The sequence below is a fragment of the Cervus elaphus genome, chromosome 23, assembly GCF_910594005.1.
Source record: "Cervus elaphus chromosome 23, mCerEla1.1, whole genome shotgun sequence".
NCBI lineage: Eukaryota > Metazoa > Chordata > Mammalia > Artiodactyla > Cervidae > Cervus > Cervus elaphus.
In genome coordinates, this window is record NC_057837.1 from 27,454,285 (window position 1) to 27,515,232 (window position 60,948).

The following is a 60,948-nucleotide window of genomic DNA, read 5'->3' on the forward strand; positions in this document are numbered from 1 at the left end:
CATAGAGCTGCTGGTAGTAGTCTCTTATGATCCTCTGTATTTCAGTGTTGTCTGTTGTGATCTCTCCATTCTCATTTCTAATTTTGTTAATTTGGTTCTTCCCTCTTTGTTTCTTAATGAGTCTTGCTAATGGTTTGTCAATTTTGTTTATTTTTTCAAAAAACCAGCTTTTAGCTTTGTTGATTTTTGCTATGGTCTCTTTAGTTTCTTTTGCATTTATTTCTGCCCTAATTTTTAAGATTTCTTTCCTTCTGCTAACCCTGAGGTTCTTCATTTCTTCCTTCTCTAATTGCTTTAGGTGTAGAGTTAGGTTATTTATTTAGCTTTTTTCTTGTTTCTTGATGTAAGCCTGTAATGCTATGAACCTTCCCCTTAGCACTGCTTTTACAGTGTCCCATAGGTTTTAGGTTGTTGTGTTTTCATTTTCATTCATTTCTATACATATTTTGATTTCTTTTTTTATTTCTTCTATGATTTGTTGTTATTCAGAAGTGTGTTATTTAGCCTCCATATGTTTGAGTTTTTAACAACTTTTTTCCTGTAATTGAGATCTAATCTTACTGCACTGTGGTCAGAAAAGATGACTGGAATGATTTCATTTTTTTTTTAATTTTCCAAGACCAGATTTACGGCCCAGGATGTGATCTATTCTGGAGAAGGTTCCGTGTGCACTTGAGAAAATGGTGAAGTTGATTGTTTTGGGGTGAAATGTCCTATAGATATCAATTAGGTCTAGCTGGTCCATTGTGTCATTTAAGGTTTGTGTTTCCTTGTTAATTTTCTGTTTAGTTGATCTATCCATAGTTGTGAGTGGGGTATTAAAGTCTCCCACTGTTATTGTGTTACTATTAATTTCCTCTTTCATACTCGTTAGTGTTTGCCGTACATATTGTGGTGCTCCTATGTTGGGTGCATATATATTTATAATTGTTATATCTTCTTCTTGGATTAATCCTTTGATCATTATATAGTGTCCTTCTTTGTCTCTTTTCACAGCTTTTATTTGAAAGTCTATTTTATCTGATATGAGTATTGCGACTCCTGCTTTCTTTTGGTCTCCATTTGCATGAAATATTTTTTTCCAGCCCTTCACTTTTAGTCTGAATGTGTCTCTTGTTTTGAGGTGGGTCTCTTGTAGACAGCATATATAGGGGTCTTGTTTTTGAATCCATTCAGCCAATCTTTGTCTTTTGGTTGGGGCATTCAACCCATTTACATTTAAGGTAGTTATTGATAGGTGTGGTCCCGTTGCCATTTACTTTGTTGTTTTGGGTTCACTTTTATACAACCTTTCTGCATTTCCTGTCTAGAGAAGATCCTTTAGCATTTGTTGAAGAGCTGGTTTGGTGGTGCTGAATTCTCTCAGCTTTTGCTTGTCTGTAAAGCTTTTGAATTCTCCTTCATATCTGAATAAGATCCTTGATGGGTACAGTAATCTAGATTGTAGGTTATTCTCTTTCACTACTTTCAGTATGTCCTGCCATTCCCTTCTGGCCTGGAGGGTTTCTATGGATAGATCAGCTGTTATCCTTATGGGAATCCCTTTGTGTGTTATTTGTTGTTTCTCCCTTGCTGCTTTTAGTATTTGTTCTTTGTGTTTGATCTTTGTTAATTTGATTAATATGTGTCTTGGGATGTTTCGCCTTGGGTTTATCCTGTTTGGGACTCTCTGGGTTTCTTGGACTTGGGTGGCTATTTCCTTCCCCATTTTAGGGAAGTTTTCAGCTATTATCTCCTCGAGTATTTTCTCATGGCCTTTCTTTTTGTCTTCTTCTTCTGGGACTCCTATGATTTGAATGTTGGGGCGTTTCACATTGTCCCAGAGGTCCCTGAGGTTGTCCTCATTTCTTTTGATCCTTTTTTCTTTTTTCCTCTCTGCTTCATTTATTTCCACCATTTTATCTTCTACCTCACTTATCCTATCTTCTGTCTCTGTTATTCTACTCTTGGTTCCCTCCAGAGTGTTTTTGATCTCATTCATTGCATTATTCATTTTAATTGACTCTTTTTTATTTCTTCTAGGTCTTTATTAAACATTTCTTGCATCTTTTCAATCTTTGTCTCCAGGCTATTTATCTGTAACTCCATTTTGTTTTCAAGATTTTGGATCATTTTTATTATCATTATTCTAAATTCTTTTTCAGGTAGATTCCCTAACTCCTCCTCTTTTGCTTGACTTGGTAGGCATTTTTCATGTTCCTTTACCTGTTGGGTATTTCTCTGCCTTTTCATCTTGTTTAGATTGCTGTGTCTGGAGTGGGCTTTCTGTATTCTGGAGGTCTGTGGTTCCTTTTTATTGTGGAGGTTTTGCCCAGTGGGTGGGGTTAAACGATTGGCTTGTCAAGGTTTCCTGGTTAGGGAAGCTTGCGTCGGTGTTCTCGTGCGTGGAACTTGATTTCTTCTCTTTGGAGAGCAATGGAGTGCCCAGTAATGAGTTTTGAGATGGGTCTATGTGTTAGGTGTGACCTTGGGCAGCCTGTATGTTGACGTTCAGGGCTATGTTCCTGCGTTGCTGGAGAATTTGTGTGGTATGTCTTGCTCTAAAACTTATTGGCTCTTGGGTGGTGGTTGGTTTCAGTGTAGGTATGGAGGCTTTTGGACGGTCACTTATTACTTAAAGTTCCATGTAGTCAGGAGTTTTCTGGTGTTCTCAGGTTTTGGGCTTAAGTCTCCTGCCTCTGGATTTCAGTTTTATTCTTCCTGTAGTCTCAGGACTTCTCCAACTATACAGCTCTGATAATAAAACTTCTAGGTTAATGGTGAAAAGATTCTCTACCGTGAGGGACACCCAGAGTGGTTCACAGAGTTACATGAAGAAGAGGAGAGGTAGGAGGGAGATAGAGATGAGCAGGAGGAGAAAAAGGGGGACTCAAGAGGAGAGAGACAGATCTACACAGTTCTCTGTTCCCAAAGTGTTCTCTGTAGCCCAGACTCCCAGAGAGATTCACAGAATTGGATTGGGAAGAGAAGGGGAAAGGAGGAAATAGAGGTGTTCTGAGGTAGAAAACAGAGAGTCAAGATTGGGAGAGAATAATCAAAACACTCCTGAATAAAAATGGGAACTGAATATTGGATTCTTAAATGTTCACAATTTATATCATATACTGAAAAACAAAAATTAAAAATCTAGAGTGGAGGTTAGACTCTTAAAAATACTATATTAAAAACAAAAACCAAAACACACACAAAAAAATTTTAGAAATATATATGAAGTTCGGTTTAAAAATAGGGCTTCTCTTCTTTTTTTTGTAAGGTTATAGTGTATTGAAAATGAAAATTAAGGAGTAGCAGAGGAGTACTAGAGGACTTTAAAAGAAATAAGAGAAAAAGAAAAATAGAAAATAGAAGAGAAAAAGGAAAAAAAAGAAGAAAAAAAAAAAGAAAAGAAAAAAAATTTTCCCTAATTAAAAAAATTGTAAAAATCCATGAAAATGAAAGTTAAGGAGTAATGGGGGAGTAATAGGGAATTTTAAAGGAAAATAAAAGAGAAAAAATAAAAAAGAAAAAATAAAAAAAATTTTTTTTTTCTTACTTAAAAAAAAAAAAGTAAAAATATATCTAGGAATTTCTCTGGAGCTGTTGCGGTCAGTGTGGGTTCGGCTCAGTTTCAGATAGCTTCTCATAACCTTTCTAACACGTGTGAGGTGATATCATCTTTTGGTTTTGATTTACATTTCCCTGATGACTAGTGATATGAGCTTCTTTCCTGTGCCTGTAGACCGTATGTATGCCTTCATTTTCTAAAATGCCTGAGTATATAGCTGAAAAATCACCAAAAAAAAATTCAAGAAGATACATGCACCCCGATATACATAACAGCATTATTTACAATAAACAAGATATGAAAGCAACCTAAGTGTCAATAAACAGATGAGTGGCCATAGAAGAGGTATGTGTGCATGTGTCTGTGTGTGTGTGTATAAAACACTGGCCATAAGAAATGAAATTTTGCTATTTGCACCAGCATCGTTGGACCTGGAAGGTATTTTACTTGTCAAAATAAGTCAGAGAAAGGAAAACAGGTACTATATGTTATCACTTACAAGTGGAACATAAACAATAAAACAAATGAATGAATATAACAAAACAGAAAATCACAGATATAGAGAACAAACTAGCAGTTACCAGGGGGAAGACATAAGGGGGAGGAGAGCAAGAAAGATGGCAGAGAGCAATAGATACAAACTACTATATATAAAATGAATAAGCCACCAAGATATATTGTACAACACAGAGCAACTGAGCATGAGCATACACACACAGGGAATATAGCCAACATTTTATAAAAACTTTAAATAGAGTAATATATATAAAAAATACTGAATTACTGTGTTGTATACATGAAACTAATATAATATTGCAAACCAACTATACTTCAGTAAAGGAAACCCAATCTACTCTAAATGTGAAAAAAATTGGAAAGAAATTAGTAGAACTGTTACTCTGCAGTTCACATGATACTCTACTTAAAAATACTATAGATGCCACAGAAGAACTACTGTAACTCATCAATGAATTTGGTAAAGTTGCAGGACACAAAATTAATATACAAAAATCTGTTGCATTTCTATGCCCTAACAATGAAATATCAACTTGCAACAGCAATTAATCGAAATAGATTTATACTTTAACATCTCCTTGAGGTGACTATGATTCCTATAACTATAAAGGGCCTCTGTTAAATAATTAGAATAAAATATTTTGCCTGACACCAAAACCTGAATCACCTCTCTTACAGTCAATTATAGGTGTTAAATAAACTGCTTTTCCTTTAGAATTGGTCTGGGAGTACATCAGACCACTATTTTTGAAGTGGGTAATAGTAAAAATGTCACTTTCTCACCTTTTTTGATCTCTCATGTTTGTGATCTGATCTTGGTATCATGCCTTGTGCATGAGACATCTTCATTAAGTTTCTGTTGAACTACTTACAAAATATAATCCCAAGAAGCTTTTATGCTGTAGATTATTTCACCACAAACATATTTTTCTCTCTTCTCTATAAGACAGAAACTAATTCATATGCAGATGATAAATATGTATTTCTGTGTTTAGTGTGAAGGAGACATTTTCTTCATCATTATGAAATGTTGAGAAAAAAAAAAAGTGGTAAAAGTTTCCCTAAATGTTTTAAGAGAAAATTTTCAGTTAAGCAGAAAATTTCATATCAGATATTGTGATATATTTTTGAATTCCCTTTTCTGTTAAAAGAGAAGAGTCAAGAGGTCAAGAGAGAGTGAATATTTATTTTTTTAAATTCTTCTGTAAGCTGCAAATGCATAGCTATGCTACATAGAATATTTTTAAAGTAAATGACATAGAACAAGTAAAACTAAGATTAGTATCACCATGGATCAAAGGTAGAATGGTATTACACAGAGAGAAGCCGCATTAACTGTTAACACAGATGCATTAACTGTCAGCAGCTAATTAAAAGCAAGTAGAGAATGTTAAAACTTCACATGCAAAGACATATGCACTCTACCATGTTCATTACATTACCTACAATAGCTAAGATAGAGAAACACTCTAAGTATTCATTGATAAATTAATGAATAAAATTAATGTGCCATATATAGGCATATATTTACAGATACATATGCATACATACACACATTGGAATATTATTTTGTCATAAAAAAGACAAAATCTATCTTGTCATTTGCAACAACATGGATGGATCTTAAGGGGATTATGCTATAAGTAAAATAAGACAAATACCATGTAACTTCAATTATATGTAGGATCTAAAAACAAAACAAAAAAGAAAAACAAATGAAAAAACCAAGTCGTAGATACAGAGAACAGATTAGCTGCTGGCACCAAGGTAGAGGGTGGGAAGTGGGTGAAATGGATGAAGGGAGTCAAAATGTACAAACTTCCTGTTGTAAAATAAATGTCATGAGGATACAATGGACAGCATGGTAACTGTAGTTAACTTACGTATGTATGCATGCTCAGTCATTTCTGACTCTTTGTGACCCCATACTCCCAGGCTCTTCTGTCCATGGAATTTTCCAGGCAAGAGTACTGGAGCAGATTCCCATATCCTGCTCCAGGGGATCTTCCTAACCCAGGGATTCAAAAATTCTGTAAGCATGTAAGGTGATGGATATTAACTAGACTTACTGTAGTGATCATTTCACAATATACATAAAAATCAAATTATTATGTTGTACACCTGAACTTAATGTAATGTAGTATGTCCATACCTCAATTTTTAAAAATGACCTTTATTTTAAAAGCTCTGAGTTTTGTTGTTCTGTTTAATAGTTTTTTTAATCTTTATTTTATTTCTTCTATTATCTTTGTTATTTTCATCCTTCTGCCAAGATTGGGCCTAATTGCTCTTCTTTTTCTAGTTCATTGAAATATGAGGTTAGATTATTTATTTGCAATCGTTCTTTTTTCCTCTGCATATGTTTATTGCTATAAACTTTCCTCGTAGACTTGCATTTACTGCATCCCATAAGTTTTGGTATGTTGTGAATCCATTTTATTTCAGATTTTTTAGTTTAATCTTTGACCCATTGGTTGTTCAGGAGTTTGTTGTTTAATTTCCAAATATTCATGAATTTTCCATTTTTCTTCTTGTCATTAGGTTCATGTTTTATACCATTATGATTAGAAAAAATACTTGGTTGGACTTCAGCTCTTAATTTTATTAAGACCTGTTCTTTGACATAGATATATGATCTATTCCTAGAAAATATGCCATGTATCCTTGTAAAAGATTTTTATTTTGCAGTTGTGGGTTAGAATGTTCCATGTATGTCTCTAGGTCCATTTGGTTAAAATATAAAATTTAAATCAAAAGATTTCTTTATTAAATTTTTCTTGTATGGATAATCTATCCACTGTTGAATTGGGATTTTAAAGTCTCCTTCTATGATTAAATTATTGTCTAATTATTCTTTTAGAACTGTTTGTATTTGCTTAATATATTTAGGTGACCTGCTATTGCGTGCATACATATTTACATTGTTTTCGAGTTAGGTAATCAATCCACCACCCTATATTACAGTAATATAGTATTCTAAACTAGATTACACTTACTTACTTTTGCCAGTGTGTTGTATATTTTTTAATGTTTTTATGTTACTAATTAGCATCCATTCATTTATTCTTGAAGAATTCCTTCCAGTGGTTCTTATAAGTCAGGTCTAGTGATAAAATTTTCTCACATTTTGTTTGTCTGGGAAAGTCTTTTATCTGTTGGACAAGTTTGCTGGGTAAAGTATTTGGTGTGCAGTTTTTTCTTTCAGCAGTTTGAATATAACAACTAAATCTCTCTTGGCCTACAAAGTTTCTGATTATGATGAGTCATTTTGGGGATATATAAACTTCATGAATTTGGATGTTTAAATCTTTCTAGATATAGTAAGTTCTCAACCATTATTTCTTTAAATAAACTTTCTGCCTCATTTTCTCTCTTTTCTTTTTCTGGATTCCAATAGCATGTAGATTATTTTCTTTAAGCTATACTATAATTAATGCAGTTTTTCTCACTTTTTTCAGTCATTCTTTGTTTTTCTCTGATAAATATTTTCAAATAACCTCCCTTTGACTTCACATTTTCTTCTGCTTGATCAAGTCTGATACTGATGCTTTTTACTTCATTTTTCATCTCACTCGTTGTATTCTCTAGCTTCAGAATTTCTTTCTTGTGATTTCTATCTCTCTATTAAACGGTCTTTTCATTTGTGTATTTCTCTTCTGATTTTATTCACTTACATTTCTTTATTTCCTGTAGTTCACTGAGTTTCCTTAATTCAGCTTTTTTTGAATTATTTATCACAGATCTTGACTTCTTTGGGGTTGGTTACTGAAAAATGTTTGTGTTCCTTGGGTGGTGTCATGTTACTTAAAGGCTTGTATAGCTGTCTTCACATTTGAAGAAGGAGCCACCTATCCCAGTCATTACTGACAGTTTTGGTGAGAGAAACACTTTCTGTCAGTCCTCCAAAGATTTCTGAAGCTTTCACAAACCTTTAATATGGATACACTTGCTCCACACTTCTTGTTCACCGTTTGGGCACAATTAGCAACACTGAATGCCTTCTCTCAATACTGAAAATCCAGGCCAAGTGAAGACAGTCTTGCGTTTACTTTCTCTATGGCGGTGATTAGTGCTTACATTTGTGTGCCTTCTCCCAGTCACACAGACTTTGGTTTGTTTTTGGCATATGCTTACTAGCCACCCAAAGAACTTCATGACCCAGATAACCACGATGGTATGATCATTCACCTAGAGCCAGACATCCCGGAATGCGAAGCTTTAGAAGCATCACTATGAACAAAGCTAGTGGAAGTGATGAAATTCCAAGTTGAACTATTTCAAATCCTAAAAGATGATGCTGTGAAAGTGCTGCAATCAATATGCCAACAAATACAGAAAACTCAGCAGTGGCCACAGGACTGGAAAAGGTCAATTTTCATTCCAGTCCCAAAGAAGGGAAATGCCAAAATAATGTTCAAACTGCTGAACGATTGCACTCATCTCACACACTAGCAAAGTAATGCTCAAAATTCTCCAAGTCAGGCTTCAACAGTACATGAACTGTGAACATCCAGATGTTCAAGCTGAATTTAGAAAAGAAGAGGAATCAGAGATCAAATTGCCAGTGTCCCTTGAATCATAGAAAAAGCAAGAGAGCTCCAGAAAAAAAATCTATTTCTGCTTTATTGATTATGCCAAAGCTTTTGACTGTGTAGATCACAACAAACTGTGGAAAATTCTTAAAGAGATAGGAATACCAGACCACCTTACCTGCCTCCTGAGAAATCTGTATGCACGTCAAGAAGCAACACTTAGAATGGACATGGAACAATGGACTGGTTCCAAATTGGGAAAGGAGTACATCAAGGCTGTATATTGTCAACTTGCTTATTTAACTTATATGCAGAGTACATCATGCGAAATGCCAGGCTGGATAAAGCACAAGCTGGAATCAAGATTGTCTGGAAAATATCAATAACCTCAGATATGCAGATGACACCACCCTTATGGCAGAAAGCACAGAGAAACTAAAGAACCTCTTAATGGAAGTGAAACAGGAGAGTGAAATAGCTGGCTTGAAACTCAACATTCAAAAAACGAAGATCATGGTATCCAGTTCCATCTCTCCACGGCAAATAGATGGAGAAACAATGGAAACAGTGACAGCTTTATTTTCTTGGGCTCCAAAATCACTGCAGATGGTGACAGCAGTCATGACATTAAAAAAGTCTTGCTCGTTGGAAGAAAAGTTATGACCAACCTAGACAGCCTATTAAAAAGCAGAGATATTACTTTGCCAACAAAGGTTCATCTAGTCAAAGCTATGGTTTTTCCAGTAATCAGGTATGGATGTGAGAGTTGGACTATAAAGAAAGCTGAGCACTGAAGAATTGATGCTTTTGAACTGTGATGTTGGAGAAGACTCTTGAGAGTTCCTTGGACTGCAAGAAGATCCAACAAGTCAATCTTAAAGGAAATTCGTCCTGAATATTCGTTGGAAGGACTGATGCCGAAGCTGAAACTCCAATACTTTGGCCACCTGATGTGAAGAACTAACTCTTTGGAAAAAACCCTGATACTGAGAAAGACTGAAGGCAGGAGGAGAAGGGGATGACAGAGGATCAGATGGTTGGGTGGCATCACAAACTCAATGGACATGAGTTTGAGCAAGCTTGGGAGTTGGTGATGGACAGGGAAGCCTGGGGTGCTGCAGTCCATGGGGTCACAAAGAGATGAACACAACTGAGTGACTGACTGAACTGAACTGAACTAGCCACCCACAACCATTTACAGTTGCCTCCCTTGGGTCCCACACAGGGAGCTGGCCCAGGTGTGGGGATCTATGTGGGTGAGCTGTGTGGGTACTAATAGTGCCCTTGGGCCACTGTAAGGAGATCCACAGACAGGGTATCCCAGGACCTCATAGGAGGCCTTTCTTATGGTGTCCATGAGAAGACGAGTAGGGTCTTCATATTGATCATGTTTTTTAAGAGCCCTGGCTGTAGATTTCTCATCCGTCCATACCCTCCAGTGTTACAGCTCAACTGAGTATTCTAAATGAATTGAGAAAGAATTGAAGTTCCTTGTCAGCCTCCAACAGAGATGAAGGAGACAGGCACTCACTCACACAACCTAACTTTCCCATGTGGAAGAAATCTCATGCCAAGAAGTTCTTGGCACTGAGCTGTGCTGCCCTGGAGGAGGGCTGACACAGTTCATTTAAAACTGTTCTTCTTTCCCTTGTCAATGCATCCAATCTCTGAGGGTTTTTGCTCCAACTCTGTGCTAGATCATCACAAAAATCTTGGGCTTCCAAAATGTCACCCTCATTCAATGGTGACTATCAACATTGGTGTTCTTCGGGAGAAAGACTGTAGAAAACACCTATTTTGACATTTTGTTGTTGTTGTTGACACTCCAGACCAAGAAGTTTAAAAAGAACAAAAGAGAACTAAGAAAAATTAAAATAAATCAATAATTATTATTAAAAATTAAAATTCAAATTCAAATGGATTAACTGCATTAAAGATTAGATATGAAGATGGAGTTAGAGAATAAGAGAAATAAATTTGAAAAAGTTAACTAGGATAAAGCACTGTATAATAAAAAAATATATAAAGTACACTGGACATTTAGAGACATAAAAGATAATGAGATTATCTAATATAAGTCAAATTGGAGTTTTGAAAGAAAAGAATGGAGAGACTGTGGGAGAAATATAAAAGGAAAAATATTTATTTAAGAGCTTAAATCAGGCAGGAATAACGACGGGAAATAAAAATGTGGACGTTCTGGAGAAAAAGTTCAGAACACTAAACATAAAGAAAACTTAAAAGTTACCAGAGACAAGCTTAAGCTAAATAAAAGGAATTTAAGCTAAATGACTATATATTTCTTAACAATAATGGTGGAGAAAAAGAATACAATGGAATAATTAATTTAAAGAGCTGAGATTTTAAAATGTCAAAAGCGCCCAAATAGAAATCCTAAAGATGAAGAATACAATAACAAAGATGAAGGGTACTGAAGATTTTCAATAACAGACTTGGCTGTAAATAGAATAAAGAACCAGTGAACTTAAAGGCTCGTCACTTGAAAATATCAAATCAGAAGTGCAAAAAGAAAAATGAATGAAAAGGTATGAAGAAAGCTTATAGGACTTATAGGACTCCACCAAAAAAAAAAATGTAAATATAAGCACTGTGGGAATCCCAGGAGGAAAATAGAGAAAGGGAAAGAAAGTATATTTAAAACAAAAATGGCTAAAAACTTCCCAAACTTGGAGAGAGAAATGGGAACACAGATTCATGCTCTTCATAGAAACTTTTAAAGGTTGAACCCATAAATCACAACAGTATTTTTTTATCTGTTTCCCCTGGAATAATGGAAATAAAAACAAAAGCAAATGGGACTTAAAAACTTTTGCACAGTCAACAAAACCATAAACAAAATGAAAACACAACTTACAGAATGGGAGAAGATGTTTACAAACAATGCTACCAACAAGGGGTTAATTTTCAAAATATAAGTACAGCTAATATAGATTAATATCAAAAAAAAAACAAGCAACCCAATCAAAAAATGGACAGAAGACCTAAATAAACATTTCTCATGTGCCAAGGACATGAAAAGATATTCAGAATTAGTAACTGTTAGAAAAATGCAAATCAAAACTTTAATGAGGTATCACCTCCCAGAATGGCCATCATTAAAATGTCTACAAATAATAAATGCTGGACAGGGTGTGGAGAAAAACGAACCCTCCTACCCTGATGGTGGGAATGTAAATTGGTGCAGCCACTATGGAGAAAATATGGAGGTTCCTCAAAAAAATTAAAAATTAGTTATTATATGATCCTGCAATCCCACTCCTGGGCATATATCTAGAGAAAACTCTAATTTGCAAAGATACATGTACCCCAGTGTTCATAGCAGCACTATTGACAATAGCCAAATCATAGAGCAACCTAAATGTCAGATGAATGGGTAAAGAAGATGCAGTACATATATACAATGGAGTATAACTCAGCCATAAAAAGAGTGAAATAATGTCATTTGTAGCAATATGGATGGATCTAGTGATTTTCATATTAAGTGAAGTAAGCCAGACACAGACAAATATATAATATCACTTATATATGGAATCTAAAAAACTGATATAAGTGAACTTATTTACAAAACAGAAACAGATTCACAGACATAGAAAACTCACTTATGGTTACCAAAGTGGTTAGAGAGGAGTAAGGGAGATAAATTAGGAATTTGGTATTATCATGTACACAGTCTATATATAAAATAGATAAATATCAAGGACCTATGATATGGCACAGAGAACTACATTCAATATCTTATCGTTTGTAATGGAAAAGAATCTGAAAAAGAATAGATGTTTATGAATAACAGAATCACTCTGCTGTACATCTTTAACACAGCACTGTAAATTAACTATACTTCAGTAATTAAATTTTTTAAAAGTAACCTGCAAAAAAGACAGTTCCATATGTATCTAATTTCTTTGGATTGACTGTCTTTTAGCACTTCTATGTAGATGAGTCAGTTACTTAGATTTTCTTTTGGGGAGTACCTGACTGTCATATTGCAAAGGGCAAACAAGAATAACTGAAAACCAAAGAAGACATACAGATGGCTAACAAACACATGAAAAGATGCTCAACATCACTCATTATCAGAGAAATGCAAATCAAAACCACAATGAGGTACCATTACACGCCAGTCAGGATGGCTGCTATCCAAATGTCTACATGCAATAAATGCTGGAGAGGGTGTGGAGAAAAGGGAGCCCTCTTACACTGTTGGTGGGAATGCAAACTAGTACAGCCGCTATGGAGAACAGTGTGGAGATTCCTTAAAAAACTGGAAACAGAACTGCCATATGACCCAGCAATACCACTCCTGGGCATACACACTGAGGAAACCAGATGTGAAAGAGACACGTGCACCCCAATGTTCATTGCAGCACTTTTTATAATAGCTAGGACATGGAAGCAACCTAGATGCCCATCAGCAGATGAATGGATAAGGAAGCTGTGGTACATACTCAGCTGTTAAAAAGAATTCATTTGAATCAGTTCTAATGAGATGGATGAAACTGGAGCCCATTATACAGAGTGAAGTAAGCCAGAAAGATAAAGACCAATACAGTATACTAACACATATATATGGAATTTAGAAAGATGTTAACAATAACTCTATATGCAAAACAGAAAAAAGAGACACAGATGTACAGAACAGACTTTTGGACTCTGTGGGAGAAGGCAAGGGTGGGATGTTTCAAGAGAACAGCATCGAAACATGTATATTATCTAGGGTGAAACAGATCACCAGCCCAGGTGGGATGCATGAGACAAGTGCTCAGGGCTGGTGCACTGGGAAGACCCAGAGGGATGGGATGGGGAGGGAGGTGGGAGGGGGGATCAGGATGGGGAATACTTGTAAATCCATGGCTGATTCATGTCAATGTATGACAAAAACCACTACAATATTGTAAAGTAATTAGCCTCCAACTAATAAAAATAAATGAAAAAAAAAAAGAATAACTGAAAAGAAGTTGTGATCCTCAGAACGCACTAGAGACAAACCACATAGTTTGTTGAGATTGTGGTAGATTGTCAAAGGGTAAAAGGTAGTAGCTGCTTGTCAGGCTCCCAGTGAGAGAAAAAAACACAGGAAGTTTCACAGAATGAGAGCAACAATATTGCCCATGTTGAGATTAGAAAAGTGCTAATGAGGACCACAGACTGGCATCTCTGTCTTACCCCCTCAGATCCTTCAGCTCATGTGCAGCATCGTGAAGCCTTCACCTGTGCTGTCAATCGGCAAGAGTGCACAGCGCAGGATAAAGGGGGCTAAACAGACCCGCGGTGGCTCCCCGGGTAAACAGTGCACACGCTCACTTTTTACTACATGTGTCTTGCTGGAATCAAAGTCACAGGATTAATATTTCATCACATCAGGGCCAGAAGTGTTTTGCATCCTCCAGGCATGTCTAGTAGCATATCTCAGACATCTGGGCTGGCCTCAGAGTCTTTTCAATGGGATTTCAAAGCATTCTCACATGTGAGAGAAGCAGACAGTTTTACACAGGATTTGTTTATTTGTTTATTTTTTTTAAGTTTTATTGTAGTATAGTTGCTTTACAATGTTGTGTTAGTTTCTGCTATACAGCAAAGTGAATCAACCATATGGATGTGTATCAGTTCAGTTCAGTTCAGTCGCTCAGTCGTGTCCGACTCGTTGCGACCCCATGAATCGCAGCACGCCAGGCCTCACTGTCCAGCACCAATTTCGAGTTTACTCAAACTCATGTCCATCAAGTCAATGATGCCATCCAGCCATCTCATCCTCTGTTGTCCCCTTCTCCTCCTGCCACCAATCCCTCCCAGCATCAGGGTCTTTTCCAATGAGTCAACTCTTCGCATCAGGTGGCCAAAGTACTGGAGTTTCAGTTTCAGCATCAGTCCTTCCAATGAACACCCAGGACTGACCTCCTTTAGGATGGACTGGTTGGATCTCCTTGCAGTCCAAGGGACTCTCAAGAGTCTTCTCCAACACCACAGTTCAAAAGCATCAATTTTTCGGTGCTCAGCTTTCTTCACAGTCCAACTCTCACATCCATACACGACCACTGGAAAAACCATAGCCTTGACTAGACGGACCTTTGTTGGCAAAGTAATGTCTCTGCTTTTTAATATGCTATCTAGGTTGGTCATAACTTCCCTTCCAAGGAGTAAGTGTCTTTTAATTTCATGGCTGCAATCACCATCTGCAGTGATTTTGGAGCCCAAAAAAATAAAGTCTGACACTGTTTCCACTGTTTCCCCATCTATTTCCCATGAGGTGATAGGACCAGATGCCATGACCTTAGTTTTCTGAATGCTGAGCTTTAAGCCAACTTTTTCGCTCTCCTCTTTTACTTTCATCAAGAGGCTTTTTAGTTACTCTTCACTTTCTGCCACAAGGGTGGTGTCATCTGCATATCTGAGGTTATTGATATTTCTGCCAGCAATCTTGATTCCAGCTTGTGCTTCTTCCAGCCCAGCGTTTCTCATGATGTACTCTGCATATAGGTTAAATAAACAGGGTGACAATATACAGCCTTGACGTACTCCTTTTCCTATTTGGAACCAGTCTGTTGTTTCCTGTCCAGTTCTAACTGTTGCTTCCTGACCTGCATGCAGGTTTCTCAAGAGGCAGGTCAGGTGGTCTATGTGTATATATATATATATCTCCCCTCTTTTTTGGAGTTCCTTCCCTTTAGGTCACCACAGAGCACTAGGTAGAGATCCCTTTGCTGTACAGCAGGCTCTCACTAGCTATCATTCTATATGTAGTATCAGGAGTGAATATATGTCAATCCCGGTCTCCCAATTCATCCCACATCCTTCCTTGTCCACTTAGTATCCATACATTTGTACTCTACGTCTGTGTCTCTATTTCTGCTTTGTAAATAAGTTCATCTATACCAATTTTTTTCAGATTCCACATATATGCATTAATATATGGTATTTGCTTTTCTTTTTCTGACTTACTTTACTCTACACAAGTTTCAAAACAAAGGATCTTGTAAACATTACTCTTGCCTCAACTCATTTACCTGAAATGAAGAAATTCTATCCTCTCATTTTTTAATTCTATCATTCATTTTTGGTTTAACTGTTGCTATCACCAGGTCCTATTTTACCCTCTATCCCTTTTCCTGTAAAGAGGGCAACACACCATGATGAATACTCACATACTAAAAATGATTTTAATCAAAATTATTTAATTACTATTTTCCATAGATGAAATAATGAGTGAGATGAGTGGAAAGGATGATAGAAAAGAAAGGACTGGGAAGAAAAGGTGGAGAAGACTGCAGATGTGCCTCCATACTTGCTTTCATCCCTCTGAGTGTAGGAGTGTGTGTGTGTGTGTGAGAGAGAGAGAGAGAGAGAAAGAGAGTGAAAGGATATTGTGAGAGTGTCTGACTTCTTTTCAGCAGAACTGACTTTGGGATCTTCAGTTTACTCTAGAAACCCAGTGTGTTGTGTTTTGTTTTTTTTTTTAACTTTTTATTTTGTAGTGGAGTATAGCTCCAAAATCACTGCAGATGGTGACTGCAGCCATGACATTAAAAGATGCTTGCTCCTTGGAAGAAAAGCTATGACAAAGCTAGACTGTGTTTTAAAAAGCAGAGGCAATACTTTGCCGACAAAGGTCCATCTAGTCAAAGCTATTATTTTTCCAGTAGTCATGTGTAGATGTGAGAGTTGGGCCATAAAGAAAGCTGAGGGCCAAAGAATTGATGGTTTTGAACTGTGGTGTTAGAGAAGACTCTTGAGAGTCCCTTGGACTGCAAGGAGATCCAACCAGTCCAACCTAAAAGAAATTCGTCCTGAATATTCATTGGAAGGACTGATGCTGAAGCTGAAACTCCAATACTTTGGCCCCCTGATGCGAAGAACAGACTCATTAGAAAAGACCCGGATTCTGGGAAAGACTGAAGGCAGAAGGAGAAGGGGACGACAGAACATGAGATGGTTGGATGGCATCACCAACTCGATGGACATGAGTTTGAGCAAGCTCCAGGAGTTGGTGATGGACAGGAAACCCTGACATGCTGCAGCCCATGGGGTCACAAAGAGTCGGACATGACTGAGTGACTGAACTGATGACTGATGATAGTCAATTTACAATGTTAAGATAGTTTCAGGTGATCAACAAAGAGACTCAGCCATACATACATACACATGTATCCATTCTCCTCCAAACTCCTCTCTCCTCCAGGCTGCCACATAACATTAAGCAGAGTTCCCTGTGCTATCCAGTAGGTTCTGGGAACCCGGTGATTTTAGCAGTGCCAGCCTGGTTCTGAGTGAGGAGGCTCTAACAGGGCCAGCCGCTGTGCTATGGCTGCTCTGCTGCAGCCATTGAATGGACCATGTTCCCACGTGTTCTACTTGTGGGGTGCGTCCTGTGTAAGTTCTGGTAAACTTCAGGTAAACTTGCTCCAGAAAAAGCATTCCAGGAAAATACAGTACGACTCTAATGATTCACCAGTTACTAATCACTTAAATGTGCATACATGTACATATGTGAGTGTTTTGTCTGTCTGTTTTCAAGCTGTTTTTATAACATTTAAATGTGGAATCATTTAAAGTAAGTATGTCCAATGGACTTCAGTAATCAGTAATAGCAATAAAAGGAGGAACAACAATAACAACTAAAATTCATTCCAGAGCTTACATTTTGCCAGGCATTTTTCTTAATGTTAAGGGTACTAACCACTGAACCCTCACAATCTTGCAAGTAAGGTTTTACTAGTATTCTATTTTATGGATGACAAAACTGAGGTAAGATTAACTATACACTACCTCTTGGAAAACACACATCTGATATTCTTAGAAATAGTCTATTATTTGAAATAGTAAAAATACTTTTACCTTTAAAACATATTTACAGATTTCAACTCAATAGGAAATTAGTGCAAAACGCTATGATGAGCTATCTATGATTTAATATGCTTAGAAAGTGTGTACTCCTGAGGGACTGTAAGCCGGTAGGGCCCAATCTTGTGTTCAGAATGGATTTTGAGAAGATAGATGTCTCCACGCAGAAAATAAGCTCCATTTTACTGGCCCAGGACAACTTCAGGACTATATGTAAATGCAGGTGGCTAGCATTTGCATGAATATACTTACATCTTCTTTAACTGCTTGTCCTCCGCCATATATAGAATTGAAATGATTTTCCTCCAATTCCTTGTGCTGTGGTAATATCTGAGTTTATCGTCTTTATGGTTAGGAGCTTCTCCCAGTTTGTTTGACTTCCCAAGGAAGCATTGTCTTGACAGCATCCAGTTCATCCTCCATAGGGGAGCTCATTATATCAGTGTAGACACAAAGAGCACACCAAAGCAAAAAAGGCCAAGCTGTAATGGGAATAACAGTGGTTTGGATAATCCAATTTCCTGTCTTCTGTGGAAAAAAAATTCAATCTCACAGATAGAGTATCTTTCCCCAAAGTAATTCTTGGATGTTAGACAAGTTTATTCACTAAAAAAGATGACTGTGAGCACAGAAATGCCATTTAAGACCTACAATGGAAGCCAAGGAAAAGAAACAATCCAGTTTATTTTCAAGGCCATTATTAATTCCTATGGAATCTATAATGCAACATTTTTATAACAATGTAATTTAAAGGCTAATGCATGATATTACATTTTGAACTGAGAGGATAACTGCTTGCCTTTTATTCAGTATTCTGCACAATAATTTTCTTGAGGTTAAATGCTGTGTTATATATTTTACTCTTTACTCTCAAAAAAACCTTTGTTTCTATAAAGAGTTTTTAATAGAATTATAATGGTGAGAAATCAGTGTCAACATATTGAAGGACTGATTATAAAAGCGAATATTCACTGTGAATTTGCCTAGGTATTTATAAGAAAATTCAAAGACAAGGATTTCATCGTGAATTCAATTCAATTGAGGAATGTTTCCTGAATGTTTACTCTATGACAGGTAGGAGCCAAGTATTATAAAAAGCCCAAAGAAACTCAGTATTTTCTCTGAGCTCTGGGAATTTGTAGAATGTTATTCAGATAACGTGGGCTTTAATTTTCTTATCTGTTAAATAAGAAAATTAAACTAAAATTAGAAAGAAAATAGTGGAGACATTTTCTCTGAATTTTATGTATTGTACTCCTATATCTACAGTTCAGATTCCCTTCTACTCTAAACCTCATTAACAAGCAAGAATTCTAATGAAGCATCAGAGATCATCTGATGGAAATGTATGCACATAGCTTGCGTCACAGTATTACAACTTGATGACTTGAGAAGTTGTTTAGTTGCCAAAACATGGTTTGCATGGAGGTCACACAGATTTAAAACTTATTAGTTACATTTATACACACTACTAATAGAGCAGTGTCCACACCACTCTGTTGCTTTGGAAAATGATCAAAACCCCACCAGCTTCATTTTTTCAACTTTCAGCCTGGAGATAATTTTACTTGTATTCCAACTTAGACATATGCTAAGGCCAAATAGTTTACTTGAACAACTCTAAGGAGCCCAAACCAATAAATTAATAAGTTGTGCCTAAAAATATGAGAACATTTTTTTGTTTTGTTCAATCAGTGGGATTAAGCAATTCTAGTTGTCCAGATGTACTAGGTATTGGATCATCTCAGGGAAGAACTTGAACAAAACAGACATTGTAAAACTTGGTCTTTATTGCTAAAAATGGAAAGTCTGAAGATTGGAAATTTGACCTAATATTGGCCTCAAATGGAAGCAAATTCAAACCAGAGCACAGAGATGGAAGACGTCCATGATGTCATCACCACTTCCAAGGCTATTGTGAAATAAGGAAAATCACCTTCTCAGCTGAGCTTGTTGCCTGAGGATACGAAGTCCAAAGGGAGGCCTAGGTTCTTTATCGATGCCTTTGTATTCATATCTGAACTTACTCTGAACACACTTTCCAAAAATACACAAATCTGGGCTTCAGTGTACTTAATAATAGGTGATAAAGAGAAAGAAAAGGGCTTGTGGATAAGAGTTAGAGGGATAACTGTTTGAAGCCTACTCCCACTTACTTGCCGTGTTTCCAAATGGATGAAAGGGAGATTTTCACAAGGGCAGCACTGGACACAAAGGAAAGCTGTCAGAAATTGTTGCCCCCTTCTCTCTATTCTACCACCTGCTTCTACCCAGCTACACAGTCTGGTCCAATACCCAGAACCATCGTCTCCACGATATTGGCACTAGTGAGACTTGCTGTGTTTTGTTACTTGATTAATATTTTACAGCCGTAAACATTAATGCATCCACCGACTTGGAGATTGTTACATTCCAGGCTGCTGACTTACCTTGAGAGTCACAGAGAGCACAGCCACTTTGGGGTCACTAATTATGGGCACGAGCTATGAGATCCCGGAGTAAAGCAGATGGGGTGGGGGTGGGGTGGAGATAAGTCCACATGGGGAGGAGCTAGTGACGTTTGTCAACCCAGAGTTAGAGAGCAAAGGAAGAAGCAGATGATGTGTTGCAACTAGCATGAGAAGAAACAAGCAGACAACAGGAGATCAGTGTGAATGTATTCTCTTTTTGTGTGGATAATATGATGAGAGGCTAACTATGTATTACCTGAAATTCCTAAATGAGATCAAATAAAAAGGAGCTATAGATTACTAACCTCTGGCTAGAGGCTATCTCATGATAGCCTGTGTGAGGAAGATGTCTTGGGGAAGGCTGCTCCATCAGCGGACTCGTATTAAGGTAGGACCTTCCTGTTCTTCCAGGATTCGATATTATCTCATGTATCATGAGTTTATGGGTAACTTTATGTATGACTTTCGTGAGTACAAATCTGCTAGTGATTGGCTCCAGTTGGCTTCAGAAGTGCTGGGAGCAGAGGGGAGTAGAAAAGAAAGATGGGTCTTGGCTTTCTATAGTTCCTTCACAGTTACAAAGTAGTGATTTTCTGCAAATGTTGTAGTTTCTAAGGATCAAAATATATGTTTTTGAAAATAAAACTGAGATCTAGCAACTTTGGATTCCAAGATTGGAGTTAATATGACCTGGACCAAATGGTGAGTTGGCAAACAGTGATATAGTGAAGTTGACGCAGGAGAGTGGGACTGAGTCGTGAGTGGTCTCAGTTGCAGTTTATGGCTAGTTTAGAGCCCAGTGGTAATTTTACTGAGGAAGAAAGTGCAAATTCCACAATTATAAATGGCAACAGAAACTCTGTTTTTAGGTTCTTAACCTTAGAAATTTCTCTTTAATTTAGTAAGAGAATGCTTGTATGCCATTGATACGGAGGCTCCAGGATAACTCAGTTATGTAATGAAATTCCAATTGATGAAGAAATAGTGTAATATCCATATTGGCTTTAGTGACAGTATTGTTGCAAAAATGAAAACAAAACCATAGGGCAAATGATCCTTTGCAATAATGGCACTGTGTTCCGTCAGTAATATAACTTCCCAAATCATAAGGGTAATTTTTATGATGGATGAGAGGGAGGAAGGTTTGGTACAGGACAGCAGCTACTATATGAAGAGAAGATTGATTGAAACAAATTATTAAGTCTTCAAAGAGTATAAAGTATTTTATAGTTCAGATTTACCCAGAGTTTAGAGTACAAAACAAATCTCATCTCTTCATAATGCTTTTTTGGACTTCTTCCTAGTCTTCCATTATATTATGCTCGGTCACTCAGTCATGTCCAACTCTTTGTGACCCCATGGACTGTAGCCCACCAGGCTCCTCTGCCCATGGGTTTCCCAGACAAGAATACTGGAGTGGGTTGCCATTTCCTTCTCCAGGGAATCTTACCGAACCAGGGATCGAACCCGAGTCTCCTGAGTCTCCTGCATTGGCAGGCAGATTCTTTAATACTTTGCCACCTGGAAAACCCCAATTATAGCTTTTGTATAATCTAGCTTGTGATCCTACCTAATGATTTATGATGATCTTTTTTCCATTAGAGCAGTGCTATCCAATGGAAATATAAGGTAAGTCACATTTGTCACTTAAATTTTGTAGTAACCATCTTTAAAAAGTAAAAAGAAGTGGAGGTTTTTTCTTTGGTTCAATGAACATTTTGCTGAAATGTACTATACTATAAATGTTATTATATTGTAAAACTTTTATATACATGTAGAAACATTTACAGTCTTAAGTGTGCAGCTTGAGGAATAACCACCAAGTGAATACATTTATGTAACCACCACCCAAACCAAGAAATAGAACACTTTGGAAGCCTTATTTATGTCCTCTCCCAGTCGTGACCCTCTCTCTTCTCCTAAGTGGTAAGTCTGTCCTTACTTCTAACACCACAGATTATTTTTACTATTTTTGAACTTGATATAAATGGAATCATACAGTACATATTCTTTCATATATACATCCTTTCATAAAACACTATGTGAGATCCATCTATCCATCCATCTATTGATTTTTAGTGCTGTATATTATACCATTGTGTGAATACACTACAATTTCTTTATCCATTTTGGACCATTTTGAATAGTGCTATTAGAATCATTCTTCTACATTTCTCTTGGAGCATGTATGTAGGCATTTCTTTGGGTATTTATCAAAGAGCTAAATGAATACATACTTCAGCATTCTTCATTTCAGTTACCATATTCTGAAATTTATTAATAGAATTATGATTCTAGAATTTCCATTTGATTTTTTATAGTTTAAATTCTTTAGCTGAAATTTTCCTTCTTGTTATCTGATTTTGCAAATATATTAATAAAGTTTATTTGAAAGGCCATGGCTCATAATTCCAATATCTGATTCCCCATGAGTTGGAGATATTAATTTAATAATAATTTTATTTTATCCAGAATGATATTTCAGAATATAATCTAAAATTATTGATATTTTATATTTTTATACTAATTTGATTAAAATCCAGTGTGCATTTTATACTTATAGCACATTTCAGTTTGAACTAACCATATTTCGAGTGTCAGTAGCCACATGTGAGTAGTGGTTTCTGCATTGAATAGAGCAGTACTAGAATTTGAGTTCCTGTCTGACTTATTTTATTACTTTTAGGATATTCTATTATGCCATGAATGACGTGGCACATAGAAGACACACAGTATAAAAATACATTGAATTAAATTCATCATAATTATTCATGATGTGAAGTCAGTGAGAATCTATCAGGAGCTTTAACCAGGTAGAGAAGGTGTTTGCCTCAAATAGGAACACCAATCAGGGCTAAAATCCTCCAGTCAAGTGAAACTTCATGAAGTACATAAAGACAGAAGTTTGCTAGTAAAAGTCAGAAGAGCCCAGGATCTGGTGCTAGGAATTTGATTGACAGTCCAGAGAGTTTTGCCTTGATGCCAGCCCTGCATGTGAGCCTGTGAACTGTCCCTTCCTGGACTCTAGGTTGAGTATCTGGGCCTTGGAGTATCACTCTCTCACTGCATATTTGAGTTAGCACTGATTTTTTTTTATCCTTGGTGAGGAGAGAACACTAAATAATATCCATTATCCCTTAATTCCTAAGTGATAACCAGAAAAGTCCAACAGAAAAATGACTAATGTCAAGCCACTTCTTTCAAAGAGGAGCTCTCTAAGCCTCTTCTGAAGCCAATGTGATAATATATCTTTACTCAAGAGAGGTTTTGGCGAAGGTGTCAAAAAGCTGGACGGTGCTGCAATGTTGATCATGAACTGTAATTCCACTGACAGGTTCTCCAATTTAAAGATCTTTGTCTCTGACCCAGGAGGCTTGTTTGAATTTCCTGATGGAAAGCCAATAGTTTATCAATAATTCATAATTTTGGAGACCAGTTAAGGCTTCATAGGAACACATGCATTTAAATACATTTTAAAAAAATTCTCCAGTGTTCCTCAGATCTTAGTTTCTTTAATACTTCTTTTATTTACTTGTTTTACTGGTTGCCGTTGTTGTGTGGTTTCTAAGGAAAAGTTGGATGTAATTCTTACCTTAGTTCCTCTATAGGTAAACAGTTTTTTCTTCTGGTTTCTTTTAAGACTTTTATTTATAGCTGATTTTCTACAGTTTGAATATGATATGACTAGATATAGTTTTGGATTTTTTTTGTGAGGGGGGGCATTTTTCCTGCTTAGTATTCTGTGAGCTTCCTAGATCTGTGGTTTGATGTCTGACATTAATTTGGGAGGGGGGAATTCTCAGTCATTGCTTCAAAAATCTCTTCTATTCCTATCTCCCCTTCTTTGGAACTGAGCTGAACACTGCAAGGCCCTTTGCAAACACATAGATCCCTCTATGTCCTCAGTCTCTTGTTCATAAAATAGCTGAAGTCTCCCAGGGCTCCCAGAATCACAAAAGAGTAGGCTCTAGCAGTTATTGACTAGGACAGTAGAGTCACAGATTCAATGTCTAATGAAATAATGAGATTAACACTGTTGCTCATAATAATCTGTATCTTTGTGGACATTAGAATAAGTGTAGCTTGCTCTACCCATATGTAAGCAAGTAACTAAAATTGTCAGCAAAGAGATTGCTACAGACCCACGTCAACATATTCCACTCTGAAAATATGGTGCCCTATGTCAGCATGACAGAGAAGGTAATGGCAACCCACTCCAGTACTCTTGCCTGGAAAATCCCGTGGACGGAGGAGCCTAGTAGACTGCAGTCCATGGGGTCGCTAAGAGTCGGACACGACTTAAGCGGCTTAGCAGCAGCAGCAGCAGCATGTCAGCATGAAGAAGTTATAGAATAAGGATCTTCTCCCCTAATTCCATAGAAATGAAATGATGTCTGACAAGTGGGGATTTGTAAGCAGCTTTTGCCCCTTTCCTGTTTATATTATCTCTGTTCCCCTTAAAACTTAATTATAAAAATGTGCTCACTAGGCAACTGAGAAGAATGTTCATAAGTGATCTCTGGACATGAGTCCACCTCTCTGCTAGATGGCTGATTTTCCTTTCTACCAACAATTACCCTTCGATTACTGCTTTTTGAGCAGCAAGCTGCTCAACCTAAATTTGCCGAACCTAACATCTCCTTTATACTCACATTATGCATGTGTGATTCCTCTTGCAGTTGTCTCACAATCCCAGGATATTCTGTTCTGTTTTTGTTTTTGTTTTGTTTTTAGTCTCCTTTCTTTACTCTTCAGCTTTCAAGGATTCTATGGATAAATCTTCTAGCCCAATCTTCCCTTCAGCCACGTCCAGTTTATTAATAAGCCTATCAAAGGCATTCTTTGTTTCTGTTTTAATGCTTTTGGTCACTAATATTTCTTTTTTGGTTGTTTCTTAGAACTTACATATCTCCACCTACATTACCCATCTGTTCTTAGTGTGTGTGTGCTTTAACTACTAGAGTCCTTAGTATATTAATCAGAGTTGTTTTAAATTCCAACTCTGGTAATTCCAACATCCCTGCCATGCCTCGTTCTGATACTTACTCTATCTCTTCAAATTGTGGTATTTTCCTTTTGATGTGTTTCATAAAGTTTTCTTAATAGTTGGACATGATATACTGTGCAAAAGGAACTGTTATAAATAAGGCTTAGTAATGTGGATGTGTAGTGTGGAAGGAGACGAAACACGGCAGAGTCCTGGGCTAGGTCTCAGTCTTTTAATGTGACCTGTGTCTCTGGACCACAAACTTTACAAGAATTTATCAGTTTTTCCCTCCCGCTCCCCCCACCCCGCCCCACCCCTTAGGTGAGACAGGATGGCTAGAATGAGCTGGAGCTGGATATTTTCCTTCTCTGGTCAGTAAGGCTCTGAGAAAGCCCCAGCGGGTTAGGCTCTGGTTAACCAGTTTTCCCTGAGGGCAGCCCTTATTAAGAAAAACAGAATATCCAGGCATATTTCAAAACGGTTCTTTCCCCTTCCTCCAGCAAGAAGCCTGGGGGGGGGGGGGGGGGATTTTTCTCCTGTATTTACTGTGGGAATCTTGTTATATTCCTGGAGGTAAAGCTCACAGTATTGACTGTGACTGGGTTTGCCTGATGCCTTTTAACTCTCAGACTGTCCGCACTGAGCCTCCAGCAATTCGTAAAATTACAATGCAGATTTCCTATCCCAACACTGGTGTCTGCTCTGACGAGCCAAGCCCTGTATTTGATTGTCTCTCTCCATCTTGGGAGCAGATGTTTACCCTATGTCCTCCCCTCTCCTGTGGATCCAGGAAGAGATGATTATTCAGTCTGTTCAGCTTTTACTTATTCAAAAGGAGTGGTGACTTCCAAGCTCCATATATGTGAAACAGGACATTTAGTTTATTTTAAGACCCAATAATATTTTTAAATGTGATATTGATATGATATTCTACCTGTGATAAATATGAATAAATAATATATAGGCCTTATTAATCTCATTGGCAACATTCTTTCATCTCAATTATTTGCTTTCTGTTTACCTCATTAGAGACTAGACTTTATTTTTCTTTTTAACTGTTTGAATCCTTGTGCTATCTATTGCTAATTTTGTCTCTCTAATTTGCACATTTTAAACTATATCTTCATTGAAATCTGTTTTGTGACTAATAACTTTAGCCTTTATTCATTGTTTTGTATTTCTTTATTACCTTTAAAATGCCTCAGTATCACAGAATTACGGTCTGTCAGAAACTTAGAAATTTTCTGGTACAATATCTTAATTCTGAGACTTTAAGACACATATTTTGCATTTTGCATAAGACAAAATTATGCATTTTGTGCAAGTTCGTGAAGCACACATTAATAAATCCAGACTAGAACTGACTCCCCATTTTGCTCTGAATAAAAATTAATAGCATGTTAAGATGTACAGAACTGGTGCCTGGCATCTCTGATTTCATGCCAAATACTTTCCCTTGTGCTGGCCACTCCTCCTGCCATAACCCAAATACCAGCCACACGGGCTGCTGGGGGCCTCTGTCCCGCTGCTCCCTCTTCATAGAACTTTCTCCCTACAGTTAGCTACACAGGTAACACTATACCTTCTTCAAGCCTTTGCTCATTGTCACCTTCTCTATAAGATTAACTTTCACGACTCAGGTTTAAATTTCACCTTCCCATAAAAATGCATACCACATCTCCCTTACAGGCTCCAATTTTTCTTTTTCCATTTACCACCTTTGAACATACTACATCTATTCCAGAACTTAGGTTCAGCTGTTTGCTACTCAAAAGCCAATGATCAAGGAGCAAGTTTCCGTAGAAAGGAAAGGTGCTTTATTCAGAAACACTAACAATCTGGGGAGAAGGTGGACTCTTGTCCAGAGGCCAACTCCGAAGATTCTGCTCAGTCATGACAGTTTTTATAGGAAAAAGGGGGAAATGATCTCAGTCAGTCATTAAGGTAAGAGGTCAGATTCTTCATCATTTTTCCATTGTGTACAGACTGCTGACTTCTCCTGATCTTCCTTTGGATGCTCTCTTGCCCATGTGGCCACCTGCAAATTTGCTGAGGGGGATCTGGGGGTAGAGAGTCAATCATTCTTTAACTAGATTCTTCATTCTTACTCCTTTTAATCCAGGAAAGGAATGAACGGACTTTTAGGTGAGGCATTGTGTACATTCAGTAGAGCAAAAATCAGGAGTCAGGTTAAGTGTCGCCTAGTGATTTCATCCTTTTAATTAAGGTCTGAGGGAAACAGAGGTGAGCAAACAAAGAAGAGGCAAAAGAGCTGCTAACATATCTTCTTTTCTTTACTCTGTCTCCTTTACATAGCCTATGCCTGCCACAAAGGCACAGCCCTTTGTCTACATTTGTTCACTTATGCAGGTGATGCAATAGTAAAGAATCTGCCTGCCAATTCAGGAGACACAGAAGATGCAGGTTCACTCCCTGGATCAGGAATATTCCCCTGGAGTAGGAAATGGCAACCCAGTCAAGTGTTCTTGCCGGAAAAAATCCCATGGACAGAGGAGCCTGGCAGCCTATAGTCCATGGAGTCGCAAAGAGTCAGGCATGACTGACTGAGCATGCACATTCACATGCACCCCAAGACCTAAAACAGAGCCAGGCACCTGATAATAACTTTGTTAGCATTTGTTGCATGGATGAGCAAGTGAATTCCAGTAGACTGATTATTTAATTTAAAAATTTTTATTTATTTTATTTGTTTTTCAGCTGTGCTGGGTCTTCATTGCTGCCTGAGCTTTCTCTAGTCATGGAGAGCAGGGAAGCCCTGCCTCAAGCCTCTCATTGCAGTGGCTTCTCTTGTTGCAGAGCACAGGGTCTAGGCACATGGGCTTTAGCAGTTGTGGCATGTAGGCTCAGCAGTTGCAGCTCCCAGGCTCTAGAGCAAAGGCCTAATAGTTGTGGCAATGGGCTCAGTTGCTCCACGGTATGTGGGATCCTCACAGATCAGGAATCAAACCTGTATCTCCCACATTGGCAGGCAGCTTCTTTATCACTGTGCCACCAAGGAAGCCATGATTATTTAATTTTCATGGCTACTTCATTTGTTAAGGTTATATCTTATAAAATATTTAATTTAATAGCATTTAAAGACTATACTTAAATGACATTACCAAACAGGAACAATTGAGCTGAAAAAATAATGAAAACTAATGTGAAAGTGAAAGTGAAGTCGCTTAGTCATGTCTGACTCTTTGGGACCCCATGGACTATAGCCTACCAGGCTCCTCTGTCCATGGGATTTTCCAGGCAAGAGTACTGGAGTGGGTTGCCATTTCCAAATGTGGTAAACATAAATGTAGGTTAAAGTAAGCAAATTAGTTATTTATTTTAGCAAAAAACAACCTAGAGGATTAGGAAACAGGAATGTGATGCGTAAGTTCAATTCAGGAAAGTAGTTCTCAAAATGTGATCTGTATCAAAACACTCTTTGTGTTTAATACCAAGAAGTCATTTTCTTTTTTCATTCTTATTCTCCCCCAAATGAATATGAAGTTCTCTTGATGCTAGATGATGTGTAATGTCACAACAGACTGACCACAGATACAGATTTGGGAATCCAGCTGTCTTCTAAGGAAGAAGACATTAAAGCAAGTTATAAAAATGTACAATAATGCTTTGCTTCTCAATATATATTTCTCTTATTTTATCAACATAGTTCACTTTCATTACAATATTATTTATAGTGATGTGTAATTGTATTATTATTTCTAAATTAATTAATACATAGGCATTTTTTCATCTTTAATTTTAATTTCTAAAATGGTAACTGTTAATGGGTACTACCCATACAAGCAGAAGCTCTTTGGGGCCCCCCAGTAATTTTTTTAAAGTATAGAACTTTCCTAAGACCAAAGCTTGAAGAACACTGAGCAAGCTGCATTTACAGAGTTTAAAGATAGTATTACTGAGATATTCTGACCAGTGCTTCACACTGGTCAGATTAAATATGGGTGGGCATGAATTTCAGGACGCTTACTTCAAGAGTGAGGTAGTCTGACAGCCAATAAATCAGAAAAATACAGAGTAGTGGCTTAGAGTTTGGACTTTGAAGAAAGACTACCTGGGCTTGAATCTTGCCTCTACTAACTTCTTAATTATATGAATTTGTGCATTTTTCTTATCTATAAAAAAATTAGGTCATAACAGTTGTTGTGAAAATTAAATGATTTGATATATGAAAAGCCCTTAAAAGAGAGCCTAGCACATATAAACAGTACATAAATTTTCATTATTATTGCTGTCATTATTGTTATTAGTTTGTACAGGCATAATTTGCATTTCCTGAGGAAAAAAGCAATCACAGGAAAGAGTCTCATGGGGCTGCATCATAGTGAAAGCAGCCAGTAGACAACTAATAAACACAAACAGTAGCAAATGTTATTGGAAGTAATGATAAGGGCTGTGAATTGTGATGCAGAATTACTGGCAATTACTCCTTTTAGTTGGACTGGTCTGGAAAGGCCTTCAGAAAATAAAACCTTTGTATAGAAACTTGAATTATGAGCAAGGAGGAAACCACATGAAGACCATTAAGGGAATAATCATATAGAGAGAAGTAAACATTAGAGGCCCTAATGTGGGAATGGCACCAGCAAGTTTGAGGCAGCTTTTAAGGTCATTGTTGCCAGAACAATAAATTCTGGAAAAAATGGAAGGAGATGAGGTTAGTACCATGGCACAAACAAAGATTTTTCCTGCGTTATGTGGAAAACCATTACTGGGTATTGAATTGCAGGGACAGAATGTACACACTAGAAGGGAAGTCTGCAGGGTGGAGGATGACTTTGGAGGTGAAGGAGTAGGTGAACAAAGACAAGGAGGATAAGATGCTGTGGCTTCAAGTTGGCGGTGGTTTGATCTGAAGCTGTAGTAGTATAATGATGACATAGTCATATTTTATTATAGATTTTTAAAGTAGAACAAATAGCATATACTGCTGGGTTAAATATAAGGTGTAGAGGAAAGATCACCACAAAGTGTGGAAAATTCTTGAAGAGATGGGAATACCAGACCACCTTAACTGCCTCCTGAGAAATCTGTATGCAGGTCAAGAAGCAACAGTTAGAACCAGACATGGAACAATGAACTGGTTCCATACTGGGAAAGAAATACTTCAAGGCTATATATTGTCACCCTACATATTTAACTTATATGTAGAGTACATCATGCGAAATGCTGGACTGGATGAAGCACAAACTGAAATCAAGATTGCTGGAAGAAATATCAATAACCTCAGATATGCAGATAACACTCCCCTTATGGCAGAAGTTGAAGAGGAACTAAAGAGCTTCTTGATGAAAGTGAAAGAGGAGAGTGAAAAAACTGGGTTAAAACTCAACATTCAAAAAACTAAGATCATAGCATCTAGTCCCATCACTTCATGGCAAATAGATGAGGAAACAATGGAAACAGTGACAGACTTTATTTTCTTGGGCTCCAAAATTACTGCAGATGGTGACTGCAGCCATGAAATTAAAAGACACTTGCTCCTTGAAAGAAAAGCTATGACCAACCCAGACAGCATGTTAAAAACCAGAGACATTATTTTGCTGATGAAGGTCTGTCTAGTCAAAGCTATGGTTTTTCCAGTAGTCATGTATGGATGTGAGAGTTAGACCATAAAGAAAACTGAGGGCTGAAGAATTGATGCTTTCGAATTGTGGTATTGGAGAAGACTCTTGAGAGTCCCTTGGACTGCAAGGAGATCAAACCAGTTAATCCTAAAGGAAATCAGTCCTGAATATTCATTGGAAGGACTGATGCTGAAACTGAAACTCCAATGCTTTGGCCATCTGATAGGAAGAACTGACTCATTAGAGAAGACGCTGATGCTGGGAAAGATGGAAGGCAGGAGGAGAAAGGGACAACAGAGGACGAAATGGTTGGATGGCATCTCCAACTCAATGGACATGAGTTTGAGCAAGCTCCAGGAGCTGGTGATGGACAGGGAAGCCTGGGGTGCTGCAGTCCATGGGGTCACAAAGAGTTAGACATGACTGAGCAACTGAACTGAACTGAGCTGTAGAGGAAAGAGAGAAATCAAGAATGATTTCTAGCTTTTGGACTTAAATACTGAATGAATAATAGTATTGTTTCTTAAGATGGAGAATTTGGTAATAAAAAGTTTTAATAGAAATTCAGTAATTTTGTTTAGATCATGTTGATGCTGTGACATAAAAGAATTTCAAGTAAACAAGTCTCAAATGAATTTGAGCCTCTCGAGAGAAGCCCAGGCTACACTACACGTTGAAGAGTCATTTGTGTATGATTGGTATTTAATTAACCAGGACTGGTTGAGATCACTTAGAAAGAAAGTATAATATAAAGACGAATGGTAAGGTGACTCAGTGGTAAAGAATCCGCCTGCCAATGCAGGGGATATGGCGTCCATTCCTGGTCCAGGAAGATCTTACGTGCTGCAGATTAGCTAAGCCTGTGCACCAGGATATCGAGCCTGTGCTCTAGAGCCCAGGAACTGCAACTATTGAGCCCGTGTGCTACAACTACTGAAGCCAGTGTGCCCCAGAGCCCATGCTCCACAAGAGAAGCCACTGCAATGAAAATCCTGTGCACTGAAACCAACAGTAGCTTCTGCTCCCTGCAACTAGAGAAAGCCTGTGTGCAGCAACAAAGACCTAGCGTAGCCAAAATAAATAATAAATAGATTAAATTATTTTTTTAAAAAGAAAATGGTAAGGACAAGGTTCTGGGCAAGCCGATATTTAACAGCAGAGGACAACTACCCAGCATACGATTTGGGAGGAGCAACCAATGAATCATAAAGAAAACCTCAGGAAGGTATGGTGTCATGTACTCCAGCAGATCAAAGTGACACTTTCAAATGAATGTCTATAATACTAACAAGAGCAACAGAGAAAAGGACAAAGAATAGACCACTGGCTTTGTCAAGTATTCATGACTCATTAAAGTTTCTTTGAGTAGAATGGTGAAGACAAAGGCTCATTTGCAGTGATTAGAAGAGACACCAGAAAGGTGGTAAAGTGAAAACAGAAACTTCATACAATTTTGCAAAATTTGGAGCTGGCACATCAGGAGATTGCAACAAGAGATCTAAGAAGACTTTCTGAAACATGGAAGTGAGGAAAGAATATATGATAATGGGTAGTGAAGAGAATAAGCAAATCTGAAGTTTCTATGATGATGCTGGAATGGTTATAGTAGAATAAATGCTCTAAAATAAAAGGTGAGAGTCCAAGACTCTTCATATTCGGAATCAAGATTTCAGAAGCAATGCTGTCATTGGTGATGACCAGATCTGGATCCTTGTGAGATCCTTGGCATCGTCAGAGATGAGGTGGAGAAAAGTTCACTAGGGATAAGAAGCCTCGAGACCTAAAGAGCTAGAGTATCAGATGACATATAACTGAATGTCTGAGATCACCATGCTTCAGGGAAGGGGAAGACAGTGGCTAAGAGATGGTAGAACACATGGAATGGTAAAGTCTGAGAAACACTTCAAATGAGCTTATGTTTTTGAAAGGCCAGAAGAGTTTGGACGTAACAAGCAGAAGCAGGGATTCTATAAACTCCACAAGCAGACCTTGAAGTATTAGGGTAGATTGGGAGAAAAACCTTTTTTTTTTTTTTTGAGGACCTGAAGGGAAGGAGTATCCTCAAGGAATAGCTAAGTTTCTGTTGGAATAAAAAACAGAAGAGGAATGCTTAGAGGAATAGAATTTGCTTTTAACAGACCAAGAGAGCTAAGTGAAAGATTTCAGGAGAAAGGTCTGGGAGTTTGGGTAGAACACATGTTTTACACAGGGAATTGGGCACATGAGTCTACATGATCACGATTCATCTGAGAGTCTTGCTTTTCTGATAATGAGTGAGGAGTGGGGAGATGGGAGGAATGATGGGTTTAATCCTGCAAGTCTCTGAGTCTGAAATGATTGAGAACTCAGGAAACCTGGAGAGAAGCAGACCTCCAGAGCACATGGCAATTGAGTGTCTCAGTGGGCTATCTAACCAGCAGGAAATCTGGAAGTCAGGAGGATTCCCTGAACCTGTGAGCTAAAAATGTCAAGGCTGCTGGTCTTGCTGCCAGGCAGGTTTATAGCACCTGAAGCATAAGAAACTCAGGGCAATTGGTCCAAAACAGAGAACAGCCATCACTGAGATATTTGGCATTTGAGCACGGTACGGTAATGTCGATGTCTCACCTGGGGAACTTCAGAAAGGCAGTGGTTTTCAAAATGTTTGGGTAAAAAATAAAATCTGAGGATATAATTATGATCCTTGATCTAGAGTGAGGCTGTTAAACCACTTCAACAAATTCCACTTACTGTTAGGTCAGCCAGAAAGTTCATTTGGGTTTTTCCTTAACATCTTACGAAAAAAACCTGAACAAACTTTTTAGCCAACCCAATACTTTCTGGATAAGTTCTAAACCAGCAAATCTAAATCTTAGAATTTCAGATGGTTACATGCTTAGATTGTGAATATCACTGCTACTACTGTGACACTGTTTGTAGTTTGAAGACAATGTCTTTTCCTGTTTCTCTTAGGAACATTTTGGTTAGAAGTATCCTTCCCTTTCCTTTCTCAATTTTAAGATGTCAGTGGAACAGTATTAGATCCTCTATGTAGAGGACCTGAGAATCCCAGGCAGGAAATGAGAGGCAGATGACACAAATTCCCAATTGATAAAGACCAGCAAACGTAGGCCAAGTTGAAGGGAAAAACTGAGCTCTTCTGCCACTTGAAAGGTGTCTGAATGGATGCCACAAGTAGGAATCTGGGGTTTTCTGAGCAAAAAAAGTAAATGGAGGGTTCACATCCAGTTGTTCTAAATGGTGGTTTTGGAGACAGGGAGGCAGGAACTCCTGATCCAGGGTACAGACTGTGGTCAGTATTTGCTGCTGAATGTGTATCATGGTGGCAATAATGCATCAAGATTCGAGGTTGGGGACCACAGTGGTTTAGGGAGTCCCACTGTTTCAATAGTCTTCTCAGTTTAAGCTCTCACCCTGTACTTTCCTCAGTTTAGAGTTTCAATAGTTTTCCTGTCTTTACCCCAGGAGACTTGCTTGGCAAAGCTAGCAAATCAAGCAGCTCTTACAGATCAACAACTAGACCTGCCAGGTTTCTGCCTCTAGGGCTGCCAGGTTCCTAACAAGCACCAGGAGATGGAATGAGGCAGATGGCAGGAAGCACAGTTGGCCTTGCACCCACAAAAGCCTGTGAGGCCACTGCTTGGTACAACGCTTCCCTCCCTTCATTCTTTTATGAGGGAAATAAACCAAGTAGCCCTGAGGGGAATTTAAACATATAACAAAACACAGTTGGCTCATGAAGAAATAGTCTGAAGATGCATTTATATTTAAACTGCATTTTCTGTTGGAAGGCAAGTACTAGAGAAATATCCTTTTTACTCTTGTCTATCCTCTGCTTCCAAATGGACCAGAAAATGCCAAGAATACAGAGCTGATCTCTTCAGACTGGGCTGGTTTAGAAGCCAGTGTGTTTGGTGAGCAGCAGCATCAATAGTCTCAAAGGCTCCACTACTTTGTGTATCTCATACTGTAATTACTTTGTTTATCTCACACTGTATCATTTCCTGTCTCAAGGCCAAGCCCAAGAAGTCAGTCTATGTCTGCCTAGTTGACTATGTTCAGTAACCTCTGACACTGAGAATTACGGCTAGTCTAGTCAAATGAAAATGAAGAACTATACCACTCACAAGGCATTTAAAAAAGAATTAAAATGTACTTTACAAACCTAAAACAAAATTTTAGGCAATATTTTCTGATGATCTTGGTAGTTTGAAGTGAATCAGTCTTATGTCCAAAAATTTTCATCTTTCATCAAATTTCACTGTGATATTCTGCCCAGTACCCTAGCTAGTACACTATTGTAAAGAATTGTTATTCAATATTTTATACATATATACAGTAACAGAGTAAAAACTATGGTTATTCTTTTGTGTTGTTGCTGTTGTTGTTCATGTTTGTTTTCTTGAGCTGACCTCTTTATCATTATGTAATATCCTTATTTATCCTGATAACTTTCCTTGCTTTGAAGTCGGCTCTGTCTGAAATTAACATAACTACTCCTGCTTTTTTTTTTTTGGACTAGTGTCAGCATGATATATTTTTCTCCATTCATTTGTTTTTAGTCTGTATGTCTTTATATTTAAAATGAGAGTTTTATAGACAACATATAGTTAGGCTGTGTTTTTTAATCACTTTTGAAAAATTTATTTATTTTTAATTGGAGGACAATTGCTTTACAATGCTGTATTGGTTTCTGCCATACATCAACATGAATCAGCCATAAGCATACATATATTCCCTCCCTCTTGAACCTCCTTCCCATTTCTCCACCCCATCCCACCCTTCTAGGTTGTTACAATTCTTCTTTATAATGATGAAAGTTGAGGTTGCAAGTGAATTAGCTTTGCTGTTTTTGTATTTTGGTTGGAGATTGGGTTCTTATAAACTTTCAGAAGGAAAGCATATTTCCACTGGTTCACATGAAGTGATAATGAGACAATTTTTACTCTGTTAAGGGAAAATTTTTAATTATGCTAAGTAAAATAAAGTCACTCAGTCATGTCCGACTCTTTGCGACCCCACAGACTGTATGTAGCCTACCAGGTTCCTCTGTCCATGGGATTTTCCAGGCAAGAGTACTGGAGTGGGCTGCCATTTCCTTCTCCAGGGCATCTTCCCGACCCAGGGATCGAACCTGGGTCTCCAGCATTGCAGACAGACACTTTACCGTCTGAGCCACCAGGGAAGCCCTTTAATTATACTAGAAGTCTCTATATTGTAACCAATTTGCCCATGTCTAAAGAGAGAAATTATGGGCTGTCATTGTTCTCCTTTGCATGTATTATGTCCTTATAGACAAGAAAGAAGATACACAAAGCCAAGCAATGTCCTCATCCCAATAGAGAAAAGTTCTTAGTAGTCAGTACTTCTGAGTGTTCCTGAAACTGCATTATATGCAAATAGTAACCAGTTCATTGCAAGGCAGAGTCAGGACCTGAAACAGAAGGGTTAAGTCATGGTGAATTACAGAAGTCAGGCAATAGAGCAAAAATATTGTGAGTAAAACTTCCTGAAGGCATATGTTATACTTGGACCTTGTGCCTAAATGATTTAAACAAAATGATTCACTTTGTTGAAACAGTACATCATTCCTGACTCCCCTTTTCACACAAGCTATTACATTTGGTCATAATGAGAAATTTCCTTCAGCATATTTGCTGAAGCTACTTATGTTGGTAAAAATGAAAAGCAACATCATTAAATAAGAAGGAATAATATTCAGCATAAATACAGTTTTATGAGAGATGCCAAATAAAAGCTATTCCAGATGAAATCTATTTAAGGTTATAATAAGTTAATGTAAGTAGTAAATGCAATTATAAAAAATACTGGAGTGTTGATAGTTTCTAGTTTAAGATAACATATGGTCAACTTTTCCTGTAGTAGACAGGGTTTTTCTTTAACAGATTGAAATTTTGGCAACAATATAGATAAGCTTCCCCCTCCCACCCACCCATACATATTTTTCTTCTTGGCAGCACTACTATCAAATCTCAAACTTTATGACAAAATTATCTTGAAAAATATCTAGGTCTCCAAGATCTACATTTCAACCTGGATAATGGGCTTATATTAGACATTTTCCTTCATCTCTTAAGTAAAACCCTCACTGAATATTCATTTTTGTTATTCTCCCTGATCATCTGTCAATGTAGCAATTTCAGAGCAGATAAGGTGAGAATCTCAGGGTCTCCATTCTGTGAAGCCGATTTCTCCCCTTAGGACAATATAGATGTTCATTCAATTTTATTACTATTATGTCTTTAATCCACCAAGAAGATTCATGTATCTTTTAGTCACACAATGTTTAGAGGTGCTAGTGTCCATTTTTTAGATTTATCAACCAGTAAAGATAGAAAATCCATCCGCTTTGTCCACTATTGTGTCTTCTAGTTTTTGGTTTACATAGCATAACTCATATATAAAGAAAATAATATATACTTGCAAAAGGGTTTATAGACATTCAGTCCAATATAAGCAACTCCATATATACCACCTGGTTTGAGAAATAAAATATAACAGTATGTTGAATTGTGTGGCCCCCTCCCCTGAGAATATCATTATTGTTAATAAACTTTGTGCTTATTTTCTCTCATTTTAAAGAAATAATTTCACCACCTTAAATATACATACATTTTAAACAGTTCAGTCTTATACAGTATTGAACTTTATATAAGTAAATGAGTTGGTAATATTCTTCTGTAACTTGCTAAAGAATATTAAAGTGATATTTCAGGTTTTTAAATCTATTTTCATAAAATGATTGGCATTTAGTTGCTATTTCCCATATTATCCCTCCCTGGTTTGGGCTTTATGGTTATATAAACCTCATAAAATGAGTGGAGACATGAATGCTCTTTTATTTTTTCCTTCTCTGTTTTAAGGTTTGGTTAAAATTTAATAATGCATTTCTCATATATTTGGTTAACATACTTATAAAATCATTTAAGCCTGCTCTTTTCTGGGGAAAAAATATTCCATCTCTATATTATGGGACTTTTTATTTCATCTTGAGTCAGTTTGGGTTATTTATATTTTATCTAAGACATTTTCTTCTAAGTTTTAAAATTTATTGCCATAAAGTTTGCACATGGTTTCTTATTTTTTAATCTGTTGTGTTTACAGTCATGTCCCTCTTTTTTATCTCCCAGTGTTATTTATATTGCCTACTCTCCTGTTTTATATCGATCTTAGCAGATTTCTGTCAGTTTCACCAGTCTCTTTAAAGAATAAAGTTAGCTTCTTTTTTCCTTCTTTTGTAGCTTTGTCCTCTATTTCCTTAATATCTATTCTTATTTTAAAATTTGTCCTCTGGGAGAACATAGGCAAAACACTCTCCGACATAAATCACAGCAAGATCCTCTATGACCCACCTCCTAGAATATTGGAAATAAAAGCAAAACTAAACAAATGGGACCTAATGAAACTTAAAAGCTTTTGCACTACAAAGGAAACTATAAGTAAGGTGAAAAGACAGCCCTCAGATTGGGAGAAAATAATAGCAAATGAAGCAACAGACAAAGGATTAATCTCAAAAATATACAAGCAACTCCTGAAGCTCAATTCCAGAAAAATAAATGACCCAATCAAAAAATGGGCCAAAGAACTAAACAGACATTTCTCCAAAGAAGACATACAGATGGCTAACAAACACATGAAAAGATGCTCCACATCACTCATTATCAGAGAAATGCAAATCAAAACCACAATGAGGTACCATTACACGCCAGTCCGGATGGCTGCTATCCAGAAGTCTACAAGCAATAAATGCTGGAGAGGGTGTGGAGAAAAGGGAACCCTCTTACACTGTTGGTGGGAGTGCAAACTAGTACAGCCACCATGGAGAACAGTGTGGAGATTTCTTAAAAAACTGGAAATAGAACTGCCATATGACCCAGCAATCCCACTTCTGGGCATACACACTGAGGAAACCAGATCTGAAAGAGACATGTGCACCCCAATGTTCATCGCAGCACTGTTTATAATAGCCAGGACATGGAAGCAACCTAGATGCCCATCAGCAGATGAATGGATAAAGAAGCTGTGGTACATATACACCATGGAATATTACTCAGCTGTTAAAAAGAATTCATTTGAATCAGTTCTAATGAGATGGATGAAACTGGAGCCCATTATACAGAGTGAAGTAAGCCAGAAAGATAAAGAACATTACAGCATACTAACACATATATATGGAATTTAGAAAGATGGTAACGACAACCCTATATGCAAAACAGAAAAAGAGACACAGAAGTACAGAACAGACTTTTGAACTCTGTGGGAGAAGGTGAGGGTGGGATGTTTCGAAAGAACAGCATGTATATTATCTATGGTGAAACAGATCACCAGCCCAGGTGGGATGCATGAGACAAGTGCTCGGGCCTGGTGCACTGGGAAGACCCAGAGGAATCGGGTGGAGAGGGAGGTGGGAGGGGGGATCGGGATGGGGAATACGTGTAAATCTATTGCTGTTTCATGTCAATGTATGACAAAACCCACTGAAAAAATAAATAAATAAATTAAAAAAATAAAATAAAATAAAAAAAAAATAAAATTTGTCCTCTGTGTCTTTATGCTGTTTTTCTTACAGTTTTTCTAATTTTTTGTTTATTTCCTAGTTCATTCATTTTCTACCTTTCCTCTTCTTTCCTATAAGATTTTATATCTGATGTTAAAGATGAAGTTTGAAAAGAATATCTATCATCACATACCAAGTATGATATTCTAAACATGATTATTATAACAATATTATTATTTATTTACTTATTCATTCAAATATCCCATAACTTTCTCATCTGGAGTTTGCTTGAATTACCAATTATATACACCAAACTGAGTGAGGGTTGTATTACAAATTCACTTTAAGATGCTGAATTTCTCCTTATTGTTTTTATTTCCCTAATGTTTACCTTGTATATTTTAAGAAGCTATATTAAGTGCATACAGATTTTAAATTATCTTCCTAGTGTAATTTATCATGTGTACTGGACACACTTGTAACTAATACTGTTTTTGCTTCAAAGACTATTTTGTCTAATATTAAAATATCTATTTAACTTCCTTGTGTGTGATATTTGCTAGTATTTTTGTTTAATTATCTGTCATTTTCTTTCAATCAAAATAATATATCTTCTTATTTTAGTTGTGTCTGTTATACAAAACATCTAACTCATTTTTATTATTAACCCACCTAATTTTTTAAAAAATTTTAGCTATCAAGTTTAGTTCACAAACACTTATTTCTTTTTTATTTCTGTTTCTATTTGTTTGCTTTTCCAATGTTTCTTTTGTCCTGACATTTTTTTGGATTGATTATAAATTTATTTCCCAATTCTGGCAAATTCACCATCTTTTTACCTCTTAAATTCTACTCCTCTCCCACATTCTTTCATCTCTTCTAGAGCTCTAATCAGAATCATGTTAAATCCTTACAGTCTGTTTGTGAAGAATTTCAACTTTTCTCCCGTATTGTACCATCTGAATACATATGCTTCTTTCTTAATATCTTCAGCCAAATACTTCAATCCATGACTTTTCTCTTCAGCAGAGTCTAATTTTACTCTGGAATCTAGCTATTGAGATTTAATTTATATTATGTTCTCACATTTCCAGAACTTCTATCTGCTTATTTTCTAATTTACCTAGTCATTTTTTACTTGTCTCATATCCATGTATAGGCTTCCACATTCTCACTTTATTTCTTTAAACAAATCATATGTAGCTATTTTACATCTGTATTCACTAACTACAACATCTGAGGCCCTTGAGGGTTTCTGTCTGTCTTTTGGCCATCTCTCCTTAGTGATATCTTGCTTTCATGTATTTTGCAATTTTTAATCAAGTGCTTGTTTTGGTATGACTTCGATAGGTGGAATCTTGAAGTACCTGGGTGGGGTAGTGATACCTCTGGAGATAATTTCCCTGTGTTTCTGCCTCACACCTGGCCTACGTTAAATATGTTTCTAGGTTGGAGGTTTACTAGAGCACAAAGGTGGTATCAGATGGAATTTCAGACCTTTGTGAGATTAAGACTGTCACTGTGAATTTTCAGAGCAGATATCTGGAATGTTCTTCATTTTACATCAGAGTCAAGGTGAAGATTAGCCAATCTTCCTTTGCTTAGAAAACATTTTTCTACCATGTCCTGTCATAAAAGGTTTAGTTTCCTGGGCCTTCCAAGTCTATGAGAGTCTCAGTTATTGGGTTGGCCAAGAAGTTTATTTGCGTTTTCCACAACATGTTACAAAGAAAACAAAAGAACTCTTTGGCCAACCCAGTACAATTTCCCCCACCCATGGTGTGGACCAAGTCTTTGTCTCTTGTTCCCTGTGTGATCATTAAAGTGTGAGGCACCTGGCAACAGGAAAAAACTCTCACAGAAGTGGTTTCAGTGCCTCATTAGCACACTGATATGCAGCCCCACTCTTTGTTTTGAGACTTGTATATTTTCCTAACATTTTTAAGGGCTTAGTACATATTTAAAGTTATCCTTTTGGTATTCCGGACTTCCCAGGTGGTGCTAGTGGTAAAGAACTCACCTGCCAATGCGGAAGTAAGAGACTAGGTTTCAATCCCTGCATCGGGAAGATCCCTTGGAGGAGGGCATGGCAGCCCTCTCCAGTATTCTTGCCTGTTGAACTCTATGGACACAGGTGTCTGGCAGGCAGTCTGTGGGGTCGCAAAGGGTCAGACATGAGTGACCTACCAACACACATTTTTTGGTATCCTAGTCAGAATTCTTAGATCATTGATGGTTGGAATATTTTTCTTTGAGAATCCCTACTCCATCATTGCTCGAGTGGGAATACAATAAGTATTTATTAGTCAGGAGATCTGACCACTGTTTTTCATCATGAAGATGCCTCCACTATTTTGCAAGAGAAAACAAAAACAGTCTCCCATTTCCTGCAGTTCGGTGTGCACTAACCACACTGCCTCACATCCTGCCTTCCTTTTTACTCACTTTCCTTTTCCACTTTTCGCCACATAATGATATTCAGATATGTAAGACTGACATCTCCCTACACACACACACACACACACACACACAACACTGACCTATACTCCTTCAAAAACTACTATCCATGTCAGACAAAGAGAAACTCATTTCTTTTCATTTACTGAGCTATTGTTAAGGGAATCACAGTGACTTCAGATGAAAAAGACACCTTGATTTTAACAATAGCTCTGTCCATATTAACTATGAAGGAATCTGACTTTGTGATCCAACTCATATAGCCTAAGTATCATTTCCTGAAAAAATGAGGAAGAGTAGAGTTGGGGAAGGAGGCAGTGAAGAGTTATTCTTTCCTCTCAGGTTTTGGTCATGAAGAGCTGGGGTGGCTCTGGGATCTGCTGCAAATAGTATCTTTGTAATTAGTAGTTTTGTACTGTACACTTGGAAATTGTTGGGAAGGTGAATTTTAGTTACACTTTCTTGTCATGATAAATAAATAAATAACAAAAAGAAATTTAAGGAATGAGGAGGAAGCTGTAGATAATCTCTGAAACTCTTTTCAGGTGTAATAACCACTAAATCTATAAATCTGGATATGCTTTGGCATTGGGCAATTTTAAAATTAGACTTCATATGATCCTACAATTTACATGAGTTTGCTCCTCAAACAATATCTGTTATTAGAAGCATTGCTTAAAAAACACAAAAATGAAGTTACCATATAATCCTGCAATCCCACTCTTGGGTGTATATTTAGAGAAAATTTTAATTCAAAAAGATACATTCACTCCAATGTTTATAGCAGCACTACTTATAATGGCCAAGATATGAAAATAACCTAAACACCCATCAAAAGATGAATGGATAAAGAAGTGTAGTATGTGTATATGTGAGTGTGTGTATGTATATATGTATTACTCAACTATAAGAAGAAGAATGAAATAATACCATTTGCAGTAATATGGATGGACCTAGAGATTATCACACTAAGTGAAGTAAGTCAGACAGAAAAAGACAAATATTATGTGATATCACTTATATGTGGAACCTGAAAAATAGTACAAATGAATTTGCAAAATAGAAATAGACCCATAGACATAGAAAACAAACTTATGTTTACCAAAGGGAAAAATGGGGGAGGGATAAATTAAGAGGTTGGGATTAGCATATATACATTACTATATTTAAACAAACAACAAGGACCTACTATATAGCACAAGGAAATATACTCAATATTTTGTAAAAACCTATAATGGAAAAGAATCTGAAAAATAAATATTCATTGTGCTATACACCTGAAACTGACACAACATTGTACATCAACTATAGTTTAATTTAAAAAAAGAAAAGAATATAGAAGCCTTGCTGAGTCAGAGGCACAAGCCTTCATGAGCAGAAGAGTTGACATGACTAGCTTTCTGTGTTCTGTATGTGGCACATCCCTAGTTGAAATGCTTGTACTCAACTTCAGAAGCTGTTTCCTTGGAAATTTTCATTTAAAGTCTTTCACTTATCAATATCTGCATCTGCTTAATCAACTCATAAACACTGAGTCCTGGATTCTGAGTTGGGCTGGGTCATTAATGAGTAAATTAACTGTCTTGCAGACAAAATACCCAGTTTTAATGATCAGAGTTCCCTGGAACATTCTAGTTGTTCATTTGTCCCCAGAGTTGTTGCTAAGTGGTGCCCTCACATGTCTTCCCTTTGATCAGCTCTCTCCCTTTCATCTCCCAGAAGGAGGGCAGGGCTCTCCCAGACCAAGGCCCAGGGCTCCAAGTGCCCAGACAGAGCCACCAGGTTGCAGCTCCCTCCTCTCCCCTGGGAGGTGCACTCATCCAGCACAACCACAGTCAAATGGAAAGTGGGATAAAGCAGTCTTCTTTGGCAAGGACAGTAGTGCACTCACTGCCAAACCTTATGAATTCATGTCAGCGAAGACTGGCATTTCTTGAAATTCTCCAAACAAATAAAAGGAAAAACTTAGCTGCATTTGCATGCAGAACATATTCAGTCCAGACGACCACTAATTTTCTTCCAGGATTCAAGACCTGAGATTCTGACATCTTGCAGATGAGCCCCTTGTCATGTTGTTTTTCTCTGTCCTGTCTCCTATTTATTCCACTGGCAGAGGGGAACCATATTTCGTTTCCCTAAGAAGCTACTCCCCTAAAATCAAAGGCCAGATCTGGTAATGAACTTACAAGGATGGGCTCTAAGACCATCGCTGGAAGAACACATTTGGGAAAACAGGTCTGGGTGAGAAAGCCTTCATTAGTGCATGAATACTATTTATTTACCTGTGTGTTTTTGTCTGTGCTGCTACAGATTTCAGAGATAGGCTTCAGGCAATACAGTACCTGGAAAAACACACAGCAAAGTCCAGGTGTGCATTGCATGCAAGAGCATATGCACTAACTTTTTATAAAAATGAATAATTAGGACACAGCTTCACTCTGGTTAAACACTGGATCAACTCTAAAGTGGTCAATCGGCATAAACCCAGGAGACCTGAACCAAGATAAATTAAGCCAAGGTTGAAGAGATAGGTTTTAGAAAAGATTTTTTGTCAAAGGAAAAATGGTCATAATTATGATAATTTTAATCAACTGAATTCATAATCAAACAGTCTGAGAAAAGTTCATGTACCATATAGTGGCCTGATAAGGTACATTATATATAGAGAATGGCAGATTCTAGAGAATGAAATATATCAGGTAGAAATAATTTCTAGGTCATCAACGTCCTGTTTTTCATCACTGACGCTAAAACATTTCTGCCAAGCAGAATAATAAAATAGCTGTTTTAAGATTTTTACAAAAAATATCTTATTCATTTCTAGTATTTTCACTACTTTCTAATTTGCAACCTACTTCTAAGGGCTCCCTTGGTGGCTTAGATGACAAAGACTCTGCCTATAATGCATGAGACCCAGGTTTGATCCCCTGGAAAAGGGGATAGCTACCCACTCCAATATTCTTGCCTGGAGAATTCCATGGACAGAAGAGCCTGGCGGGCTACAGTCCATGGAGTCGGACACAACTGAGCATGCATGCATGCATGTGTATGTGTACAACGCTGCACTAAGTACTACAGGGAAATAACAAAGGGTAAGACATGATGTCTAATGTTAGTGAGATTAGTGCTAATAGAAGAGAGGCCATTATGAGTGGGTCATCAGAAGAAGAACAATTAGTTGGAGGGAATCTGACAAATTTGGAAATCTGTACACAGAGGCCAGTTCTGATGAAGGGCTAGGTCTTGCTAATTATAAATTATTTACTTTCTCATAAATCTCACTCATCATATATAAAATATGAGAACTGATTTAAGATTTTAATGAGTGATTGTGTAACTGAACATGTATTTGGAGTTCCCCAAATCTCGGAAACACATTAGTTTTTATTTTCTGAACACTCCCCCTAGTGTCCCACATAAGCGGTGGAAAAAATGCCCTCAAATATCAGGCTGTGCCTCCTTGAATCTTAGAGACTGACTGTAATAATCTGGTGCTACTGGTAAGGAAACTGCCTGCCAATGCGGGAGACACAGGACATGTGGGTTCAATCCGTGGGTCGGGAAGACCTAACAGAGGAGAGCACGGCAACCCACTCCAAATTCCACGGACAGAGGAGCCTGGCCAGCTACAGTCCATAGGGTTGCAAAATGTTGGACCAGCTGAAGCACCTTAGCACACATATTAAAATCTGTGCCTTTATTGAAAAGATTTCTTTGAGGCTCATGCCTTTCAGCTCTGCTGTTTTCTGTTCTTCCTTGTCAGTCATTTTCACACATTAGCTTTCGCTGCCCAACAAACTGATCTAAAACATAAGGACTTAAAACAAGAATCATTTACACAACTCATAATTCTGCAGGGCAGCGATTTGGACTGTGCTCCTCTGGGGTTTCTTCTGGTCTCAGCTGGACTCAGTCCTGCTGCCAGGATGACGGAGGTGTGGCTAGACCAGGCTGACCTCAGGTGGGACAGCGCATTTCTGCTCCACGTGAATGAGGCCAGCAGACTAGCTTGGGGTGCTGGGAAGAACCAGGAAGGAAACAGGTGGAGACACTCAAGATTTTTGAGGCCCAGATTCCAAATCGTCATTTCCACCACTCTCTATACGTCTGCTGACACAAGTTATAAGACCAACACAAATGCAAGGGGAGAGGAAGAGATGTCTTCTGGGGTGGGAAGGTGGGAAGGGCCATGATCACCGATGGCAAGGACGTGGGGAGAGACACAGCATGGGGGTCATGTCTGCCTCTCTCCTTTCTGATCTTCTGGTTCCTCCTCCTCTGTCACTGAGGAGTTTTTGCAGTCTTGGTCCTTGTCATTTCCCATCCATCCTTTGACTGACCTCAAGATCTACATGCAGCTTTCTACTTCCCAGGTTCCTAACCTCTTCATCACCACAGACTTCCACCTCCATGATATCCATTGCTCATCTGTTGCCTTGCCACGTCCTGGACCTAGTCTGTGCTGGAACAGATCTACCTTAGAAATGTTAGCCGTCAACACCCCACTTCCTGACATAATCTCAGCCCTTTGGGCTCTCATGATAACCTGACCCTTTTTCATGGGCTTTCTTGGCCTTTCCTCTGGGCCTTTAGCACTTCTTCCCATCTATCAGTTCGCTTTCTGGTTGCTTCCTTTACTGTTAGATGCTATGGTACATCATTTCAATCACTCTCCTCTTTATATCTTCAGATTCTTTCAAAAAATACATCACATCTATGTGACAGCTTAGGTGCTGTTCCCTAAAGGAAACAGATGGCCACAACCCACCCCAATATTCAGCAGGACATTAGAGACAAACCTGGGCTCACAAATGAGACATCTCCCACCGGGGCCTGTGCAGAGTCAGTCCTGGCTTGCTCTGCAGTTCGTATTCTTTGACCCCTGCCACAGTGGTTGTTATTGTCTGGAGTATATGGAGTCCCTACATGTGTTCCTTGTTTACTGTGGTATTTTAGCTTAGCCAGGACATTAGTAAAGCAAAGGAAGACTAAGTCTATTTACAAAGGGACATAGAAGAGAAACTTTTTTCCTATGAGCTCTTGGCAAATAAACTTGAAACGGCACTAGGAAAATTTGATGGTTTCTGCTCCACCCTCCTAAACCTCCTACCATCCTAATCTCGCCTCACCTACCTGCAGAGGCTGGAAGAACACAGTAAAGCCTTGACTATTTCCTGAGCCAGTAGTCATTTTTAACTTCTCAGAAATAGAGGAACAAAATGCTAACAATATATTGAAAAAAAAAAAAAAACATAAACACTGAAAATGAGTTTCTATTCATGGAGGCCAAGTGGTAAAATGTGGCATTTGTTTAAGAAGGACAGAGTGAGTGCCCAAGTTACATTATCCATAATTGAATGTGTTGAAATCCTCAGAATTGGTGGAGCCTTCTGGTTATACAAGGGCAAAACCTCCTTGCAGAGAATGGACCTCATTTTCTCTAAGTAACTGCTACCAGGCGCCCATTTCACTTTAAAAAATACGCTGTATTCTTTTACCTCAACTGTCACTATTTTATCTCAAATTTTTTCATAAACAAATAGAGTATTGAAGACAGAGAAGAACACTTAGGTTCATGAAAATGATTCTTTCATCTAGATCAAAACGCTAATAAATTTTATACTCAACCTGAACACAGATCTTACACCATCTACTTCAGCATTCTCTTCCTGTCTTACAAGGTCAGAACAAACACATTTATGTATCACTTCTTTAATACACTTGCTTTCTTTTTTAGTATTGCCCTTCTTGATAGCTATCAATATATACCTGAACATCCCAGTCTAAGACAAACTGCATTAACTAGCAGAATAAAACATAGCAAAATTCCTCCTTCTCTCCTGCCACTTTCACTTTACTGCTCTGTATCATATTGCTCTGTACCGTTTAATTTGCCCGTATTTGCTCAGCCCCCAAAGCAAAGCTGTCTTAAAGGGAAATGATCATCAGTGAATGCTTACTCCAGCATCCTTAGATGACTCATTGAAAGATCAGTGACCCAATCAGCAGAAACATGCTCTTTGAAAAATAACTAAAATATAGCCAACAAATAAGTCTCCAATAACAAATAGAATGGGACTATTACAGGCAAACAGTGGCTTAGAAACAGGCCAAATTATAAAGCTTTGTGTTTAAATTAGCTATTAAATGGAAGAGGTTTGTTTGTTTTTCAAGTGAAGAACTTTTTCAATCATACTAGCTCCCAGTATCAACCATAGAATAGTGTCCACAGAGATGGAGAGTAATTTGACTCAACTCTGATCACCAGGGTGGCAGTTTTTAAAATCAGGTCCCGTAACCATTTGCAGAGGGAGTTGCCAGAGGTGACACCTGGACCAACAGCAGACCCACCAGGTCATGCTTCCTGTGGGAAAACCCTTTTCGGGAGGGGGCGGGCAGGGATGAGGGTATGGGGTAGACTAGGAAGAGAAAGTGTGGAAAACTAGCCACTTATGACATCATTCTAGGTCATTTGCCTCTCATTTGATATTGTGGGAATTTTTCCAGAGAGTGAGGTTATTAAGTCTAAAAAGATAATTTGAATATTCATAATTTGGGTATAGCCTCTATGTGGAAACCTCAGTATCTTTTAAGGAACACACTGGAACCCTTCAGCTGAAGCACTACTACACTCTACATATTTAGAATCTGGGTTTCAACATGCAAAAGAAACTTAAGTTAAAAAATTTCAAATCACAATTCTCAAAGAAACATGGCTTTGAACTCTAAATGACTCTGACAAGAAACTAGTATTAGACTTGGAAACAATGACTCAGACAACCTCAGACTTGGGGCAAAGAAGGAAATTTTCCAGTGGTATAAGCATTTTTCAAACTTCTTTCCTGTCTATGCACCATCATCACTCCAAACCCAGCCCCACCTCAACAATGGCAGACTTATAGAGAGAATCAAAATGCAAATTTGAATCATAAGGTAAAATATTGGGCAGTAGCAGAAAACTAGGATACTACAGACTCTATTATAGCAATGAAAAAAATCGTACGAGGATGTAGAAAATAATTAGAGAATGTAAGTTGTGCGCTCAGTTGTGTCCAACTCTTTGCGACACCATGGACTGTAGCCACCACTCTCTTCTGTCCATGGAATTCTCCAGGCAAGAATACTGGAGCGGGTTGCCATTTCCTCCTCCATGGCATCTTCCTGACCCAGGGATCAAACCTGCCTGCATCTCTTGCATCTCCTGTATTGGCAGGCAGAGTCTTTATCACTGTGCCACCTGGGAAGCATTTAGAACTAGAAGTAGTTAAAACAATTCAGTGTGAACTAATATTTTTATTGGTGAAAAAAGTGAGTGTCAAAAGTTTATAGTTTTGTTAAACTATAAATAATACAAGTCTTCAGTGGTAGAATTGCTCCTAAAACCTGAACTTTTAATATAGCACAGCTCTCAGGCAAATAAAGGCACCTATTAAATATTATTTAATTTTATCTATTCATCAAAAAAGGGAAATATAAAGAAATCACAGAGTAAATTCCACCAAAAAAACATAAATTACAAGAAGAGTGATGTCTTACTTTATTGTTCAGTGTTGGCTATTTGCAAGTGATTAAAATGTATATTTTATGAAATATTCAATGAATATGAAATCAACATGGATACACTGGTATATTGACCATTATATTCAAAAACTATTTTCAGAAGTAAAATTATTTCTAAAAGTTAGAGCTATGTATATTTTTAAAGCAAAATTTTAAAAAGCTGCTACTATATCTGAATATTAAAAATAGAAAACAGAATAATTACATATATTTGTACATTATCCATTTATTAGTACCATGTCACTAGTATTTTCCTGAAAAATATCATTTTCTTAGTATGATATTGCACATACCTATCATCTGCTTTCCTGAAAAATGAAAAGCCAGTTCCACCTTGATTTTTTAACTATTTTTAGGTCATTTCTGTTGCAAGTGGTTGTTGCAGAAAGAAAACAGTTACAGCAATACTATAGTTACAGATTTAGTCTACACAAAGCCACCACAGCAAGATCTTAGCCTTTGTTAATTTTTTTCTAACACTTAAACTATAATTTTCCCTAGTTTCCCTCTGACTTTCTACTTGACCTTGTGTGTCTCCCAGGCCTTCCAGAAAGGACTATGCTGAGGTGAGCGGACACAAGGCACCAGAGACAGGAGCAAAGAAAACTGGACCAAGGAAAACTGTAAGATAAAAAAAAATTATGTTGTTTAAGCTGTTAAATTTTTGAGAACAGAAAATAAAATATTATTTTAAACATTTATATAAATTTCTATATATGTATGTATGTATACATAATATATGTGTGTGTCTAATAAACAGATAAGATGCGCAGTCTATTCAGATACCCCAAGGCCGTTTATCAGGACCTAGATATCATGTTGTAGCATATATATTATATGCATACATACATACATTACATACTGAAGAAGTGTGGAGTTTCCTTTGACATCACTAGGTACAAATTTTTAAAAACAGCCTGCACAGGTCTCATTCATTTCTCACAGACAAAGCTTGGCGGGTACCTGCCAGTGCAAGATGGTGATTTAGATTTCACGTCACAGTCTAGCATTTAGCATTTCATGAAGAATTTTTTAAACTCTACATTGCATGTTTTACTCTTTTACATAATATATAAAATATAATCCTTTTTCTATATAACAAAATAAATAATATTCAGCAACAAACACTTCAGGGGAATACAAAACTTCAGGTCAGACTAAAACCTTTGGATTCTGTATCACTCATTCGTGGAAGAGTAAAGCTAAGCTATATTGGGGATACAGCAAATGTTTTCTAGAATATATCCCTGGATAAAACATCGCATAGCAATGTAACTTTGGGAAAGACAATGCTCTTTTCTTCCCTGGGAAATTTATTTGTAATATATAGCAGCATTCTAAAGATTCTGAGAAATCCTGTGAGGCAACACAAAGGATGAGATTGTTACTTCAGACATACTAATCAGAAATCTTTCCTGAGCATTACTAGTAATTTCATAAAAATGGTCAACCAGTGCAAGTGAAGCAGGAATATGCCCGGAAGACAAAGGATGATGCTCCCTGTGCTTCCTTCCAACATCACACACGGGATCTCTGGCTCATAATATTGATGAGCTTTGAGAATCAGATACACATACTATCATGTCACAAGCCTAGAATATGTAGGTTCCAAAATGACTCCATCTTATATATCAGATAGCTTCTCTGGTGGCTCAGAGGGTAAAGCATCTGCCTGCAATGCAGGCGACCTGGGTTCGATCCCTAGGTGGGGAAGATCCCCTGGAGAAGGAAATGGCAACCCACTCCAGTATTCTTGCCTGGAAAACCCCATGGATGGAGAAGCCTGGTGGGCTACAGTCCATGGGGTCACAAGTAGTCAGACATGACTGAGCGACTTCACATTCCTTATATATCAGACAGTTATATGTCTTATCTGATATTTCTGGACAGCACGCTTTAAAAAAACCATAGATTCTAAGTTTGTCTTCAGTAAGCAATTCTGAACCACAAACTTCTTGCTAAAAGCATTTGACGGGTAAGGATTCTACTGATGGCAGAGACTCTGAGTTTGTTTACCAGGAAGTTAATTTTCGGTCAGGTTAACAGGAAAGAATGATTCTCTTACTCTTAACAGTAATGGGAAAGAAATGGATTATGGGCCAGTTTCCTTAATTCCTTTCACTCCACTATGAAGTTTAAAAATATCTGTCTGTTTGATTTGTTTAATCTAGCTTTCAACACCTTATTTAACCAATGAATAATTTTCCAAATATTAATATACAAAGAACACATTTTGGGAAACAGATTAAATCTAAGATTCTTTTTAGTTATTTAATTATATAAATTATTTGAAACCTCAGACAAGATATTTAACCTCATTAAATCTCATCTCATATCTGTAAAGTGGAGATGATATTTATATTTTGCAGAATTATAGCAGTTATTATGAATAATATATAAAATACCTGTTACAGTTTAGCACAGGACCTATTATACTTTGATATTAAATATGTAGTAGCCTTTGTCTCAATGGTATTTGAGTTTGGGTATCAATTTTTATTATCTTAACTTAAAAACAACTCTTATTATTTAGTGTCACTCTTTAGGAATTTGTTCCAGCAACACTTCATTTCCAAGTACCAAAATTTGTAGTTTTTCACTGGTTCATTATGGATTGTCACAAATTTACTGGTTAAATCAATATAGATGTACTATCTCACAGTGTCTATGGTCAGGAATCTGGGCTGAATATCAGATGAAAATCAAGACTCAGTTAAAATCAAGGTGTTGGCTGAGACTTCAACCTTGTATAAGCCTTTGGGTCCTCCTTAGGCTTACTAATTGTTGACAGAATCCAGTGGTCATGACTGTAGGACTCCTGTCAATTCATTTCTTCAAACCAGCAGGACTTTACACAGCCAAGTAACCCAACTGAGGGGTGGCTGCTCCATTATAGTCTCAAAATTATGAGGAGGGAATACATACGCTGTGGAGCAGAAACCTTCGTGGTCTTCTTAGGTTTCTTCCTACAACAAATATATTTGTATTTTTGTCTCCTGTTTGTGTTCCAGTTCTGAGTTCTCTTATCTCTCACAGTTACCATCTTTTACCATGTTACGTTTTCATATTAGGATAACTAGGATTAACCTAGAGATTCATATCTACTCTCAGTTCAAACAAATCTGTCTATCATATCATTCACAATTTTCTTTTATCCATCTATATGGTTTGTTGGTTCCTGCTGGAATCCCTAATGAAAGTATCTTGAACCTCCTGAGTCTAAACTTCTTGCTTCTTCAGTTCAGTTCAGTCACTCAGTCATGTACAACTCTTTGGAACCCCATGAACTGCAGCATGCCAGGCCTCCCTGTCCATCACCAACTCCCAGAGTTTATCCAAACTCATGTCCATTGAGTCGGTGCTGCCATCCAACCATTTCATCATCTATTGTCCCCTTCTCCTCCTGTCTTCAATCTTTCCCAGGATCAGGTTCTTTTCAAATGAGTCAGCTCTTCGAATCAGGTGACCAAAGTATTGGAGCTTTAGTTTTAACATCAGTCCTTCCAATGAACACCCAGGACTGATCTCCTTTACGATGGACTGGTTGGATCTCCTTGCAGTCCAAGGGACTCTCAAGAGTCTTCTCCAACACCACAGTTCAAAAGCACCAATTCTTTGGCACTCAGCTTTCTTTATAGTCCAACTCTCACATCCATACATGACTACTGGAAAAACCATAGCCTTAACTAGACGGACCTTTGTTGACAAAGTAATGTCTCTACTTTTTTTTTTTTTGTCTCTACTTTTTAATATGCTGTCTAGGTTGATCATAACTTTCCTTCCCAGGAGTAAGCATCTTTAAATTTCATGGCTATAATCACCATCTGCAGTGATTTTGGAGCCCCCCCCCCCAAAAAAAAAAAAAAAAAGTCAGCCACTGTTTCCACTGTTTCCCCATCTATTTCCCAGGAAGAGATGGGACCAGATGCCATGATCTTAGTTTTCTGAATGTTGAGTTTTAAGCCAAATTTTTCACTCTCTTCTTTCACTTTCATCAAGAGGCTCTTTAGTTCCTCTTCACTTTGTGCCATAAGGGTGGTGTCATCTGCATATCCGAGGTTATTGATATTTCTCCTGGCAATCTTGATTCCAGCTTGTTCTTCTTCCAGCCCAGCGTTTCTCATGATGTACTCTGCATATAAGTTAAATAAGCAGGGTGACAATATACAGCCTTGACGTACTCCTTTTCCTATTTGGAACCAGTCTGTTGTTTCCTGTCCAGTTCTAACTGTTGCTTTCTGACCTTCATATAGGTTTCTCAAGAGGCAAGTCAGGTGGTCTGGTCCCTGAAAGTCCCATCTCTTTCAGAATTTTCCACAGTTTATTGTGATCCACACAGTCAAAGGCTTTGGCATAGTCAGTAAAGCAGAAATAGATCTTTTTCTGGAACTCTCTTGCTTTTTCGATGATCCAGCGGATGTTGGCACTTTGATCTCTGGTTCCTCTGCCTTTTCTAAAACCAGCTTGAACATCTGGAAGCTCACAGTTCATGTATTGCTGAAGCCTGGCTTGGAGAATTTTGAGCATTACTTTATTAGTGTGTGAGATGAGTGCAATTGTGTGGTAGTTTGAGCATCCTTTGGCATTGCCTTTCTTAGAGATTAGAATGAAAACTGACCTTTTCCAGTCCTATGGCCACTGCTGAGTTTTCCAAATTTGCTGACATATTGAGTGCATCACTTTCATAGCATCATCATTTGGGATTTGAAATACCTCAACTGGAATTCCATCTCTCCATTAGCTTTGTTTGTAGTGATGCTTCCTAAGGCCCACTTGACTTCACATTCCAGGATGTCTGGCTCTAGGTGAGTTGATCACACCATCGTGATTATCTGGATCCTGAAGATCTTTTTTGTACAGTTCTTCTGTGTATTCTTGCCACCTCTTCTTAATATCTTCTGCTTCTGTTAGGTTCATATCATTTCTGTCCTTTATTGAGCCCATCTTTGCATGAAATGTTCCCTTGGTATCTCTAATTTTCTTGAAGAGATCTCTAGTTTGCTTCTTAAATTCTCTTTTACAGCCTTCTTATGTTGGAAAAGGGGGCTTCCCTGGTGACTCAGATGGTAAAGAATCTGCAAGTCAATGCAGGAGACCCAAGTTCAATCCTTGAGTCAGGAAGATCCCCTGGAGAAGGAAATGGCAACCACTCCAGTATTCTTGCCTGGAAAATCCCATGGACAGAGGAGCCTGGTGGGCTCCATGGTGTCACAAAAGAGTCAGACACAACTTAGCAACTAAATAAGAACAACAAATGTTGGAAAAGAATTTCTGAAGTTACATAAAAAATATTCTCAAATTTCACTGAGTTTTTAGTTATAATTGTTTTAAATTTCTTCTAGAATTTTCTGCTAACACTCTGTTTAATCAATTATAAAATGGGTAAATTAATAATTATAAGGAAATGATGTGATTTAGAACAACATATTTAAAGCTGTGGGATCCTGACTTGCTGCAAAATAGATTTTCAAAATTTTCTGTTATCACAAAATAAATAGAGGGTTACAAAATATTAGCATTTGATCTTGTATTCAGTTCTTGGATAAATATTTATTATGTTCAATATATTATTCTAGTACTGAGTCAGAAGTGGATAAAAGAAATTTTAAAAAAAACTTTTCAAAGGAAAAGAACAAAAAAATCTACTCCCATATACTCCCATTCTAGAATCATTTTAGGGTGTTTTTTCTAGTTGTACAATTTGACCCTCCTCTTTCATGCTATAATATTTCTTCTGTTTACTGATTATTTAATTATAAACTAGCATTGAAGGTTAGTGGGAAAAAGTACAATTAGTTAACAAATCATACAACAATTTCTTATTCCTAGAAAGTAAATTGGTTTCTTTTCTCACATCATACAAAAGAAGTAATTCCCCATAGATCTAGGACTTCAATGTGAGATATAAAAGATTAAATCTTAGAAAAAAATAGAATATATTATTTCCCTGAGGAAAGAAAGGATTTCTTAAATAGGAGCCACAAAGAATAAACATAGAAGTAAGGTAAATGTAAAAGTATGCATTTACACTAAAATTAGGACAAGCTACAAGAGCATACATGTAACTGGTTGCAGTTTAGTAACTGGAACAAAGAAATCAAAGAATCTGAACCCATTTTATATATAAAACACAATGGATACATAAACACAATGAATACATAGTCATTTCATAGCAAAGGACAAAGAAATGTATAATAAAGATATGAAAATTTCCTCAAGTTAATTTATAACCAAGGACAGGAAAATGAAACCACAATGAGACACAAACTTATATACATTTCACTGACATAATAAAAAGGTCAGAAAGTTTTGATGAGTGTATGGAGCAATGCCCTCTCTCTAGCAGGGATAAAGGCTGTGTAATTTGGCAGAGCATCTTGGAAAACAATCCGGCATTGTTTCTCTAGAAAACGTGAAGGTATGCACACCAGAATTAAAATTTCAGTTCTATTATAACCGAGGAAAACAATGCATGTTCAAGATGCTTGCAAGAGTGTGTACATCAGCCTTGTCTGTATTAGAATCAATGTGTAAACAATGCAAGACTTCCCTGGTGGCTCAGATGGTAAAAAAAAAATGCCTGAAATGCAGATCTGGGTTCAATCTCCAGATCAGGAAGAACCCCTGGAGAAGGGAATGGCAACCCACTCCAGTATTCTTGCCTAGAGAATCCCATGGACAGAGGAGCCTGGTAGGCTACAGTCCATGGGACTGTAAAGGGTCAAACACAGTTGAGTGACTAATACTTTCACGAACCCAAATGTACATCAACAATAGAATGCACAAAGAACAAACACATGGGCTATTCAATGGAATAACATCTAGCAGCAAAAATGAAAGAACTATAATCTTAAGGAACAGCTCTGATGCATCTGAGAAAACCAATGACCAAGCAATAAACGCAAGTCAAGAAAATCATCCAACATGTTTCCATTTGCATCAAGATAAGTCAAGCTTTATTTGAGGTGGATACATTTCTATAAAGAAGAGAAACTGCCTAACTAATGGGGAATGATTATAGAGACAGGAAGAAATAGTGGTTTTAAGCAGGAGTTAAACTGCTCTGGTTCCAGATCTACCACTAATTCACTGTGTGACCTTAGTCAATTGCCCTACCTCTCTGTTCCTCGGTTTCCTCATATAAAAATGGGGTAATAATTGTACCTGTTTCATAAGATTGTATACGGGCAACTCAGTTTGAATTGCTCTGCATGTTTCTTCTCTCTTATTCAGGCTCACTTCTGTACATTGCTCACCTTTAGTGGAGATGAGGCAGAGGGGTGCAATCTGAAAGGAACCCCCAAGAGCTCCAAACACATTCTTCAATCATCTCCATAAGGAGGTCGGCACGTTCCCAGTGACATTTTACTCCATTCTTTAAACTACACATGTACACTATGTACCTCTTTCACATGCCCTATAACTTAGATGTTTAGAGATATAAACACAAGGATTTTAGACTATATTTGCCCATTTCTTTCTATTAAAAAGTGCAATATACCATTTAAATTACAAACTCCTGATTAATGGACTATTTTTCTTCCATTTCCTAGAATTGGTGTTCAAATATTACTTGTTAGATTGATCACATTCTAGGCAGCACTCGATATACACACACAAATTGGTTTTTAATCCATGTATTCGATTATGGTGAAACTTCTAAGGAATAAACAACTTCCTCTGGACAATGGTTCATTTGTAAGACTGTAAATTTATTAATTTACTCCAAGAATTTAGTGTAGTTTAGTAAATTTGTAGCTGGAAGGGACTTTAATTTAATTCTTATTTAAGAAACTGAAGTACAGTGAAATCAAGTTTTCCAAAATGGCTTAGTTTCCTTCACAACTCCTCCTAACATTGTTAAGATCTCAGAAAATGTGTGAAATTTCTTGCTGCTTTGCTCCAACACCTGACAAAATGCAGGCAAACCATCTCTGCTCTTGTGTCCTACTGTCGACCAATCCTCAGCCTTGAAACTCTGGTCTGCATTCACCAAAAATGTGTCTTGATACTTCATTTTTGAAACTCCATTTTCTTTCCTTTTTTTTTATTATTTTGGCCACACTATGAGGCATGCGAGACCTTAATTCCCCAACCAGGGACAGAAACTGTGCACCCTAAAATGGAAACATAGTCTTAACCACTAGACCTCCAGGGAAGTCCTGAACTTTCACTTTCATATTGATACTTCTGTTGTCACCACAGCCCAGTTTATCTGTTTCTGTCCCTGGGATGCTGTTTATTGACCTCTTTGGATCTTATGCTCTGAAACTTTCTTTCCAACTGTGTATAAACCTCAACTCAGCCCCAAGCCCCAGAACCAACAGCTCGTCTGTCAACAAGTATAGTTTAGACATCAGTGATTTAGTCAATAATTATACAGTTAGTGAACATCAAGCTTGAACCTAGGACCCATCTGAAGTTCTGTTTCTCTTATTGCAATTTAGTCAGTCTATATGGGCTCATATGTTCGCATTAATCTGCAGCTTCTTCACTATTCTCCTCTTTGTGTACGCTCAGTCACTCAGTCGTGTCCGACTCTTTGCAACCCCATGGACTGTAACCCACCAGGCTCCTCTGTCCATGGGATTTCCCAGGCAAGAATACTAGAGTGGGTTGCCATTTCCTCCCCCAGGGAATCTTCCCAACCCAGGGGATTGAACCTGCATCTCCTACATTGGCAGGTGTGTTCTTTACCACTGAGCCACCTGGGAATCCATCTTATAAGCAGCACACCTTAAAGGATAACTATAAATTGGCTTGCATTGGGTTTTGTGACGATCAGTCCAGTTGATGATCTTCGCTCACCCACTAATACTCTTCTCCAGCCCATGCTGTTCAAACATACTGGCTCTAGTTTTCATCAAAAACAATTTGGATGGTTCCACCACAGGGCCTTTGCACTTGCTGCCTCTTGACATAGTTCTGTTCTTAGATGTCCTGATGGCTTATTCCAGCACCTCCCTAAGAGCTGAGCTTAAATTTGACTTCATTGATGGAGCATATCCTGATTATTCTATATAAGGTAGCAATCTTTACCTCTCCCCAAACTTTCAATCTTCCTTTCCCTCTCTATTTTTTTTTTCTCTATAAAGTTTTCACCATCTGTCAGAGTTTGTATTTTAACTATCAATAATATTTTATCACCAGAAACATCTGTTCCACAAGGTAAGTGTTTTTATCTGCTTTCTAATTATCATATACCCATGCTAAGAACACAGGACTTGCTCAAGAAATAAGGGAAGAATAAAAGGGAGAAATACAGCAAGTGAAAGTCAGCAGAGCTCATAACTGCTTGACATCCTGCTTCAGAAGCCTGCCTGCCGTATTGTGTGGAGGAGTAGCCATCACTCCCTTTCACATCTGTCATATACCATCTTATTACATCTCAACTACCATAAATTATTTAATCAATTAACCCTGCCAAATGGAAAAGGGATTGATATAAGAAAGCAAGAAGTGTGAAAATTAACTTTGTTTTTTACACGTCTTCATTCCTTTTGTCTCTCTACACTTCTTTCCTCCTTCCTGTGTCTACCTCTCCTTTTACCTTTATGTCCTCTTCTCCTTTCTCCTTTCCCCCTGTTATTATTATGGCTGAGTGCCTCTGTGGCATTAAACCAAGCTGAGGCACAGAGGTTATTGAGGGTTGAGGGGGTACATAACAGATGCTGTTAATCTGCCCTGGAGAGCCTTGAAGGAGCAAGGGGGCCTTGCAATGAAATTGGATAGGGTATTCTGTAAACCAGTGATCTCCAATAAGCATTTGGTTTTAACTAAGCAAGATATTGTGTATTATGTTGCTCTCAGTTTCTTTGAAACACCTGCTGACAAGGACTCAGTGTAATGAATTATTTTAAGAAAAAAAACTAAGACTGTTTTTCAATTAACTTTTCCTCTTTTGTAAGGATTAGTTTCCCATTCTGAAAAATATTTGAGTAAATGAGAAAGGTGAATAAGATTCAAAGTGTAAAGAAAAAATTAAAGCTTTTAGCATTGGCTGATTGCCTATCAATTTGCACATTAAACAGATGTTTATCATGGATTCAAGACATGATGTTTTGGGATATCATTTGTTAATCCTCCTGCCTCAAGTCAAGCATATGCTAACTGATCCCTAATCATTTTACCACTAGAATCCCATACTATGTAAATTCTATGGTGCATAAATTTACTACGTATATCCAGAATCCCTTGAAATGAATAAAAAGGGGAATATATGATGAATTGTTGGTCATGTTCCTAACTTTAAATTAGAACTTCTAGCCTGGAAATATAAGTGTGAGCACAGAGTACAAACTCAGAAGTCAATATCAAAGACCTTAGTTGTAAGTGCAAACCAATGTCAGAAGCAGCTATTTGTGACAGATAAGGAGTCTATCGACAGCATCAATTCTTGGACAAGAGGTTGAGAAATACAAGATAAATCATAAATAAATAATTCTCTAATTCTTTCTTTAAAATACTTTATAACATTTCACCTAAATCCATTGCTCTGTCTCAGGAGTTTTGTGAACTACATAAAATTCTACGTAAACTTTTGTGTTTATGTTCGCATGTAAACTTTTTTGGAATATGGATCTCTAGTAACCTTATATAATTTTTGTGACCCTCTCCCCCACATTTAAAGAGCTGCTGCTCTACAATCTCTTGGAAATTTGAAAAAATGTGAAGGAGTATCTGGCTTTTTGTTCACTGTAGTGTTTTTACTTGATAGAAATGCAAAGGGCTGCCAAAGTAAAAGTTCTTTGGTTACAATAAGAGCACCTACCTAATATCATTTTGAGATAAATAAATGAGCATATAAATACGACATGCTTACAACTGCTGTGATAAAATAGTCAGAAAGTTGGTGATGATGCTGGTAGTGGTGGTGGTGACAATACTCCCCAGAATAAAATGTTACTGACTATATCTTAACTTTGAATAATTTAAAGTCTGAGTTCTAGATTTTAATTACAAAACTACAACTGTCTTCACAATATGATTGCTCTCAAATCAGCATCTCATGCACATCTGCCCTTTTGTCAAATAAATTTTGTTCAGTAATATAAGGGGTTTTTCTTAAAGACTATTTATGGAGAAGCTATTTATGAAATAAGACAATAGCCTCTTGATGACCCTGATGTGTATGATATGGACATTTTTTTCATAAAAACATTTAGTAAATTTCTTTAATTTTACACTGGAGTATATAGTTGACTTATTGTGTTAATTTCAGGTGTATAGCAAAATGATTCAGTTATACATATATCCATTCTTTTTCAGATTCTTTACCCATAGAGGTATTATAGAGTACTGAGTAGAGTTCCTAAACAGGAAAATTTTAGCTCAAGAAATGCAATTTAACTTTAAAGAGCATGAGATGTTTGTTCAGAAAAAAAATCAACAAAACACTCACTCTGTTGACATGAGAGATGAAAATTATGATGATTCAGCTAAGGAATCATTCAGATAAGGAAATTAAAAGGAACCTGAGTGATGGGTGGTGTGCATTTAGAGAGAGGGAGCCAGCTGACTTGCCCATGAACACTTGGGCCAGAGCCGCCAGAAGTGATAGGAAGAGTGGTAAGGGGAACAGTAACATAAAGTTCAGACACTAAAGGAGAAAGCAGGTCCTGGTTAGAGAGGACACTCAGATTGGAGGGTAACATCCTGCAAGGCTCAAGGGTAATGGCATAAAAAGTATAGACAAGATGGGAGTTCTGCCTCAGAGAAATGACAATTAGCGTGTTCTAATGACGGTGTTCAGAGGCAGTGGTTTCAACATCTACGTGTTATCAAAATTGGCATTCCATGTCATTTTTAAAGATGAGTGGTAAAGCAGATATTTTGTTCAGATCTCTCTGCTCCGTTCCCTCTCTCCCTCTTCCTTCCGATCCTCTATTCTTAATGTGGAAGTTCAAAATCCAATCTCACGTCAGTTCCTTTAAGAATATATTG

The 60,948-nt window shown here is 37.4% G+C and overlaps 1 long non-coding RNA gene across 1 annotated transcript; it reads right to left on the reverse strand.

The window, feature by feature from the left end:
• Positions 1 to 35,675: 35,675 nt before the first annotated feature.
• On the reverse strand, positions 35,676 to 46,346 carry LOC122681330. Its single transcript, XR_006336939.1, has 3 exons — positions 46,245 to 46,346; positions 41,009 to 41,138; positions 35,676 to 35,904 (listed from the first exon to the last, which is right to left on the reverse strand). It is a non-coding gene; the product is annotated as an uncharacterized LOC122681330 (long non-coding RNA).
• Positions 46,347 to 60,948: the final 14,602 nt, after the last annotated feature.